The sequence below is a fragment of the Meriones unguiculatus genome, chromosome 17 (assembly GCF_030254825.1).
Source record: "Meriones unguiculatus strain TT.TT164.6M chromosome 17, Bangor_MerUng_6.1, whole genome shotgun sequence".
Classification (NCBI taxonomy): Eukaryota; Metazoa; Chordata; class Mammalia; order Rodentia; family Muridae; genus Meriones; species Meriones unguiculatus.
The window spans coordinates 11,861,637-11,933,725 of NC_083364.1; the positions used below are offsets into that span (position 1 = coordinate 11,861,637).

General features: G+C 43.6%; 4 protein-coding genes across 4 annotated transcripts; all 4 read right to left on the reverse strand.

The window, feature by feature from the left end:
- Window positions 1–22,664: 22,664 nt before the first annotated feature.
- On the reverse strand, window positions 22,665–23,384 carry LOC132648693 (sentrin-specific protease 2-like; the record flags this gene model as incomplete). Its single annotated transcript, XM_060370905.1, has 1 exon — window positions 22,665–23,384. A coding segment is annotated over one exon (720 nt), but the record flags the coding sequence as incomplete, so codon positions are not given.
- Window positions 23,385–37,355: 13,971 nt separating this feature from the next.
- Window positions 37,356–38,075, reverse strand: LOC132648696 (sentrin-specific protease 2-like; the record flags this gene model as incomplete). The annotated part of the gene is made up of 1 exon (XM_060370908.1): window positions 37,356–38,075. A coding segment is annotated over one exon (720 nt), but the record flags the coding sequence as incomplete, so codon positions are not given.
- A 13,981-nt stretch (window positions 38,076–52,056) lies between these two features.
- Window positions 52,057–52,776, reverse strand: LOC132648694 (sentrin-specific protease 2-like; the record flags this gene model as incomplete). The annotated part of the gene is made up of 1 exon (XM_060370906.1): window positions 52,057–52,776. A coding segment is annotated over one exon (720 nt), but the record flags the coding sequence as incomplete, so codon positions are not given.
- Window positions 52,777–66,730: 13,954 nt separating this feature from the next.
- Window positions 66,731–67,387, reverse strand: LOC132648475 (sentrin-specific protease 2-like). Its single transcript, XM_060369996.1, has one exon. The coding sequence runs from the start codon at window positions 67,385–67,387 to the stop codon at window positions 66,731–66,733; it is 657 nt and encodes a 218-aa protein (XP_060225979.1).
- Between the last annotated feature and the right edge of the window lie 4,702 nt (window positions 67,388–72,089).

Below are 72,089 nucleotides of genomic sequence, written 5' to 3' on the forward strand. Positions count from 1 at the left end.
TTGTAAGCTGCCTTGGTCATGGTGTCTCTTTACAGCAACAGAAGAGTGACTAAGACAAGGCCTAAGCCAGAGGCCCTTCTGTTAAGCAATTTTAAATAATCATCTCAATAAGAGTTTATTCCATTCCAGGGATCTAGGAACTAACACATTTTAAAGATGAGGAAACTGAGGCATAGGCAGGTAGTGATTTTTTTTTAATATCCTATTTAGTAGCAGAGCTAGGATTCACCCCTGAGCCCTCTGTACCTTCTGGGCTCTGGCAACAATTCCTCTCTAGTAGTTCAGTCTCTTCTCTCACATTGCTTTTCTCAGGTACAAATATGGAGTAAACCTCAACAGCACCATGGGTGATAGGAATCCCAGGTCCAGGCAAGAGAGATGGCTCAGAGTTTAAGAGCACTGGCTGCTTTTCTAAAGTTACTGAGTTCAATTCCCAGCAATCACATGGTGGCTCACAACCATCTATCATAAGATCTGGTGACCTCTTCTGGGTCGCTGGCACACATGCAGGCAGAATACTGCATAATAGATAAATAAATAAATCTTTTTAAAAAATGGGGTATTCACATTACCTTAAAAAAAAAAAAACACGAAATGAAGAATTCCAGTTCCACTTAAATGAATCCCACTTAAATGTGACTTTGATTGTGACCCCTTCAGGCTGCCTGTGTCAGCTCTTGCTCTCTCCAAGGTGACCCTTCCTTTCTCTGCCAGTTATCATTACAGGACACCAATCTCTTCATGGCACTTCTCTGCTTAAAAGGCTCCCGGTGCTCTGCACGGCACAGGAGGGCTCCCCTGGGTGGCTCTGACCTTCCTTCCTGGCTTCTGCACTGGGCATTCTGGAGCTCCTCTGTCCACGGGCTCCTTAGTCAGATCCACATGCCATCAGGGCAGCCCAGAACTGAGTTTCAGACCCCGAGGGATCAGCGGTGAGTCCTAGCCCCCCCCCCATGTCCTAGCATCAAAAAACTCACAGTCTAACCTCATGTGCAGTATACAGAAAAACAAGTCATTTGGGCTGGAGCTCAGCTGCCAGAGGGCTTAGCTAGAATGCCCTAAAGCCTGGGTTTGTTCCCCAGGACTACAGAAAACCAGTTGTGGAGGCATCTGCCTATAATCTCACCATTTAGTGGGTAAAAACAGAGGCATCAGGAGTTCAAGGTCATTCTTTCCTACTTTGCAAATTTGGGGCCATCTTGGGCTCCATGAGATCTTGTCTCAATAAACAAGTTCAAGGCCAGCCTGGTCTACATGAGACCTGATCTTCAAAATAAAAGAGCCTTACTCTTACATCCTATTCTAATATAGAACAGTACATCGCTAAAACTTAAATTGAGGCAAATAGCAAGTTAAAAAAATGCCAGCTCAGTGCACCTGCATATGTTTAAAAAATGTGAAATATTTTTTTCTTCTATCATACCTAAACTTTGAGTGGATCTCTGGAAAAGTTATTTGCAGTGACCGAGGGTAAAATTTGTCTTTTCTCTGGAATGCATTTTCCTCTCTCATAGATGGCCAAGTACTTACTATTCAACCTTTAAATGCAGGAACAGGCGGCTGCAGAGTGATGGGTGGGAGGTGGGGTAGAGAGGTGGAGGAGGGGTGGTGATGGCTCAGGGATAGTCTTGCATGTATGAGGCCTTGGTTAATTCCCCACCACTGCAAACTAACAATCAATTGTTGAAGAGCTGTTTTTCTATAACACCTTTTTCCCCAACCTGCCTCATGCACAGTCTGCTTTTCCTCCTGTCCATCTCCCCAAGTCCTGAACTTGGATGACACTATTATTCCCACAGCCTGCAACTCTTTATTCATGCAATACACGGTTAAGATACTTCAGGACAGTTGCCTAACGCCGACTCCCCGTTCTTGGCTTATGTTTGTTCACCGACTAAGGAGCAGTCTAAAAGTCTCTCCGACCCTTAGATCTTGCAGTGAAAACATTTTGGCATGAGACACGCCTTTGCTATCTATCACTCAGCATTTGCTAAACTGGTTGAGAGGAGCCAGAAAAGGTCCTAAAGGGTAAACACAGCCGGATGAAAGCCAGCGACACTTAAGTGTGACCAATGCCAAGTATACCGCTCTTTCCCTGTCATCCTAGTACCTGAGCTACATCTGGGATCGAGAGGGCGATGGCGCGCGCTCAGGCAGTTTTCCTCCCTGCCTCACGGGACAGCTTTGCCCTCTTGTGCTTTTTGACAGGCAGGTCCTTCACAGCCCAATGTTCAGTTGCCTCCTGGGGTCTAGCATCTTGGATTCTTTAAGGGGGACACCCGACTCTGGACTTCCTCCCCTGGAAAAAACTATCGAGGGCCCACACAGAAGGAGGCAAGACAGTCTGTCCCGAGGTTTACAGGAGTCTCCAGGCGCAGACCACCCAGTGAAGGAGCAAGGCTCAGCGGGCTCCGCCCAGGGCGGTCACCGCTGGTGCGGGGGCCCCACTCGGGTTGGCCACAAGGGGCCTCCATCTTCCAAGACCAGCTCGGAGCCGGGACAGGGGCGAGGGCGGGGAAAGGGTTTGCCCGGAGCACGGTCCCATCTGGCGACAGGGCCCCGCCTCGCCGAAGTTCCGGGGGCCGGGGCAGCTGCGGCCTTCCTCCCGGTGCCCCGAGCACAGGGCTGAGCGCGCGCTGAGGGCTGGGCGGCCGCAGAGCCGGGGCGCGGCTCCGGGTGCGCGTGTGGCTGCGGCCGCCAGGGGGCAGCAGCGGGCGGTGGGCGGCGGAGAAAGAGCCCAGGTGCCTGGCGACCAAGGCAGCAGAGGACCCTCGCGGCGCTGGCTCCTGAGATGCGTTTCCCGCTGGCGCTGAACCGGGCGCGTCCGAGGAGCGTCGCCGCCGCCGCCCTTCGAGCCCCGCCGATCGGACTCGCGCGGGGACGGCCATCCCTTCGGCCTGCCGGGCGTCGGCAGTGGCGGCGGCGTCCCAGCCCCGGGTCTCAGACAGGAAGGGAGGAGGCGGCGGCGGCCGGCGGGGCGCGACCCCCGTGAGGGTCTCAACAATGGTGCGCGGCGCTGGCGCGGTCCCCGCGTCCGTTCCGCGGCCATAGAGGAAGCGGCCGGGAGCCGCCCCCACCCCGAACCCCCCACCCATCGCTTGCCCGAGTTGGCATGGCCGGCCTCGCGGGCTGGGGCTCCCGCTCGCCAGGACCTGCAGACCAGGACCCAACAGACACCTTGCTGCTCTTAGCTTGCTTTTGTCCGCTGCTTTGTTTGTTTGTTTGTTTGTTTGTTTGTTTGTTTGTTTGTTTGTTTTTCACATCAAAGAAAAAAATGACACAAATATCTTCCAGTATTTTGCCCATTTTTTCCACCTGGCATTGGTTTTCTTGTACTGAGACTACATTTTGCATTGTTCGTGTATATGACTCGCTAACATTTTCTTTCAATCTTCTGCTGTTGATATTTTTTTCAGAGATTTTGATTTGGAGTCATATATGGAAAATTATCATCAATCCTCAAGGGAATGGAGATCATTTTCTATGATTTCTTTTAAACACTTTATAATAATTTTATGTTTAATCTACATTCCTCTTCAAGGTAACTTTTCATAGGCTGTGAAAATTATAACTATTTTGATCATGGATATGTAATTATTCAAACACCATTTCTTGAAAAAAAAAATCACCTTTTCTTCATTGTTTTTATACCAGTGTCAAAAACCAGCTAACTGTTCACAAGCACATCGACATTAAGATGTTCTGTTGAATGCTTGGGCTCACTGACAACACAGTGCCTTGGTCGCTGTGGCTTTAATCTGTCTGGAGTACTGTGCCTCCTCCATATTTCTTTCACTTTTCCAGACTGTTGTCATTCTTGTGCTTCCCTCATGTGCTTTTACTTGTCCGTGTTTCTAAAGCATCAAGTTTCATTATCTATTTGGATTAACTGAAGTCCATCAATAATTTAGGGAATAAGTATTACCTCAAGTACATGTTCTCTGATGAATACATATGCTACCTGTCCTCAGCAATTTGGGGCTTTCCTTTTCATTGTGTTCTTGTTGTATTATATCATAAAGATTCTGTGCATACTTCTATTGGACTTATGTTAATTTCCATTTTTGGAACTATACTAAGATGGAAACTTTATTTTCTTTGGCAACTCTACATTGCCAGGCTGTAGGAAAATGACATGCTATTTTCCACAGTGGCTCTCTCTGAAAGTATTAGGGGAATGATTTGACATTGTGTCACATGAGGTACAGTTCAAGGAACCGGAAATGTTGTCACACTAGTAGAAGACCTGGGCAAACAAGACAAACTGTGTGAGCTAGGAGCGCCAAACATTGGCGACATTTTGGTAGGAATCAGAAGTGAAACTTCTCCTGCCCACTATGAAATTATAGAACTAACCCGTAAGTCTAGATGTTGGTTAATAACAGGGAAGTTTAGTCAGAAGCCCCAGAATACTGACATGGAAATCAAGCCGCATCACTACCCTGGGAGTTTTCAAACCATTGTCTTTTAAAGCAGCGTGTCAAAAATAAATAAACAGCTGACAGAAGAAGGTGAGTCCTGGTGCAGTGTGGTGTGAAAGTGAATTAGTGCCCAGAGATCCCAACTGTCCTACTCCTATTGTGTGAGAACACAGCACACAGATAAATATATCTTCTAGAGTTCAAGGTTGGGCTTCTCCAGACATGCACAGCCCAGCTGCAGTTAAGACTGAGTGCAGGGTAGCACAGCCCTCTTTGTTATGAAAGGAGCAGAAATTTTCATGGAAATGTTCTGCTAGTGCTAATTCTCATCTTGACCTGCCTGAGCGAGCTCAAGCCACGGACCGGCAAGAGATCACACAGGCCCCTACCTTTGCAAGTTTGATTCCAAAATGTCTTTCTTCTAGAATGGAGGCAAGGCCAGGCACATTTTGAGGCTTCATCAAAACAAGATTAAAGAGTTTTGTTTGTAATGAAAATGAGTTGATGTTTAAAAGAAAAAAGAAAAAAAAACGCTGTTTCTTTTTATTTATTCACTTTCCTGCCAATTGTAGCCAGCTTCCTCCTCTCCTACTGATCCCACCCCCTCACTCTTTCCCTTGCCCCCCTCCCCTTCTCGTTAGAAAGTGGGAGCCCCCACCATCACCAACCCACACCAGCATATCAAGTCGCCTTAGGGCCGCATGCATGCCTTATCAGAAGAACTGACAGTGCCAAGTGCCCTTTGGCATCCACATCACTGTGGCAGTGTACACGTCTCTCAGAGCAAGGAACAGTGCTATTTGTCTGGGTTTAGCCAGGTGTTGCGTGTGGAAGACATTAGCACAGCCAACCATGATGAAGGAGGAGGTCACTGGAACATCAGAGAGCAGGAAGAGTGGGGAGGGGACAAGCCTCAGTACACAGCTGATGGGGCCAACACAGAGAAATCTTTCTTTTTATCGTTTTTATTCCATTTGTTCCCTCAATTGGAGTGACCTAGAAACAGCTTGCTCATAAAAGATTAGGCACATTTAAGAACACAGATCTCTTTAATAACAAACCCAGAATTCTCTTTGTAACATTCTGTTTTTTTAACTCAGAACAAACATCACAAATTCATTGATCCATAAGCACCCAACTTCTATAATCTATTTTTTAAAGAATTTGTTAGATTAGATCAGAAATATCTAATACCAAGGTCATATATTTTAAAAGTCTGCCTGCAGTGCCGTCTGCTGTTAACTATAGGTAAGTGCAGTTTCCCGTCTGCCTTTTAGAAGAAAGTTATTTTGGCAGAACTGTTCAGCTGCCAAATTTTGCAAATTTTGGACAGTTTATTTCTATTGACTTCTTTTGTATCAGTTACAGTTTACTCATTTTGTACTACTGACTTCTTTTGTTGCTATGTTAAGAAGCTACAGCATCTAAGAAATGTATTACAATGATTGAGTTCTTTTGCCAAAACCCGCAAGATTTATGATTTGTAATAATGTTTCTCCAGGTTGACTATGTTACCATCTTCCAGGCATGGTGCCTGTTTGTAGGATGACCTATGCCACTCAATATTAACCAGCACCTGCTCGTGGTAGCGCTCAGGTACACACAGGGGTCATCTACAGGACAGAGGTGGCCACACACTGCATTTTGACAAAACCAAGGTTCTGTTTGCTCTACCACATTGCTAAAACAAGTGATGAGGACGTAGAATGCTAAATAACTACTTGCTGCCTGCACATGTGTTTAAGAACATTCTCCAGATTCCAACAGTTTTCTAAAGAGAGATGCAAGTCAGTTTTACTGGACACTGGCCATGAGACCAAAAAACAAAACAAAACTTAACCAAAGCAATTTTAGATGGCGACAGATCAGACCAAACAACAGGACAATTACATAAGATTCTTCCGTGGGGCTGGAAAAAATGTTAATAACTAATTAACATTACTCAGGTACTAATAACAGGGGATTAATAACACCACGGGTACTGAAAAATAGAATGTATGGTATCATGAATTTTAGATGTTCTCTGGGTCAAAATACCAGTAGTTTTATTAAGAGGATAAGTGAAAACATTTTTTAATGTATGATTTAAAATTTAGACTAAAGATCCTTTCTACTCTTATCAACATTTATAAAAGTTTTTGTGCTACTAAAACTGCCCAGGTTTCTCAGAAATCACAATAGAAAATAACTAAGTTCACATGAAAAAAAATAAAAAATGAAACAAAAAGATCCAATATGCATATAAATAAAGAGTTTAATGAAAGACATTAGAAGATCCAGGCTGGAGAAAAGGCTCGATCAGTAAAGTGCTTGCAAAGAAGAACAAGGTCCAAAGGTCCCAGTTCTGTCCCAGGACACAGTAATCCCAGGGATGGAAAGGCAGAGGCAGGAAGATCCCCAAAGTCCCTTGGTATCTGTCCTGGCTAGTCTTTTGTTAACCTGAGCTAGAGTCATCTCAAAGGAGGGAGCCTCAATTGATCCATAAAATACAGCTGTAGGTCATATTCTTAATTAGTGATTGATGAGGAAGGGCCCAGCCCATCCTGAATGGTGCCATCCCTGGGCTGGTGGTCCTAGTTCTCTAAGAAAGCAGGCTGAGCAAGCCATGAGGAGCAAGCCAGTAAGCAACACCCCTCCATGGCCTCTGCATCAGCTCCTGCCTCCAGGTCCCCGCCCTGCTTGAGTTCCCGTCCTGGTTACCTTCAGTGATATGTAAGTCAAATAAACCTTTTCCTCCCTGACTTTCTTGTTGGTCACAGTGTTTCATTGTAGTAATAGCAGCCCTAACTAAGACAAGTTGATACCAGGATTGTGGGGTGTTGCAGTGAGACTGAGCTGACCGTGATGTTTTGGGAGGATTGCAGAAGGACTTAAAATTTGGATGAAAAAACCATTGAGTGTTGACAGCTTAGTGGGCAGCTGGTGGAGCTTGGAAGATAAGGATGTTGAGAGCGGTGCTGACAACAGAGGCCTGGCTTGTCAAGTTTCAGAGGAAAGCAAAGACTCTGCTGGGCCATTTGTGTGAGGAATCTGTGGTGTCTGTACAGCTGGAGCTGAAGAATCAGCTGTGATTAACAAAAGACCAGCACCGTTGAAGAGGAAGCTTTGTGTGACTGAGACAATCAGTGCTGGTCAGCCTCTGCTGAGTAACTAGCAGTGCTTAGGAGCCCAGCATCATTAATTCAAAGCCTTCTGGAAAGTGTTTTCTCGGGGTCAACACACAGGCGCTGTGTTCCAGAGGTGGCCAAGGCTGTTGGCAACAGAACTTGGTAGTGTATGAGTCACCCAGGTGGTACTGGTTTTGAAGGCATGAAGGAGTGTGGAGATCAGCTGAGACTTGGCTCTGTGAGAAGCCAGGAGAGGCCACTGCTGAAGGTGCAGCCTCAGCAGCAGTTGAAGACCCAGGATTAAAGGGACCATGCAGAGAGCCTTTGAGAGGCTATTGGGGAAATCCATCCCAGTTGCAGTAACATAAGAAGACCACCAAGAAGAGCAACAGCAATGGAATGGTGCCTTCTGGAGCTTAGAAGACAAGCTGTGTGTGCTGCAAGGGGTGGGGCTGGAGAAGTGACCCAAGCCCCTTGGAGGAGCCCAGGAGATCATCTGCAAATATTAAACAAGCCCACAAAAGAGAAACATGAACACATGGTACAAATGTGGGGCAAAGCAGCCATTGGTAAGTCAGTGTAAGAGGAAAAGCTTGAACAGTGTAAACTGTGTCCTGTCCTGGTATGGAATATGCTAGATTGTGTATTTCCCTTAACGAAGTCAGTTTCAGGGAGTCTGTTCTTAAGGCAATGTAGGTTTTCTCTACTGTGTTCCTTGCTCTCTTCTGAGTCTTGCTCACTAATTGAACTGTGAGCATCTGAATTATTCTGCAGTCTGTTTCAGGCAATCTAAAGTAGACTTTGCTTATAAAAATATAAATAAAAATTAGTTACTCTTCAGAGTTCTTCCAACCACCCCCATTTCCCAGTTTCCAAGCCCCTTCCACATGTAACTGTTTGTTACAGTGGCACCTCCCTTCCAGGTGTTCTACCCACCTAGCACAGTTTGCTGAGGCTGCTGTAGTGAACTGCCAATGGAGCGATTGAGAAAGTTACAGCTTCCACCTTCCTCAAGGCGGGAGTGTCTGTGTCTCTGGAAGGCTCTGCATCTCAGCAGCTAGGTCACATTGAGACACTCTGCTGTGTAAGACAATAGTCACAGGATCTAGAGATTAGGGTATGACCTGGAGAAGCGGGGCATTATTTAGCCTGACACATTTGGATGTTTTATACAATGGCCCACATTTTCATACTGGTTGTTAGTGTGGCTTTAAGAGCATGGCATAATGGAAATGGACCAAAGAATATCTTTCAAAATAACTGACAAGGGGTTCTCAGAGGTTGTAGGCCTGCATATTAATGTTACCTCATGTAACAAAACAAAGCATCCTGGTTGCCCTTAGGAGACAGGATGAAGTGTCTGTCAGCTTGCAGATGGGATCATGCCATCAAGGATGTCTGAGCAAATGGGGAGGTGATATCTATCCTCTTGACACACTGAATGCTTTGGTGTACTTGTGGCTTCAGCACAAGACACTTAGTCTCTCCAGTCACGATATTAAATTAATTCTAATAATGATGGTATTTTAGTTTATAATATACATTTTGCTTCAGAATATGATGGGTAGCCAGGGTTCAGTGACATTTGGGGTTCCTCAGTATAAGTAAAATATCCTGTAATCTTTACAACTACAGCCACTGAAGTCTACCCCGCATACATTAAGCTGCCACACATGATCGAGGATTGTCTCGGTCACTGCCTGCAACCGACCATGGAGAGAAACGTCTCAGCTCAGAGTCAAAAGAGAAAAGAATAAAACATACATTTTCCTGACATTCTAAAACGGCTAAGACAGCAGATGTGTCTGGTTTTGTTCTTTGACTACCAGGTTTGTATCTGTGGGAACATGTTTTCGAAGGCACTCTTGATCCCCCAGACGTGACTGCGCAATGGAGGGAAGGACAGTTGATTGTAGGAAGAACACAGTACAGGTACTGTTAGACAACACTGACCTTGCCTGCCGCGTGACACCTCATGGACCTACTGGAGGGAATATACTCTCATAAGTATGCTCTATATTTTATCATATAGTATGCACAGTATATTTATACTTTTATAAACCTATTTTATATTTTTATGCTTCTGCTTGGGAAGAAAACAGAAATCAATCCTGGGAATGAATAAATAAATAAATAGGTCCTGCTTACACTTTAGTAAACGTTTTCTTATTAAATTAGACATTTCAAGGTAATTTTGGAGTGAAAGCTGGAGACCTGCCTCAGTGGCAGATCAGTTGCCTGGCATGTGCCAGGCCCCGGGTTCAGTCCCCAGTGCAGAGAAGAAAGAAATTAAAAGTCTGTAAATTAATTCTGGGTAGTCTTATGTCTGTTTTGGTTTTAGCTGATGATACGGAAAACTTCATGTTCCACATTTCATACATTTGACTGGTAAATGAACACAATGTTCTATGCCTTAGAGGACGAAAATAAACATTACTTTCATGATTTTCTTTTCGTTCGTAGCTAGGTTAACCTGGAAATACTCATAGTCCAACTGTTACTTATTAAAACATTTCATGTCATATCTACTATGATTTACGTGATTATGTAGGCTCCCTTTTTTTCCAAAATTCAAAATGTTTTTGTTTTGAGTTTTAGATTCTAAAAAACCAGTGCATTGCCAACACTTTCAAGGATTTTACTTTTATTTAACTTACTTATCACTGTATAATTGTTAATTTTCAAATAGAATTAAGATGATTTTAATTTAAAAAAACATAGTTTTATCATGAAGTTACTGTTTCCAGTTGGCTTTTAATGGAAATAAATATTAGTTGTTTTTACATTAGTTGTTTTACTTCTTTTGTTATTGTTGTTTCAAGACAGTGTTTTTCTGTGTAGCCTTGGCTGCCCTGGACTCGCTTTGTAAGACCAGGCTGGCCTCAAACTCACAACGATCTGCCTGCCTCTGCCTCCTCAGTGCTGGGATTACAGGTGTACATCACCGAACCTGGCTTGTCCCTGTTTGTCTTCAATTAAATATTTTATACAATGTTAGTACATGAGGTCATGAATACATGTTAGATCATGAATACATGATCCAGTCCAACCTGCATTCCCTCCCCTCCAGTTCCTTCTCTGTACAACCCTCCACTTCTAGCTTCAACCTTATGTTAACATGTGTGCCGACATATACACCTTAGCAGCCTGCAGCTACCAGCTGGTTTTGAGAACAGGTTTCTCGTGGAAGCTTAGTGATTAGGCTAGGCTGTCTGTACAGTGAGCACCAGGGATCTGCCTCTCAATCACGACATCAGCCTGTTATCTTAGTTCAAGAATTGTCCTTAGGTCCTCATGCTCACGGCACAAGCACTTTGCCAACTCAGGTAGCTCCCGAGCCTATCATTGCTTGACTCTCTCAAAGGAATCATACATGCAGTGTAAACAGGTATTTAGCCTCATTGTTCTAATCTCATTGTAGGTTGTGTGTATACTCCTAAACTTCACACTAGTTAGATTTCACTGCTTGAAAGAGTAAGTGGATCTTAGTGGTAGGAAGCATGTCATAGAATGTGCAACACCTTGGGTGCAATGGCCAGTCCAAAAAAAAAGTGAATGTCTATTGCATGCATAAATTGCTTTCTGTGTTTGTAGTTGAGCAGTGAACATGTCAGTGGACTAACTTTGCAGAGACGTTTCTGGAATTCAACTAGTCTATAGAATGGAATATGTGAGACTCTCATTTCTTCACTGAAGTCACAGTCATGCGCGTCATCCTTAAGCTTATGATTCCTTGGTATTACCACAGTGATAGAAAAGGGATTAAAGCAAAACATCATTAACTACCACCAAGAAAGGTTAAGCCCAGTTTGCCTTTCTGAGGTTTGTATGCAAGATTTTATGTCATCATGGAAGAAACCGTGTTCTTTCCTCTTAGAGAACTTTGTAGTCAAGTTCTGTGACAGATTTTTAAAATACCTTATTAAACAATGAAAAGTAGTAGATAATTTATCCAAAATAAATGAAGTCTTATGGAATCGCAAGTTGTAGTCTCAGTCTCAAGTTACACAGGGGCTAACTTAAGTGAATTCCAAAACTATACTGTTTGCACAGTTATTTCAGACTGAAAAGTTTCCTCTGGGCTCTCTATGTGGAAGTGCTTACTCTGAAGACATTTTCAGTTGAGGCAAACAGTAGAAAAATATATTGAACATTGTAAGTTCTGATTCTTACACATATGCTAAGTAACCCTCAAGAGCAAATTAGAATTCTGTACATGATTATTTTCAGTTAATGTATTTTCAGTAATAACTTTAGATAGTTAGAACCTAGCACTCATTCTGTACATTATACTACTCATACACAAGCCTTATTTTTATAATGTTAGTGTATAGTAGGAAATTTTCGTGTTTAAATGTAGTAGCTAGGGGTTGGAAATACAGCTCAGTTGGTAGAACTCTCACTGAACATGCACACATCTGGCCTTGGTTCCCAGCGCCACATGGACAGGGAGTGGGGCGCACATTCTTATTCCTAGCACACTCAGAGTGAGGGCATCCGTAATTCTCTGCCTTAACTAGATGCTCAGGCATCTTTAACCCTTCTCTCTCAAGCCTTCCCTCACCCTGAGGTCTCTGGGAGGTGATCTCCCTACTCCAGGATGTTCTGTGCATTCCATCCTTCTCTTCTCAGACCATGTTCTGTCAGGTGCTACCTCTCTCTCCTTCATTTTCCTCCCCCACTACTCTCCTTTGATCCTCATCTGGAATTTCCGAACAGTTGTCCACACTCACTGTTTTCACTTCCCAACTGCTCATTCCCTTGCACTTTGACTCCCAAAGTTCAGAACACTTCGGCGGCAGTGATTGCTTGGGGCAGCGGATGACAGTGTGAGTTATGGAGCATGTCTATTCCTTTTATGAAGACTCTTAAAAATATATTGCAAAGAATAAAATACAACATTCTCTCACTTGCAAACCACTCAGACTTAATATATCTCAGCTGTCAGGAATTCTTTATGTTTAACTTTCCTCCTAACAGAATTATTTCCAATAAAAGCCTTTTCTTTGTTTCCTACTCATTTTATTCTTCACTAAAGAACTGCTATTAGGAATTTAATGTATAATCTCACTCACATTTTTATATTTCTACTGATGGAAGATATATAAGTATTTTTCAATACTTATTTTTATGTACTTTCATATTTACATAAAATTATCCTTTAAGGGCTGATAAGATGAGTTGCCGGGTAAAAGTGGTTGCCCTTAACTCAGACAACCTGAATTCAACCCCAAGGTCTGCATGGTGGAAGGAGAGAACCAACTCCACCAAGTTGTCCTCTGGCTGTCACAAGCGCACCTTGGCACACGCATGCACACAAATCCTTTTAATTATGTTAAGAATCTCCTGAAGCTTGATGTTTTCCTTTACATTGTATCTTACTCCCTTGCCTTCAGTGAAGAAATGAGAGTCCACTCTCATATACTAGCTGAATTTCTACATCCAAAGCTTTCTATTATTCTGTCCCACTTGCTCAGAAGAACTTGCATTATACAAATTGCACTTCCAATGAGAATATTAATTAAATCTTATTCTAGATTTTATATAAAATGATTGAAATTTCCTTTTGTTCAGTTTTGTTTATCTCTTGCTTGTGGTGTGTTGTTTTCGACTGCTTCATCACTGGCCCGGGTGTGGTTCCAGGGTACTTCTCCATAGACGTGGACAATGTGGTCCTTGTGTTAAACGGAAGAGAAAAAGCAAAGATCTCCCATGCCACCCAGTGATTACTGTATGCACAGAATTTAATGCAAACCCAGAAACTGCAGCATCTGTCTGTTGTCTTGCTTGGAAATGAATACTGTGACAATGACTGGATAATGCAGTTCCTCAAAGGAAATGGAGGCTTTGTAGACCTGCTTTTCATAACATACGACAGCCCTTGGATTAATGGCGCACATGTTTTCCAGTGGCCTTTAGGTGTAGCCACGTAAGTACAAGATAAGAAAGGCATCCCTCGGGTGTTCTGAACAGAACAGGGAAGATGGTGTTTTAAATGGCAGTAAGCTCACTGGTGATGAGGCAGGCCTATCTTTCCTACAATCAAAAAGAGTGGCCTAGAGCATCAGTGGCAATAGTAACTGCTTTGTTGTATTTTACCATCTTCTCAGGAGAACTGAAGAGTACTTGTTTGTTCTAAAAATGGATATAGGATAAAATTTTAAGCTTAGTAGTGTCCTGAAGAGATGTTTAGCAGAGAATGAACAAAGACAGAGCCATAATTCTAGTGAAAACAAATACTGTTGTGGCAATATTTTTATATACTGTATAGACTTCCCTTGGGTTTGTGATTGGCTGACTTGATGTTAATCTCAACTGTAAAAGCAGAGGTTAATTAAATGATAGTTTAGGGTCCTCAATATATAATCATCCTCCAGTTTAAAAAAAATGGAAAACATTTTTTTAAACTTTCTGTGGATAGATTTTTAATAGTAAGAGATAGGCTCTCAGTAGTATATAAACTTTATGAGGTCAGGGGTTTTCTTCCCTGATTTAAAATAGTTCTGTAGAAATGGGCTATAGAGGTGGCTCAGCAGTTAAGAACAATTACTGTTCATATAGGAAACTCAGATTCAGTTCTAAGCACCCACATGCTGTGTCTCATAGCCATCCAAGGCTCTGAATCCCTGTTCTGAACTCTGTGGGTGCTCGGCTACACATGGAGACAAGCAGGCACACAAATATACTAATATACACATTAAAAAAAAGGAAATTTTAAAATAATGCTTATACACAGTAGGTACTCAGATATTTGTTGAGGAAATGAATCATTTCACTGATAGAATTAAATCCAACATTCATTATTATGTCACTGGTTACCACCATTTGTAAATTCAGACTGCTTTAGCTGTATAGATGTCACTAGAGAAATTCCAGGGACAGGTTTTCCCACCTCTACATGGACAACATTCCAGACGAACAGGTTTAGGCTGGGACCAGCCTTAAAATTTCAAAAACTTTGTAAGTACACCCAACCTTCAGAAAAATCTATTTATTGAAAAGAGCCTGCATTTGTAGAAATATTTATACTTTTTTGACATTGTATAACATCACCTATTCACCTAATAGAAGACAGAAGCATATGTTCCCCTTTCTAATTCCCCCATCTAGCGAACCCTACCTGTCTAGTCTCCCTTTCTGCCCACTCCATATCCATACTCACGTAGCTGTGCATAAGTTTAGACTTAAAGAATGCCAGGATCAGCTTCTGCATGTATGTGGCCTATATATTCATTCCATTCTCAAGACCACAGCCACGTCTGCACTAGCCTGCCTGTTCACCTACAGCTCTTGATTTTGAGCCCTTGGCAGTGAAACATTCAGTAATCACCCATACGAAATTGCAGCCCTGTAACTCCAGAAGCCCCTCTTTGCTTTTCCTCACAGGGCTTCAGACTTTCTAGAAAATGTCCTGACTTAACTCAAAGACCTAATGCCCACCACTGGATACAGCACAGCTGCATCAGAGTAAGACGAGAGAACTCAACACTCGGGAATTACGGAGTGAATGAATACACCCATTCGAAGATTGATCACCGGATGTTTTTAAATATACAGCAATAAAATGTTCAGATCATTTTCAAATGTTCAAAACAAAAAACTTGTTTTAGGCATTCTCATGTAGCACAAGCTGGCCTCAAACTCGGTATTTAGCCCAGGATGATGTTAAACTCCTGATTCTTCCTATGCCTCCCAACTTGTAGAATTAGAGAATTATATACCCAGTTTATGGATAGATGATGATCAATACTAGGTCTGAGTTCTAGCAGCTGGGCTATACCCACACCCCCAAGCCTTCAAGAAGTTTTAAGAAATGTGTTTGGTCCAACATTTTCAATGCCTCTCATATTTATCATCTCTCTGATGTGTTCACATTTTTGATAACTTACATTAAAAGATTTGCTTCAAAAAAGATGCCATAGGAAAGAAAACCTTACAGGGATTTCTTTGTTGTTTGTTTAATTTCCTAGGTGGCAGCCTCAGGAGACAAATGAAAGTCTTAAGAATTACCAAGATGCTTTGCTTCAGAGTGACCTCACTTTGTGTCCTGTAGGAGTGAACACAGAGTGTTACAGAATATATGAGGCCTGCTCGTTTGGCTCCATTCCTGTGGTAGAAGATGTGATGACAGCTGGCCACTGTGGAAACATGTCCAGTCACCAAAATGCTCCTCTGCAGTTACTCAAGGCCATGGGTGCCCCCTTTATCTTCATCAAGGACTGGAAGGAGCTTCCTGCCATTTTAGAAAAGGAGAAGACTGTAACTTTACAAGAAAAGATTCAAAGAAGAAAAATGTTACTTCACTGGTACCAACATTTCAAAACAGAACTAAAGTGGAAATTTACTAATATTTTAGAAAGCTCATTTTTTATGAATAATAAAGTTTAATCATACCTAGCTGTAAGTGTGTGTTCATAAGTGTGAATATGTACAGCACTTGATAAGGCGGCTCCATCAACTCAGTTTCACAGAAGGGACCAAATGTTCTCCTTTTTGGCTACTGCTGTATACAAGATCAAAGAAATGGCGATATTTTACTGAGGCTCACCTGGCAAGATACTTAAGTGGTTAAAGGTGCTTGCTACCAAGCCTGATGACCTAAGTGCAGTCCCCCAGAAACCACACGGTAGGAGAGAAGTGAGTCTCATGGGCTGTCATGTGACCACCCCACCAGCGTGCACACACAAAAACATCAAATAGGTGGATAGATAGATTGGTGGATGGATGGATAGGTAGACAGGTGACTCAGGTTCAGTTCTGCCGAGATCAAGAATCCAGCATTTACTGACCGTGTTCACTGACTTTAACCCACTTTAGGGGCTGGAGTGCTGGCTCAGTGTTTGAAAGTGCTCACTATTCTTGCATCTAGCCTGAGTTCAGTGCCCAGCATGCATGGCACACACTCAGCCATCTGTAAGTATTGCTCAGTAGGTCCTGACATGTTCTTCTGTCTTCCATGCACACAAGTGCATATGACACATAAAATAAAGAACTAACTGATACAGTACTATTTAGTAGGGCTGACATCTGATCATATCAGTAGCATGATATATGCTGATCAATGGCTGCAAAGTTAGATAGTGTAAATGAATTTAATGGCTCTACTATACAACATGGAAATTATTTTAATATAATTGAAAGGTGCCTGAGTGAATGTTACATACTTTCACAAACTGTATCAACTCTGAGGTGATTTGTATGTGAATTAGCAAGTTGTGGCTAGTATACAATGTATATAGTCCCAAAACATTGCACTTGATAACACATTCTATTTTATGTACCGATATTAGAAATTGCAAACTTTAGGGAAACAGCATTATGTGTTAAAACACTGCTTATTGCAGTCAGAAAAAAAAAACATTAAAAACTTCAGTTTCCATGAGGATTTTGCTCAAGCCAACTAACTGGTCATACTCTCTTCTCAGTATGAAAAGCATCTGTGTCCTTAACATAGTAACAAAATAGCGGGCAGGAACAAGTGGGGAAAGTTTATTTTGGCTCATAGTTTCTGACATCTTCAGGGTACCAAAGCCAGAAAGGAGGCAAGAATGGATGCATCCAGGCTAGCAGAACTGTCAGGCATCAACTGTTTGCATCACGGCTGACCAGGTAGAAGAACGCCAGACTAAAGAGAGGTGTGTAAAAGTCTCACAGGACTTGCTTTGCCAGCCAGTCCCCTTCTAATGGCTCCACAGCCTTTAGAACAGACTCCATGCTGTGAGTAGAGTTCAGGATGGTGAGTGTTCATCCTAGGAAGATGGCAGGGTAGTGTAAGCATGGAAGGTTAGGAGCCAACAGTTGTCAACTTGGCAATACCTGAGGCAACAGGTCATGTTCCTGGAGCTGTTAGCTTACTGCTGCTTGCTTTCTTAAAGAAGATGGTTTGATAACACTATCTTAACTGGTGATTGCTGTGTGTCCCATCAGTCCAGCAGCCAATTACCTTGGATCTCAGGCTGAAAAAAGAAAAAAAGAGTGATTTTCAGTGTTTATCTGTAAGGATGTCAAGTCTATCCCTTTTTTCAGAATTGAATTAATGATAAAAGGAGGATAACAGGCAAAATAGATGCTTTGGGGGAGCTTGAGGGAATTTAAAAGGTGATCTAAAATCTTTTACAATGGGTTCTGCTGAAATCATGCTAAAAGTTCAATAGTACTATTATTCAAGTAAATACCTTTCACAACTTGTCCAGACCAACAGATACAGCTGTGTTCAGTCAACATAAAACCTGATACACTGAACCAGATAGAAGAAAAAGCAGACAACAGTTCTGTACTTACTGGCACAGGAGATGAATTTCTGAACAGAACACCAATCGCACAGGCACTAGGATAAATGGGACCTCATTTATCTGTATTACAGATAAATTACAGAATAAATTACAGAAACCTTCTGTAATACAAAGGACACTATCAATTAAAGTAGCACCCTACAGAATGCAAAAAGATTTTTACCAACTCCACATCTGATGGAGGACTAATATCCGAAATATGTAAAGAACTCAAGAAACTAGATAACATAAAAGCAAATAATCCAATTAAAAATGGAGCAGGGGCTACAGGTTAGTCAAAAGATGGATGTAGGCACTAAACCTCTTCGCAAAGGAACTTATTCTGGTCCCAGTTCACAATGTGACCAACTGCTTGAGCTCCAGCTACCAACTAGGTCTTCCTATATATATCAACTATATCCTTGAATTGTGGAATACAGAATGAACTCTCTCCTTGCTTTGTCAAAACATTTTTTCATAGTAAACAAGAAAAGGAACTAATACGGAAAATCGGTACTGGGAGTTGGGCTGTTTTTACAATACCCTGACCATGTGATTCTTAATTCTTTGGAAGTGAGTTGCAGAAGAAATATGGAAGATTGGAGAACTTCAGGCAACAAAGCCCTTAAGTGCTGTAATCAGAACATGATGTAGGATGCTTGAATGACAGGAATGCTGATGGGTTATCCCCTAGCTATCTGCTCCCTAGGTTGTATCAGAAAATCTTGAATGGATCATAAAAGCAGCAGTGGGAGCATAATCTTATAAAACATGTTCTGGACATTTCTGGATTTATAAAGACTTCATAATACCATTATAAATTATGCAATGAACAGAAAAGGTTAAACTATTACATGTAAAACTGATTATTTTGAAACTGGAACTATTGAGGCTAAATACTAAATCACAGTGAGGATGTGAAGGGGAATAATACTCTTAATGAGTAACAAATTAATTTCAGTTTAACCTGTACCAAAAATGTTAAAGTAGCTTTAAGTTGAGTACCCTTTTTCGAATAAACAGTTCGGTACAGCACTTAAAATATGGCTGAGACTTAGATTAAAAGATACCTGTGTTGAAAATGTACGTTTGGAAATACTTCACTCAACTTCCAAAAAGACAGATCTCCTTACTTTCAGAAAATAAAATGTTTTTATTTGTTTATCTATTTATTAAAATTTTAACAAAGAAGAGACTTCATTCAGATGCTAGCACCAGATACCCACGGTGTGAAGACTGTGCCTTAGAGTGCTCTCAAGATGCAGTCCCAAGGTTCATTACTCATGCGTTTATAAAGGCTCACAGGCTGTGCCCATCCTGGCTTTGTGCACCTAGAGGCAGGAACACTGGCAGACTTCCTGCCTGCATGTCCTCAGACACCTCCATCTAGGTGCAGTCAAGGGCAAGCAAGCTTGTCCACAGGAGTGACCACACACTGTCTGTATCCTCCATGAACAAGACCAGGCAATCACAAGAACAACGCCTAGCATTCTGAGACCTCCTCTGTCCTTGGACAAGTAGGACTTACAGGCTAGACATGCTTTTTGTTTGATAGTTCTCTTAAGCACAGTAACTTTAAACATAATGTTCACCATCACTTCCATCCCCCACTTAAGTTGTATCCTGAGTCAAGTTCTTGACCCTGTGGTGTGTATCTGTGAAAGGAACAGGCTAGCTTTACAGGTTTCTTTATGAATTCTATACCCCATATTAATTAAACTAAGTTCTCCCGGTAGTTTTCCAGAAAGCAGAAGGACAAGGAAAAAGGAGAAGTGGGTGAATGGGGACAAGACCCACCCTGCTGCAGAAGAATGTCCAGGCCTGCAGTATGAGATAGGGTGCCTGGCAACGGGTCCAGATGGCCACAGCTCCCCATCCAGGACATTCTGGGTGTAACTTGAAGATCAGATATCCACCAGATGTCGGGGGCAGGCCTGACTGGACGTGGGTGCCTAAAACGAACCGATGATATTAAAAGTCAACTACCCATAACCCCATTCACCCAATCCTGCACTGCCAAGCTTGCCACCCCCACGCCTCCCTTGCTTTTTCCTTTAAAAACCCCATGCCTTTTTCTCTCGGGGCTGTTCCCTGATGATTTGGAAAGCAGCCCCATCACTCACTGGCCTGAATAAATCTCTTCTGTTTGTGGCAATCCATCTCCAAGTTACCTTCATCTGTCTCTCTGGTAATTGGGCTCTCGGTGGGCCTAACACCTGTTCACACTGGGATTTAATAAATATCAGTATACTGGCACCGAGACCAAAATTTCTGTATCTAGTTAAGACATTTATGATGCACAAGCCAGCGATGATCAGCAGAAACAGAAGGGTCTGGTGTTCTGCAATAGCTGAAGACAGAGTTATCACCTGGAAAAACAAGGAAATGAGAATGGCAACCATGGGCTTCCCCTGTTCTGGGTCATTTTTCTGTCTGCAGTGTACGGGGTTTGTTTGTTTGCTTGTTTTTGTTTTTGTTTTTCTGAGAGTACAGGAATCTCTAATGATTGCTGAGTGGTTTGCATAGAACAACATTTTCTCTTACAGCCACACAATCACATCCTTGTTCTGCACAGAGTATGGTGAGTGCTCTATCATGTTGCAAAACTGCTTCATCTAATGGATCAACATGCTGATGGATCTTGATCTAGTTGGGTTTTACAGGTACCTTTTTTTTTTTTTTTTTTTTTTTTCAAACAAGGGAGCCTGGATGTCAATATGAGCCAGACTGGTTTGTTGGGTAGGCACTCCAAGTAGCCATTTGTCTTCCTTGCCAGAGAGTTTCCTTTGGACTGAACCTTTTCAGTCTTTTGTTGAGGATAAGGGGTGACATAGATGATTTTGTAAATGGGCCTCAACTGAAATTAGGATGCCATTGTAGGGGCCCAGGAAGGCTGGAATGTTAACCAAAGCCTGGGAGGGGATTCATTCAGGAAATGGGGCACTCACTCATCAGAAGCATCTGGTTTCCTGATCAAGGTAAAAGACAGGAAGCAATCATGGCAGCTGGACTGGAGCACATCAGGCTCTCCACTTTTGTGGACTGCCTGGGGCTTGGGTGCTGTAGATCACTTTTGGAGTGGTTTGTTTTCTGATTCTGGTTCCTGGGTGGTGACTGTCAGGTGGGTGGAAATCTACCGAGACATATTCAGACTAGGGACAGAAGCTAAAGTTAAGGAACTTAAAGGAAACTCTTACAATTGGAGCCCCCCCCAAACCTCACACACACACACACACATATTCCATCAGGAACAGGCAAAAGTTGGGGAATCTTAGTCTGTTGATTGTAGCTCAATTGACCTGTGACAGGTAGATAGATGCAAGTTGCAAACTCCGTGAGGCTCACATGAATTCTTTTAAGTTACAAAACATGAAATTCTGGAGCCTTCTACTTTTAAGTCATAATAAAAGCTTGGGGATTTAAAAAAAAAATTATCTGGGGTTAAAAACATCAACATTCTTTTCTTTGTCCAGAGGTCTGGACAGAGGTGGTTTTAACATGATGAGAAGTAATTTTAGGTATCAGAACTCCATTGATTACTATGTTAAAACTTTGAATTTTTGAAGTCTTGATATCACATATTTTTTGTTTTGGTTGTTCTGTTTGGTTTTTCAAGGCAGCCCTGGCTGCGATATTGAGCTTCTCCCAGGATGAGGACAGGTCTTGGCTAAAGTGCCCTCAGAGGTCTGGAATGAGAGCAATCTCAGCATGCAGATGTATGAACAGGTTCCGGCTTACCCTGTTGGATCTTGTCTTGGACATCTGCTTTCCAGTTCTCTCGGACAACCTCACTACACCATGCAAGGAACAGCAGGCACAGGAACTTGCAAAGTATGTTCAAAAAACTCCAAACTTTATTAAATGTAAACTTTATTGAATAACAACACAAATGTAAGATTTACTGCTAATAAAAAATTAAAGTTTCCTGTATAAAAATAGATTATCATGTAGTTGGCAATATTCACACTAAATATATTAAGTCTATACCAATAATGGGGCTAAGGTGACAGAATATAAATATTAACATGACATATTAAATTTCAGCTTAATATATACAAAGAAAACATCTTCAAAAATAGCTTAAGAATATATATATTTATATATATAATATATAATATATATTTTTATTTATATATAAATATTTGTTTATTTACATATATATATATATAAATATATATTTATTTATTTTTTTGGAATAAACAGTTTAGTACAGCCCTCAGCAGGGTGAGGCTTCAAGGAGTCCCGGGTTTACAATGCACATCTAGCATTAGTTACTCCTCTCCCGAGAATAAAATAGATGTCTTTACTTCCAGGCTGGGAAGTATCTTGAGATGTCCCCAGCGCGTTTCTTACTTCTCCTGGATTGCTCGGATCCCGTGAACAGCAGCACACTGCGACGCTTCTGTAGTAGCACACAGTACCGGAAGGCAACCGGAGATTCACTCGGAGACAGGCAACTGGTGGCCTTCCTTTCAGAGATAACTAATGCAAACAAGCAGTCGAGAACAAAAGGCCGAAAATCGCCAGAAGCCATCCACTGCCAGTTAGCTAAAACTTGTGAACAAAAACAGCAAAATTCAATCCAGCGTCGACCTCAGTCACAGATAAATCTTGACAGCTGCGTGCTTGTGAGCATGCGCTGTGCAGTCCGGATAGTTTCTAACTTTCGGTGGGCACACGTGTCTTCTGTTGTTGTTGTTGTTCTGTCCCGACAGGGTTTCTCTGTGCAGCCGCGGCTGTCCTGGCCACAGTCTTTACACTCAGAACTTGTTCAAGACTCTTCCACACCCAGTACCTGCAGTCCTTAGCCTCACCTGGGAAAGAGCTCGGAGCAGCTGCCTCGAAGTGGCCGCCAGGGGGCGCTGCTACAGTAAGCGCTTGTGCAGGATCTCCCACACCATCTTCTTCCTGAAAAGAGGCATGTGCTGCTGGGAGAAGGTGATGGGCTGGCCCCTGGAAATGTAATCTGCATATTTACAGGCGAACACGCCGCAGTCGCCCCCGTTCAGCTGCTGAGGAATCTCCTCTGCCGACATGCTGTGTTGCTTCCACTCCACAGGGCTCAGGTCGCTGTTCCTTCTCGCTTTGCTCTCCTCCCGCAGATAGCAGAAAAGCAGCTCAAGGATGTCGGGTCTCTTCTGTCCCGTGGAGTCCATGTAGACAATACTCTTCTTTCTTAAGTCTGTGACCGCCAGGCTCCAGTGCATGCCCAGGTGAACTGGGACCAGGAGAAGTTCCTTGGCAAAGATGTTTACTGCCCGGGTCCATCTTCTGACTGACCTGTAGCCACCAGACTTTAACTTGGTGTAAAAGAAGGTATTAAATGCGTGAAGTGCCGGGTAGCCTTGACTTTGATTTCTTTCCATGAGAAGATTCATGTAAAAATTGATGACTTTGTCGTTGAGCCACTGGGTGTTCCTTAGGGTCCACAGGTCTCCTCGAGTCATTTGCAGTTTGAAGGCACAGCTCAAGATCTCATCTTTTGACCCAGGGCCTAGCGCACTGCTGATTTCTTTCTCCATGTCCACTGTGACAGCAGGACCACGGTCCAGCCCTCTGCCCTTCTCTTGGTCTTCAAGAGCCTTTTTCTTGACCTCAGGTGTTGACACTTTGCTGCTGGGCATGCCATTGCTGACACTGTCTGTGCAGATTTGAGGTGTTTCCGATTCATGATTCTGCCCTTCAGCACAACCTTTGAGAGTCTTGGAGGTGTCCATGGTGCTTGTGTGAGTGCTGTGAGGGCCAGAGCTCACGGGGACGTCAGGTTGGAGGAGTTCCAACAGCACTGGGCACTTTTCATTGTGGTGTTTCTCAACTTCTTCCTCCCTGTTGCTGTGGGGGGGCTTGAGACCCTGGCCTCCACCCACAGACTCCTCAGTCACAGCCTCTTCTGGGGGGCCTTTGGCACACTCTGGGGCCATTAGCTGTAACGGACCCTTTTCCTGGGGTGACCATATTCGGCTCTTGTCAGGCTCTTCATCCCCAAGCTCTGTTTCATGCTGTTCCTGTTGCAGCTTCTTCCACGACTGGACTGGCTCTTCTGAGCACACATCATCCTCTTCCTCTTCTTGGCGTTTCCTCTTCTGGCCTTTCTCTGGCTGTTCAGGGCTTATCGTTTTAGCCTGCTTGCAAGGCTGCCTTATAGAGGGACTACTTGTATTGTCTTTGCTCAGCTGTTGGCTGCCGGCCATGACACAGCTTTCCGATGTCCAAGTCAAAGTGCAGGTCAGCTGGGCGTTCTGTGGGAGTTCTTGGGTTGTCCTCTTGATGGCTGAAGGCACCTTAGTCTACTGGGAGATGTCTTATCCACACAAGATAAGGTGGTTCACGGTCAGAAACCGCAGGGGAAGAACACAGGTTTCCTTTGGCGCTGGGGTCAGTTAGGCCACCAAGACAGAAGGAGGTCGCAGTGTCAAAGGACACTTCTCACATAGCTGATCTTCTCTAATCTTGTCTTTCGGGTGGCATTTCCTCAGTCCCCCTATAGAAAGGTCTGTGGAGTTCCCACTCTGCGTTTTGTTTTTCCCTACTGAGGGAGAAGGATCGCTCTAGGGCACAAGGAGCCTCTGTAGAACCTGAAATTGTGGAAATCACAATGATTGTCAGAGTCTTTCAGCCAAAGACAGCAGTCAACACACGTTAGAAGCAAGACTACTGTGTGCCTCCCTCCACTGTCACCAAGGATCTGGAAGGCCAGTTTCCACAAAAAACTGTGGTTTATGATGTGGTTTTATGCACCAGGGCAACATTCATTGGTGAATGGAGGCCCTGCCCACCATCGCCCAGGTCTAGGGTCTTAAAGCTTGTTTTCATTCCTGGAATTCCTGTTGGAACTCCTGCTGGCTGAAGCAAACCCAAGATCAGTAAGAACTCAGAGGAGCAGAAGTTCAGCACATATCATGAATAAATAAATGTAAAAAACCCCCAAGTGCTGGGATTAAAAGCGGCAGCACCACTGCTTGGCTGGACAGATCTTTTCAGGATGACTCAGCAGAGATGGCTCCGTGGTGAAGAGTGATGCTTTTCTAGAAGACCACACATTGATTTCCAACCCTGTCTTTGCAGCTTACAATCACCTGTAACTCCAGTGCCAGGGGAGCTGACACTCTCTTCTGGCTTTAAGCAGGAAACGCACACACACACACACACACACATACACACACTGCTCTTAAATATGTGAGAGTAAAACACTCATACACATTAAAAATAAATCTTAAAAAAATAAAAGCTAGGATTCGTACTAAGCCTATTTCTCTTTTTCCCCCAGGAAAAACAGTGTACCGGAGAACTAAGTAAAAATCATTGCTAAAATGTACAAAACGAAATTAGAAAAAAATGTAATAAATGAAAAGATAGTTATCCTTTCTAAAAGCTATTAGAAATAGTTTGAGAAGCTTCTATGTCCTTAAACCTTGAAAGACAGAGACCAAACCATGTGTTTAAACCTGCTTGTAGCTGCTTTTCTCACACCCAAAAATCTAGACACATAACCATATCTCCATAAAACTCATATAACATGTGATTTATCAGTGGCGAAGCTTTGTAGATTATATATGATTTGATCGTTGCCAAACAGAACGGAGGACCAAGGAGATGGCTCAGCCTGGTTAGCTGCTCCCTGGCAACTCTGACCAGTTCAGGGCAATTCCTGAGTCACTCAAAATAAAAGACAGAACCCAGTCACCCGAATTATTCTCCGACCTCCACGTGTGCTGCGGCAAGCCAACAGTTGCCGCACCCCCAATGCAAATAAATAATGAACTGCAATAAACCCTGCCAGGTGAGCAAAGAGAGTGGCATTTTATCCTAGTGGATCACGGTGGAATGGCCATGCCTCTCACCCTGCAAATTCAGGCAACGGCCACAAGAGGGCAGAGAGAAACCACAGAGAAGAGCGCGCCTCTCAGCTCTTTCCTGCCTTCCTCTCTGACCCAAAGGAGCTTCTCAGAGCAGAGAACTGCAGGGGCAGAACCAAAGCATCTGGACAACTGGGCTCCCCTTGATTACAAGGCTAGCAGGTTTAGTCAGGGATCTCGAGAGTAACAGAACACACACACACACACACACACACACACACACACGATAGATAGATAGATAGATAGATAGATAGATAGATAGATAGATAGACAGACAGACAGATAGATGAGTTTAGATAGATGACTTACAGGCTGAAGTCCATCTAGTCCAGAGATGGCTGCCTATGAATGGAAGGTCCAAAAGTCCAGTAGTTTTTCAGTCCATGAGTGTGGATGTCTCAGCTGGTCTTCAGTAAAGGCTAGAATTCTACACAAGTAGACCGCAAGGACAGTGAAGGAATGGACTTCTTCTCAGTGAGGCAGTAACAGGCAAATAGCAAAAGCTCCCTAGTTCCAGCGCCTTTTATAGAAGCTTCTAGCGGAAGGTGTTGCCTGGATTAGAGGCTCAGCTTCCCTCTTCAAAGATGCGGATTAAAATTAAGCAAGGAATCCCTCACAGGTGTGCCTTTTCATTTTGGGGTTTTACATAATACCAGATAACTGGAATCCAGTTGACAGTCAAGAATGGCCGTCTCAGCTGCCTTTCCAAGCCCCACTTCATGTTCTGGACACAGTTTGACATTTTTGACATTTAACCTTGTGTTCTTTCTTTCTGTAGATTCTGGTGTGTGTTTGTCTGTGTTCACGTGTGTACGTGTGTGCATATGTGTGTGTGTGCCTGTGTGCAGGCTCTCTCAAAGAAGTCAGCATGTGTGGGTTGAGTTGTGGGGCAGCAGAGCTGGGTTGGAATGGAGTGGAGCTCAGTTGGTGGAACGCATGGTCCAGCAAATAAGAACCCTGGGTTTGCTTCCCAGACCACACACAACTGCATGTGATGGGGCACGCCTCTTCTCCTAGCGCTCTGGAAGCAGAGGCAGGAGAACCACAAGTTCAAGGTCATCTTAAGCAGTATAGGGCTTTCACAGTCTGCCTTGGATACAAAGAGCCCCGAATGATAAAATATAGGATATAGGAAGGGAGGTTGTAGATCAGCAATTACTGAGCGTATGCCGTGCATAAACAAAGGCCACGGTTTAATCCCTACCAGCTTCAAGATCCCCGAAGTTTGTTCACTCTACGAAGCTGGCTGTCTAAGCTGGTCCTCAGTATATGTTGAAATCCCAAAGAAGTAGGCTACAATGCCAGTGAAGAAATGCCTCAGCAGCAAGATGGATGACCTTTCCAGACAGAGGGAGAGTTAGCAGACAAAAGACAAAGACTCCCTTCTTACAGGATCTTTTATGCAGGCTTCCACTGGAAGGTGTGGCCCAAATTTAGGGTGGGTCATCTCACCCCAAAGCATCCCTCTCAAATAACCCAGTCCAGGAAAATCCCGTCTGAAGGGGGCCAGCTTCATGGAGGGCAAACCGATTAGATGCCCAGTGCAGAACAGCCTCCTGGAAGCTCCTCACACCAGCAACGTTTTATGGACTTAGCAGGTTATATTTGGGATTATGCATACTGATATACATATTTGCAATGCCATAACAATTAATGAAAGGAGAGGAGGCCATGGATCTGAAGCAGAGTGGGAGGGGAAATGCCAGGGTGTGGAGGGAGGAAATGGAAGGGAGAAATGTAATTATAGTATAATTTCAAAAATCTTTTTAGAAAGTTAAAAAAAAGAAAAAAAAGAAGGTTCTAAACTAAAAAAAAAAAAATTAAAAAAAAAAAAAAAAGGAAAGAAAATTCCTGACAGATGTGCCCAGGTGCTTGAGTTTTAGTTGATTCCAGATGTGATCAAGTTGACAACCCAAGATTACTCATCTTACATGACATGCACACAATGGAAGAATTTTCATATGAAGAAAAATTATGGCTGAACATGGATAAGGTATGTCAAGTGAAATAAACCTGATAAATGTTGTATTATCTCACCTCTGTGAGATAATATAATCTGAAAATCTCTGGTTCATGGAAGAGAAGAATACAATGATGGTTTCCCAAGTCTGGGATGCGAGCAAAAGGAGGGGAAGACAGACCTCCGACACAGGTTATCAGAAGTACTCATCTTGCGTGCCTGAACCTGCTTCCCAGTGGCAAGGTGTTACAGGTCCACAGGAAAGAGCAGACAGCAGGAAGCAAGAGTCAATCCGGGCTCATGAAGATGTGTGCTGGGATTACATCCTCGTTATGTCTGATTTACAGAATCTTTAGCCTCCAGATTCCATTTAGGAATATTAGGGCAATATTGGTGTCATCTTGTGGGGTTCTTGTTAGAATGTGTGCAAAATGCTCACTTTAGCGAGTAATCCCCAAACGTGGAAATGTTAAGCCACGAACACTCAACATGTCGTATGGATTGCTGAGTGAACACAGTGGTAGTTAATGTTGTCAACTTGTGGGGGTCCAGAGGCATCCGGAGACAAACCTGTAGGCATGACTGTGAGGGATTACCTACCTGGGAAAACCCACCTTAACCTTGTGTGGGGCTCTATTCCATAGGCTGCGCTCCTGGACTGAATAAAAAGCTAAGCAAAACTGACTATGAGCATTTAATTCTCTCAAGATCGAACAAAATACCCCAGGTTTCCCCTGAAATCCCTTCCCCAGGATGGACTGGAATGCAGAATAAAACCCGTTATCTCTTGTGCTGTTTCTCATGGGATACCTTAACACAACTTCCAGGTAAATTTGCATTACAGAGACCCTGGTGAAATCAAGCGTGGGTAAGGCATTGTCTCTCATTTTTAAAATGTTTCCTGTTAAAGTTTGTTGAAGCTCAGTGTGGTGGTCGAGGAGAGGAGGCACCATGAGTTTGAGGGCAGCTGAGCCACACAGCATCTCTCTCAACAGGAACAGCAAGAGGCTGAGGCTGTAGGCTGATGCTTCCTGTGGCACCTATGCTGTTCTCAACCCACGGGAGAAAGCACCCCTCCTTTCTTAGCCTCTAGATGCTTCAACTATAGGCCCAAGGTGGTTTGGGTTTGTCCCCATAGGCTCTGCTGTTTGAGTGTTAGGCCTCTTTCTGTTTGTTTGTCTCTCCGTTGCTGTCTCAGTATGGAAGCCCTCACTGCCGCTCCACCCCCATAACTGCCTGCCACCCTGTGTGACACTGTGGTGGTCATGGACTCACCCTCCGAACCTGTGAGCAAGCCCCCGGGGAAAGGCTTTCTTTTGTAAGCTGCCTTGGTCATGGTGTCTCTTTACAGCAACAGAAGAGTGACTAAGACAAGGCCTAAGCCAGAGGCCCTTCTGTTAAGCAATTCTAAATAATCATCTCAATAAGAGGTTATTCCATTCCAGGGATCTAAGAACTAACACATTTTAAAGATGAGGAAACTGAGGCCTAGGTAGATAGTGATTTTTTTTTTTAATATACTATTTAGCAGCAGAGCTAGGATTCACCCCTGAGCCCTCTGTACCTCCAACTCCGTTCTGGGCTCAGGCAACAATTCCTCTCTAGTAGTTCAGTCTCTTCTCTCACATTGCTTTTCTCAGGTACAAATACGGAATAAACACCAACAGCACCATGGGTGATAGGAATCCCAGGTCCAGGCTAGAGAGATGGCTCCGAGTTCAAGAGCACTGGCTGCTTTTCTAAAGGTCCTGAGTTCAATTCCCAGCAATCACATGGTGGCTCACAACCATCTATCATGAGATCTGGTGCCCTCTTCTGGCCCGCTGACACACATGCAGGCAGATTACTGCATAATAGATAAATAAATAAATCTTTTTAAAAAATGGGGTATTCGCATTACCTTAGAAAAATATGAAATGAAGAATTCCAGTTCCATTTAAATGGATCCCACTTACATGTAACTTTGATTGTGACCCCCTCAGGCTGCCTGTGTCAGCTCTTGCTCTCCCCAGGCTGACCCATCCTTTCTCTGCCAGTTATCATTACAGGACACCAATCTCATCAGGGTACTTCTCTGCTTAAAAGGCTCCCAGTGCTCTGCCCGGCACAGGAGGGCTCCCTTGCGCTGGGCATTCTGGAGCTTCTCTGTACACCGGCTCCTTTGTCAGATCCACATGCCATCAGGGCAGCCCAGAACTGTGTTTCAGACCCCGAGGGCTCAGCGGTGAGTCCTAGCCCCCCCCCCCACTTCCTCGCTTCAAAAAAAATCACAGTCTAACCTCATGTGCAGTACACAGAAAAACAAGTCCTTTGGTGCTGGAGCCCAGCTGCCATTCTCATTCCATTCTCATTCCATTCTTAAGACCACAGCCAGATTGATTGTTAAAATGTTTATTGCTTATGTCGTTCCCTCATCAGAACACTACAGGTCAGTCTTCTGTGAGCAGACGTTATAGTTTTTGACTGCTCACCTCAGTTCCTCTACTTCCACCTTGCTGGCCTCCCTACCAGTTCTTGGGCATACCAAGCACAAGCATGACCTTCATCTTTGTTTATTCTCTACTCTTCCCCACGTCTGCACTAGCCTGCCTGTTCACATACAGCTCTTGATTCTGAGCCCTTGACAGTGAAACATTCAGTAATCACCCATAGGAAAATGCAGCCCTGTCACTCCAGAAGCCCCTCTGTGCTTTTCCTCACAGGGCTTTAGACTTTCTAGAATATGTCCTGACTTAACTCAAAGACCTAATGCCCACCACTGGATACAGCACAGCTGCATCAGAGTAAGATAAGAGGACACAGCACTAGGGAAATAAGATTGAATGAATACACCCATTCGAAGATTGATCACCGGGTATTTTTAAATATACAGCAATAAAATGTTCAGATTATTTTCAAATGTTCAAAACAAAAAACTTGTTTTAGGCAGTCTCATGTAGCACAGGCTGGCCTCAAACTCGGTATTTAGCCCAGGATGATGTTAAACTCCTGATTCTTCCTATGCCTCCCAACTTGTAGAATTAGGGAATTATATACCCAGTTTATGGATAGATGATGATCAATACTAGGTCTGAGTTCTAGCAGCTGGGCTATACCCACACCCCCAAGCCTTCAAGAAGTTTTAAGAAATGTGTTTGGTCCAACATTTTCAATGCCTCTCATATTTATCATCTCTATGATGTGTTCACATTTTTGATAACTGACATTAAAAGATTTGCTTCAAAAAAGATGCCATAGGAAAGTAAAACCTTACAGGGATTTCTTTGTTGTTTGTTTAATTTCCTAGGTGGCAGCCTCAGGAGACAAATGAAAGTCTTAAGAATTACCAAGATGCTTTGCTTCAGAGTGACCTCACTTTGTGTCCTGTAGGAGTGAACACAGAGTGTTACAGAATATATGAGGCCTGCTCGTTTGGCTCCATTCCTGTGGTAGAAGATGTGATGACAGCTGGCCACTGTGGAAACATGTCCAGTCACCACAGCACTCCTCTGCAGTTACTCAAGGCCATGGGTGCCCCCTTTATCTTCATCAAGGACTGGAAGGAGCTTCCTGCCATTTTAGAAAAGGAGAAGACTGTAACTTTACCAGAAAAGTTTCAAAGAAGAAAAATGTTACTTCACTGGTACCAACACTTCAAAACAGAACTAAAGTGGAAATTTACTAATATTTTAGAAAGCTCATTTTTTATAAATAATAAAGGTTAATCATACCTAACTGTAAGTGTGTGTTCTTAAGTGTGAATATGTACAGCACTTGATAAGGTGGCTCCATCAACTCAGTTTCACAGAAGGGACCAAATGTTCTCCTTTTTGGCTACTGCTGTATACAAGATCAAAGAAATGGCGATATTTTCCTGAGGCTGACCTGGCAAGATACTTAAGTGGTTAAAGGTGCTTACTGCCAAGGCTGATGAGCTAAGTTCAGTCCCCCAGAAACCACACGGTAGGAGAGAAGTGAGTCTCATGTGCTGTCATGTGACCACCCCACCAGCATGCACACACAAACACATCAAATAGGTGGATAGATAGATTGGTGGATGGATGGATAGATAGACAGGTGACTCAGGTTCAGTTCTACCGAGATCAAGAAGCCAGCATTTACTGACTGTGCTCACTGACTTTAACCCACTTTAGGTGCTGGAGTGCTGGCTCAGTGTTTGAAAGTGCTCACTATTCTTGCATATAGCCTGAGTTCAGTGCCCAGCATGCATGGCACACACTCAGCCATCTGTAAGTATTGCTCAGTAGGTCCTGACATGTTCTTCTGACATCCATGCACACAAGTGCATATGACACATTAAAATAAAGAACTAACTGATAGAGTACTATTTACTAGGGCTGACATCTGGTCATGTCAGTAGCAGGATATATGCTGAACAATGGTACAAAGTTATATAATGTCAATGAATTTAATGGCTCTACTATACAACATGGAAATTATTTTAATATAATTGAAAGGTGCCTGAGTGGATGTTATGTGCTTTCACAAACTGTATCAACTCTGAGGTGATTTGTATGTGAATTAGCAAGTTGTGGCTAGTACACAATGTATATAGTCCCAAAACATTGCACTTGATAACATGTTCTATTTTCTATACCAATATTAGAAATTGCAAACTTTAGGGAAACAGCATCATATGTTAAAACACTGGTTATTGCAGTCAGAAAAAAAAAATAAAAAACTTGTTTCCATGAGGATTTTTGGGGGAGCTTGAGGGAATTTAAAAGGTGATCTAAAATCTTTTACAACGGGTTCTGCTGAAATCATGCTAAAAGTTCAATAGTACTATTATTCAAGTAAATACCTTTCACAACTTGTCCAGACCAACATAAAATCAGATACACTGAACCAGATAGAAGAAAAAGCAGGCAACAGCTCTGTACTTACTGGCACAGGAGATGAATTTCTGAACAGAACACCAATCGCACAGGCAATAGGATAAATGGGACCTCATGAAACTGGAAAACTTCTGTAATACAAAGGACACTATCAATTAAATTAGCACCCTACAGAATGCAAAAAGATTTTTAACAACTCCACATCTGATGGAAGACTAATATCCAAAATATGTAAAGAACTCAAGAAACTAGATAACAAAATAAGCAAATAATCCAATTAAAAATGGAGCAGGGGCTACAGGTTAGTCAAAAGATGGATGCAGGCACTAAACCTCTTCACAAAGGAACTTATTCTGATCCCAGTTGACAATGTGATCAACTGCTTGAGCTCCAGCTACCAACTAGGTCTTCCTATATTTATATATCAACTATACCCTTGAATTGTGGAATACAGAATGAACTCTCTCCTTGCTTTGTCAAAATATTTTTTCATAGTAAACAAGAAAAGGAACTAATACGGAAAATTGGTACTGGGAGTTGGGCTGTTGTTACAATACCCTGACCATGTGATTCTTAATACTTTGGAAGTGAGTTGCAGAAGAAATGTGGAAGATTGGAGAACTTCAGGCGACAAAGCCCTTATGTGCTGTAATGAGAACGTGATGTAGGATGCTTGAATGACAGGAATGCTGATGGGTTATCCCCTAGCTATCTGCTCCCTAGGTTGTGTCAGAAAATCTTGAATGCATCATAAAAGCAACAGTGGGAGCATAATCTTATAAAGTATGTTCTGGACATCTCTGGACTTTATAAAATAAAGACTTCATAATACCATTATAAATTATGCAATGAACAGAAAAGGTTAAACTATTACATGTAAAACTGATTATTTTGAAACTGGAACTATTGAGGCTAAATACTAAATCACAGTGAGGATGTGAAGGGGAATAATACTCTTAATGAGTAACAAATTAATTTCAGTTTAACCTGTACCAAAAATGTTAAAGTAGCTTTAAGTTGAGTACCCTTTTTCGAATAAACAGTTCGGTACAGCACTTAAAATATGGCTGAGACTTAGATTAAAAGATACCTGTGTTGAAAATGTACGTTTGGAAATACTTCACTCAACTTCCAAAAAGACAGATCTCCTTACTTTCAGAAAATAAAATGTTTTTATTTGTTTATCTATTTATTAAAATTTTAACAAAGAAGAGACTTCATTCAGATGCTAGCACCAGATACCCACGGTGTGAAGACTGTGCCTTAGAGTGCTCTCAAGATGCAGTCCCAAGGTTCATTACTCATGCGTTTATAAAGGCTCACAGGCTGTGCCCATCCTGGCTTTGTGCACCTAGAGGCAGGAACACTGGCAGACTTCCTGCCTGCATGTCCTCAGACACCTCCATCTAGGTGCAGTCAAGGGCAAGCAAGCTTGTCCACAGGAGTGACCACACACTGTCTGTATCCTCCATGAACAAGACCAGGCAATCACAAGAACAACGCCTAGCATTCTGAGACCTCCTCTGTCCTTGGACAAGTAGGACTTACAGGCTAGACATGCTTTTTGTTTGATAGTTCTCTTAAGCACAGTAACTTTAAACATAATGTTCACCATCACTTCCATCCCCCACTTAAGTTGTATCCTGAGTCAAGTTCTTGACCCTGTGGTGTGTATCTGTGAAAGGAACAGGCTAGCTTTACAGGTTTCTTTATGAATTCTATACCCCATATTAATTAAACTAAGTTCTCCCGGTAGTTTTCCAGAAAGCAGAAGGACAAGGAAAAAGGAGAAGTGGGTGAATGGGGACAAGACCCACCCTGCTGCAGAAGAATGTCCAGGCCTGCAGTATGAGATAGGGTGCCTGGCAACGGGTCCAGATGGCCACAGCTCCCCATCCAGGACATTCTGGGTGTAACTTGAAGATCAGATATCCACCAGATGTCGGGGGCAGGCCTGACTGGACGTGGGTGCCTAAAACGAACCGATGATATTAAAAGTCAACTACCCATAACCCCATTCACCCAATCCTGCACTGCCAAGCTTGCCACCCCCACGCCTCCCTTGCTTTTTCCTTTAAAAACCCCATGCCTTTTTCTCTCGGGGCTGTTCCCTGATGATTTGGAAAGCAGCCCCATCACTCACTGGCCTGAATAAATCTCTTCCGTTTGTGGCAATCCATCTCCAAGTTACCTTCATCTGTCTCTCTGGTAATTGGGCTCGCGGTGGGCCTAACACCTGTTCACACTGGGATTTAATAAATATCAGTATACTGGCACCGAGACCAAAATTTCTGTATCTAGTTAAGACATTTATGATGCACAAGCCAGCGATGATCAGCAGAAACAGAAGGGTCTGGTGTTCTGCAATAGCTGAAGACAGAGTTATCACCTGGAAAAACAAGGAAATGAGAATGGCAACCATGGGCTTCCCCTGTTCTGGGTCATTTTTTTGTCTGCAGTGTACAGGGTTTGTTTGTTTGCTTGTTTTTGTTTTTGTTTTTCTGAGAGTACAGGAATCTCTAATGATTGCTGAGTGGTTTGCATAGAACAACATTTTCTCTTACAGCCACACAATCACATCCTTGTTCTGCACAGAGTATGGTGAGTGCTCTATCATGTTGCAAAACTGCTTCATCTAATGGATCAACATGCTGATGGATCTTGATCTAGTTGGGTTTTACAGGTACCTTTCTTTTTTTTTTTTTTTTTTTTTTTTCAAACAAGGGAGCCTGGAGGTCAATATGAGCCAGCCTGGTTTGTTGGGTAGGCACTCCAAGTAGCCATTTGTCTTCCTTGCCAGAGAGTTTCCTTTGGACTGAACCTTTTCAATCTTTTGTTGAGGATAAGGGGTGACATAGATGATTTTGTAAATGGGCCTCAACTGAAATCAGGATGCCATTGTAGGGGCCCAGGAAGGCTGGAATGTTAACCAAAGCCTGGGAGGGGATTCATTCAGGAAATGGGGCACTCACTCATCAGAAGCATCTGGTTTCCTGATCAAGGTAAAAGAAAGGAAGCAATCATGGCAGCTGGACTGGAGCACATCAGGCTCTCCACTTTTGTGGACTGCCTGGGGCTTGGGTGCTGTAGATCACTTTTGGAGTGGTTTGTTTTCTGATTCTGGTTCCTGGGTGGTGACTGTCAGGTGGGTGCAAATCTGCCGAGACATATTCAGACTAGGGACAAAAGCTAAAGTTAAGGAACTTAAAGGAAACTCTTACAATTGGAGCCCCCACCCCCAACCCTCACACACACACACACATATTCCATCAGGAACAGGCAAAAGTTGGGGAATCTTAGTCTGTTGATTGTAGCTCAATTGACCTGTGACAGGTAGAAAGATGCAAGTTGCAAACTCCGTGAGGCTCACATGAATTCTTTTAAGTTACAAAAGAGGAACTTCTGGAGCCTTCTACTTTTAAGTCATAATAAAAGCTTGGGGATTTAAAAAAAAAATTATCTGGGGTTAAAAACATCAACATTCTTTTCTTTGTCCAGAGGTCTGGACAGAGGTGGTTTTAACATGATGAGAAGTAATTTTAGGTATCAGAACTCCATTGATTACTATGTTAAATCTTTGAATTTTTGAAGTCTTGATATCACATATTTTTTGTTTTGGTTGTTCTGTTTGGTTTTTCAAGGCAGCCCTGGCTGCGATATTGAGCTTCTCCCAGGATGAGGACAGGTCTTGGCTAAAGTGCCCTGTCTTCACCTCAGAGGTTTGGAATGAGAGCAATCTCAGCATGCAGATGTATGAACAGGTTCCGGTTTACCCTGTTGGATCTTGTCTTGGACATCTGCTTTCCAGTTCTCTCGGACAACCTCACTACACCATGCAAGGAACAGCAGGCACAGGATCTTGCAAAGTATGTTCAAAAAACTCCAAACTTTATTAAATGTAAACTTTATTGAATAACAACACAAATGTAAGATTTACTGCTAATAAAAAATTAAAGTTTCCTGTATAAAAATAGATTATCATGTAGTTGGCAATATTCACACTAAATATATTAAGTTTATACCAATAGTGGGGCTAAGGTGACAGAATATAAATATTAACATGACATATTAAATTTCAGCTTAATATATACAAAGAAAACATCTTCAAAAATAGCTTAAGAATATATATATTTATATATATAATATATAAAATATATTTTTATTTATATATAAATATTTGTTTATTTACATATATATATATATATAAATATATATTTATTTATTTTTTTGGAATAAACAGTTTAGTACAGCCCTCAGCAGGGTGAGGCTTCAAGGAGTCCCGGGTTTACAATGCACATCTAGCATTAGTTACTCCTCTCCCGAGAATAAAATAGATGTCTTTACTTCCAGGCTGGGAAGTATCTTGAGATGTCCCCGGCGTGTTTCTTACTTCTCCTGGATTGCTCGGATCCCGTGAACAGCAGCACACTGCGACGCTTCTGTAGTAGCACACAGTACCGGAAGGCAACCGGAGATTCACTAGGAGACAGGCAACTGGTGGCCTTCCTTTCAGAAATAACTAATGCAAACAAGCAGTCGAGAACGAAAGGCCGAAAATCGCCAGAAGCCATCCACTGCCAGTTAGCTAAAACTTGTGAACAAAAACAGCAAAATTCAATCCAGCGTCGACCTCAGTCACAGATAAATCTCAAAAGCCGCGTGCTTGTGAGCATGCGCTGTGCAGTCCGGATAGTTTCTAACTTTCGGTGGGCACATGTGTCTTCTGTTGTTGTTGTTGTTCTGTCCCGACAGGGTTTGTCTGTGCAGCCGCGGCTGTCCTGGCCACAGTCTTTACACTCAGAACTTGTTCAAGGCTCTTCCACACCCAGTACCTGCAGTCCTTAGCCTCACCTGGGAAAGAGCTCGGAGCAGCTGCCTCGCAGTGGCCGCCAGGGGGCGCTGCTACAGTAAGCGCTTGTGCAGGATCTCCCACACCATCTTCTTCCTGAAAAGAGGCATGTGCTGCTGGGAGAAGGTGATGGGCTGGCCCCTGGAAATGTAATCTGCATATTTACAGGCGAACACGCCGCAGTCGCCCCCGTTCAGCTGCTGAGGAATCTCCTCTGCCGACATGCTGTGTTGCTTCCACTCCACAGGGCTCAGGTCGCTGTTCCTTCTCGCTTTGCTCTCCTCCCGCAGATAGCAGAAAAGCAGCTCAAGGATGTCGGGTCTCTTCTGTCCCGTGGAGTCCATGTAGACAATACTCTTCTTTCTTAAGTCTGTGACCGCCAGGCTCCAGTGCATGCCCAGGTGAACTGGGACCAGGAGAAGTTCCTTGGCAAAGATGTTTACTGCCCGGGTCCATCTTCTGACTGACCTGTAGCCACCAGACTTTAACTTGGTGTAAAAGAAGGTATTAAATGCGTGAAGTGCCGGGTAGCCTTGACTTTGATTTCTTTCCATGAGAAGATTCATGTAAAAATTGATGACTTTGTCGTTGAGCCACTGGGTGTTCCTTAGGGTCCACAGGTCTCCTCGAGTCATTTGCAGTTTGAAGGCACAGCTCAAGATCTCATCTTTTGACCCAGGGCCTAGCGCACTGCTGATTTCTTTCTCCATGTCCACTGTGACAGCAGGACCACGGTCCAGCCCTCTGCCCTTCTCTTGGTCTTCAAGAGCCTTTTTCTTGACCTCAGGTGTTGACACTTTGCTGCTGGGCATGCCATTGCTGACACTGTCTGTGCAGATTTGAGGTGTTTCCGATTCATGATTCTGCCCTTCAGCACAACCTTTGAGAGTCTTGGAGGTGTCCATGGTGCTTGTGTGAGTGCTGTGAGGGCCAGAGCTCACGGGGACGTCAGGTTGGAGGAGTTCCAACAGCACTGGGCACTTTTCATTGTGGTGTTTCTCAACTTCTTCCTCCCTGTTGCTGTGGGGGGGCTTGAGACCCTGGCCTCCACCCACAGACTCCTCAGTCACAGCCTCTTCTGGGGGGCCTTTGGCACACTCTGGGGCCATTAGCTGTAACGGACCCTTTTCCTGGGGTGACCATATTCGGCTCTTGTCAGGCTCTTCATCCCCAAGCTCTGTTTCATGCTGTTCCTGTTGCAGCTTCTTCCACGACTGGACTGGCTCTTCTGAGCACACATCATCCTCTTCCTCTTCTTGGCGTTTCCTCTTCTGGCCTTTCTCTGGCTGTTCAGGGCTTATCGTTTTAGCCTGCTTGCAAGGCTGCCTTATAGAGGGACTACTTGTATTGTCTTTGCTCAGCTGTTGGCTGCCGGCCATGACACAGCTTTCCGATGTCCAAGTCAAAGTGCAGGTCAGCTGGGCGTTCTGTGGGAGTTCTTGGGTTGTCCTCTTGATGGCTGAAGGCACCTTAGTCTACTGGGAGATGTCTTATCCACACAAGATAAGGTGGTTCACGGTCAGAAACCGCAGGGGAAGAACACAGGTTTCCTTTGGCGCTGGGGTCAGTTAGGCCACCAAGACAGAAGGAGGTCGCAGTGTCAAAGGACACTTCTCACATAGCTGATCTTCTCTAATCTTGTCTTTCGGGTGGCATTTCCTCAGTCCCCCTATAGAAAGGTCTGTGGAGTTCCCACTCTGAGTTTTGTTTTTCCCTACTGAGGGAGAAGGATCGCTCTAGGGCACAAGGAGCCTCTGTAGAACCTGAAATTGTGGAAATCACAATGATTGTCAGAGTCTTTCAGCCAAAGACAGCAGTCAACACACGTTAGAAGCAAGACTACTGTGTGCCTCCCTCCACTGTCACCAAGGATCTGGAAGGCCAGTTTCCACAAAAAACTGTGGTTTATGATGTGGTTTTATGCACCAGGGCAACATTCATTGGTGAATGGAGGCCCTGCCCACCATCGCCCAGGTCTAGGGTCTTAAAGCTTGTTTTCATTCCTGGAATTCCTGTTGGAACTCCTGCTGGCTGAAGCAAACCCAAGATCAGTAAGAACTCAGAGGAGCAGAAGTTCAGCACATATCATGAATAAATAAATGTAAAAAACCCCCAAGTGCTGGGATTAAAAGCGGCAGCACCACTGCTTGGCTGGACAGATCTTTTCAGGATGACTCAGCAGAGATGGCTCCGTGGTGAAGAGTGATGCTTTTCTAGAAGACCACACATTGATTTCCAACCCTGTCTTTGCAGCTTACAATCACCTGTAACTCCAGTGCCAGGGGAGCTGACACTCTCTTCTGGCTTTAAGCAGGAAACGCACACACACACACACACACACACATACACACACTGCTCTTAAATATGTGAGAGTAAAACACTCATACACATTAAAAATAAATCTTAAAAAAATAAAAGCTAGGATTTGTACTAAGCCTATTTCTCTTTTTCCCCCCAGAAAAACAGTGTACCGGAGAACTAAGTAAAAATCATTGCTAAAATGTACAAAACAAAATTAGAAAAAAATGTAATAAATGAAAAGATAGTTATCCTTTCTAAAAGCTTTTAGAAATAGTTTGAGAAGCTTCTATGTCCTTAAACCTTGAAAGACAGAGACCAAACCATGTGTTTAAACCTGCTTGTAGCTGCTTTTCTCACACCCAAAAATCTAGACACATAACCATATCTCCATAAAACTCATATAACATGTGATTGATCAGTGGCGAAGCTTTGTAGATTATATATGATTTGATCGTTGCCAAACAGAACGGAGGACCAAGGAGATGGCTCAGCACGGTTAGCTGCTCCCTGGCAACTCTGACCAGTTCAGGGCAATTCCTGAGTCACTCAAAATAAAAGACAGAACCCAGTCACCCGAATTATTCTCCGACCTCCACGTGTGCTGCGGCAAGCCAACAGTTGCCGCACCCCCAATGCAAATAAATAATGAACTGCAATAAACCCTGCCAGGTGAGCAAAGAGAGTGGCATTTTATCCTAGTGGATCACGGTGGAATGGCCATGCCTCTCCCCTGCAAATTCAGGCAACGGCCACAAGAGGGCAGAGAGAAACCACAGAGAAAAGCGCATGTCTCAGCTCTTTCCTGCCTTCCTCTCTGACCCAAAGGAGCTTCTCAGAGCAGAGAACTGCAGGGGCAGAACCAAAGCATCTGGACAACTGGGCTCCCCTTGATTACAAGGCTGGCAGGTTTAGTCAGGGATCTCGAGAGTAACAGAACACACACACACACACACACACACACACACACACACACAATAGATAGATAGATAGATAGATAGATAGACAGACAGACAGACAGACAGACAGACAGATCGATGAGTTTAGATAGATGACTTACAGGCTGAAGTCCATCTAGTCCAGAGATGGCTGCCTATGAATGGAAGGTCCAAAAGTCCAGTAGATTTTCAGTCCATGAGTGTGGATGTCTCAGCTGATCTTCAGTAAAGGCTAAAGGCTAGAATTCTACACAAGTAGACCGCAAGGACAGTGAAGGAATGGACTTCTTCTCAGTGAGGCAGTAACAGGCAAATGGCAAAAGCTCCCTAGTTCCAGCACCTTTTATAGAGGCTTCTAGCGGAAGGTGTTGCCTGGATTAGAGGCTCGGCTTCCCTCTTCAAAGATGCGGATTAAAATTAAGCAAGGAATCCCTCACAGGTGTGCCTTTTCATTTTGGGGTTTTACATAATACCAGATAACTGGAATCCAGTTGACAGTCAAGAATGGCCGTCTCAGCTGCCTTTCCAAGCCCCACTTCATGTTCTGGACACAGTTTGACATTTTTGACATTTAACCTTGTGTTCTTTTTTCTGTAGATTCTGGTGTGTGTTTGTCTGTGTTCACATGTGTACGTGTGTGCATATGTGTGTGTGTGCCTGTGTGCAGGCTCTCTCAAAGAAGTCAGCATGTGTGGGTTGAGTTGTGGGGCAGCATAGCTGGGTTAGAGTGGAGTGGAGATCAGTTGGTGGAACGCATGGTCCAGCCAATAAGAACCCTGGGTTTGCTTCCCAGACCACACACAACTGCATGTGATGGGGCACGCCTCTTCTCCTAGCGCTCTGGAAGCAGAGGCAGGAGAACCACAAGTTCAAGGTCATCTTAAGCAGTATAGGGCTTTCACAGTCTGCCTTGGATACAAAGAGCCCCGAATGATAAAATATAGGATATAGGAAGGGAGGTTGTAGATCAGCAATTACTGAGCATATGCCGTGCATAAACAAAGGCCACGGTTTAATCCCTACCACCTTCAAGATCCCCGAAGTTTGTTCACTCTACGAAGCTGGCTGTCTAAGCTGGTCCTCAGTATATGTTGAAATCCCAAAGAAGTAGGCTACAATGCCAGTGAAGAAATGCCTCAGCAGCAAGATGATGAACTTTCCAGACAGAGGGAGAGTGAGCAGACAAAAGACAAAGACTCCCTTCTTCCAGGATCTTTTATGCAGGCTTCCACTGGAAGGTGTGGCCCAAATTTAGGGTGGGTCTTCTCACCCCAAAGCATCCCTCTCAAATGACCCAGTCCAGGAAAATCCCGTCTGAAGGGGGCCAGCTTCATGGAGGGCAAACCGATTAGATGCCCAGTGCAGAACAGCCTCCTGGAAGCTCCTCACACCAGCAACGTTTTATGGACTTAGCAGGTTATATTTGGGATTATGCATACTGATATACATATTTGCAATGCCATAACAATTAATGAAAGGAGAGGAGGCCATGGATCTGAAGCAGAGTGGGAGGGGAAATGCCAGGGTGTGGAGGGAGGAAAGGGAAGGGAGAAATGTAATTATAGTATAATTTCAAAAATCTTTTTAGAAAGTTAAAAAAAAGAAAAAGAAAAAGAAGGTTCTAAACTAAAAAAAAAAAAAAAAAAGGAAAGAAAATTCCTGACAGATGTGCCCAGGTGCTTGAGTTTTAGTTGATTCCAGATGTGATCAAGTTGACAACCCAAGATTACTCATCATACATGACATGCACACAATGGAAGAATTTTCATATGAAGAAAAATTATGGCTGAACATGGATAAGGTATGTCAAGTGAAATAAACCTGATAAATGTTGTATTATCTCACCTCTGTGAGATAATATAATCAGAAAATCTCTGGTTCATGGAAGAGAAGAATACAAAAATGGTTTCCCAAGTCTGGGATGCGAGTAAAAGGAGGGGAAGACAGACCTCCGACACAGGTTATCAGAAGTACTCATCTTGCGTGCCTGAACCTGCTTCCCAGTGGCAAGGTGTTACAGGTCCACAGGAAAGAGCAGACAGCAGGAAGCAAGAGTCAATCCGGGCTCAGGAAGATGTGTGCTGGGATTACATCCTCGTTATGTCTGATTTACAGAATCTTTAGCCTCCAGATTCCATTTAGGAATATTAGGGCAATATTGGTGTCATCTTGTGGGGTTCTTGTTAGAATGTGTGCAAAATGCTCACTTTAGCGAGTAATCCCCAAACTTGGAAATGTTAAGCCACCAACACTCAACATGTCATATGGATTGCTGAGTGAACACAGTGGTAGTTAATGTTGTCAACTTGTGGGGGTCCAGAGGCATCCGGAGACAAACCTGTAGGCATGACTGTGAGGGATTACCTACCTGGGAAAACCCACCTTAACCTTGTGTGGGGCTCTATTCCATAGGCTGCGCTCCTGGACTGAATAAAAAGCTAAGCAAAACTGACTATGAGCATTTAATTCTCTCAAGATCGAACAAAATACCCCAGGTTTCCCCTGAAATCCCTTCCCCAGGATGGACTGGAATGCAGAATAAAACCCGTTATCTCTTGTGCTGTTTCTCATGGGATACCTTAACACAACTTCCAGGTAAATTTGCATTACAGAGACCCTGGTGAAATCAAGCGTGGGTAAGGCATTGTCTCTCATTTTTAAAATGTTTCCTGTTAAAGTTTGTTGAAGCTCAGTGTGGTGGTCGAGGAGAGGAGGCACCATGAGTTTGAGGGCAGCTGAGCCACACAGCATCTCTCTCAACAGGAACAGCAAGAGGCTGAGGCTGTAGGCTGATGCTTCCTGTGGCACCTATGCTGTTCTCAACCCACGGGAGAAAGCACCCCTCCTTTCTTAGCCTCTAGATGCTTCAACTATAGGCCCAAGGTGGTTTGGGTTTGTCCCCATAGGCTCTGCTGTTTGAGTGTTAGGCCTCTTTCTGTTTGTTTGTCTCTCCGTTGCTGTCTCAGTATGAAAGCCCTCACTGCCGCTCCACCCCCATAACTGCCTGCCACCCTGTGTGACACTGTGGTGGTCATGGACTCACCCTCCGAACCTGTGAGCAAGCCCCCGGGGAAAGGCTTTCTTTTGTAAGCTGCCTTGGTCATGGTGTCTCTTTACAGCAACAGAAGAGTGACTAAGACAAGGCCTAAGCCAGAGGCCCTTCTGTTAAGCAATTCTAAATAATCATCTCAATAAGAGGTTATTCCATTCCAGAGATCTAAGAACTAACACATTTTAAAGATGAGGAAACTGAGGCCTAGGTAGGTAGTGATTTTTTTTTAATATACTATTTAGCAGCAGAGCTAGGATTCACCCCTGAGCCCTCTGTACCTCCAACTCCGTTCTGGGCTCAGGCAACAATTCCTCTCTAGTAGTTCAGTCTCTTCTCTCACATTGCTTTTCTCAGGTACAAATACGGAATAAACACCAACAGCACCATGGGTGATAGGAATCCCAGGTCCAGGCTAGAGAGATGGCTCCGAGTTCAAGAGCACTGGCTGCTTTTCTAAAGGTCCTGAGTTCAATTCCCAGCAATCACATGGTGGCTCACAACCATCTATCATGAGATCTGGTGCCCTCTTCTGGCCCGCTGACACACATGCAGGCAGATTACTGCATAATAGATAAATAAATAAATCTTTTTAAAAAATGGGGTATTCGCATTACCTTAGAAAAATATGAAATGAAGAATTCCAGTTCCATTTAAATGGATCCCACTTACATGTAACTTTGATTGTGACCCCCTCAGGCTGCCTGTGTCAGCTCTTGCTCTCCCCAGGCTGACCCATCCTTTCTCTGCCAGTTATCATTACAGGACACCAATCTCATCAGGGTACTTCTCTGCTTAAAAGGCTCCCAGTGCTCTGCCCGGCACAGGAGGGCTCCCTTGCGCTGGGCATTCTGGAGCTTCTCTGTACACCGGCTCCTTTGTCAGATCCACATGCCATCAGGGCAGCCCAGAACTGTGTTTCAGACCCCGAGGGCTCAATGGTGAGTCCTAGCCCCGCCCCCCACTTCCTCGCTTCAAAAAAAATCACAGTCTAACCTCATGTGCAGTACACAGAAAAACAAGTCCTTTGGTGCTGGAGCCCAGCTGCCATTCTCATTCCATTCTCATTCCATTCTCAAGACCACAGCCAGATTGATTGTTAAAATGTTTATTGCTTATGTCGTTCCCTCATCAGAACACTACAGGTCAGTCTTCTGTGAGCAGACGTTATAGTTTTTGACTGCTCACCTCAGTTCCTCTACTTCCACCTTGCTGGCCTCCCTACCAGTTCTTGGGCATACCAAGCACAAGCATGACCTTCATCTTTGTTTATTCTCTACTCTTCCCCACGTCTGCACTAGCCTGCCTGTTCACATACAGCTCTTGATTCTGAGCCCTTGACAGTGAAACATTCAGTAATCACCCATAGGAAAATGCAGCCCTGTCACTCCAGAAGCCCCTCTGTGCTTTTCCTCACAGGGCTTTAGACTTTCTAGAATATGTCCTGACTTAACTCAAAGACCTAATGCCCACCACTGGATACAGCACAGCTGCATCAGAGTAAGATAAGAGGACACAGCACTAGGGAAATAAGATTGAATGAATACACCCATTCGAAGATTGATCACCGGGTATTTTTAAATATACAGCAATAAAATGTTCAGATTATTTTCAAATGTTCAAAACAAAAAACTTGTTTTAGGCAGTCTCATGTAGCACAGGCTGGCCTCAAACTCGGTATTTAGCCCAGGATGATGTTAAACTCCTGATTCTTCCTATGCCTCCCAACTTGTAGAATTAGGGAATTATATACCCAGTTTATGGATAGATGATGATCAATACTAGGTCTGAGTTCTAGCAGCTGGGCTATACCCACACCCCCAAGCCTTCAAGAAGTTTTAAGAAATGTGTTTGGTCCAACATTTTCAATGCCTCTCATATTTATCATCTCTATGATGTGTTCACATTTTTGATAACTGACATTAAAAGATTTGCTTCAAAAAAGATGCCATAGGAAAGTAAAACCTTACAGGGATTTCTTTGTTGTTTGTTTAATTTCCTAGGTGGCAGCCTCAGGAGACAAATGAAAGTCTTAAGAATTACCAAGATGCTTTGCTTCAGAGTGACCTCACTTTGTGTCCTGTAGGAGTGAACACAGAGTGTTACAGAATATATGAGGCCTGCTCGTTTGGCTCCATTCCTGTGGTAGAAGATGTGATGACAGCTGGGCACTGTGGAAACATGTCCAGTCACCACAGCACTCCTCTGCAGTTACTCAAGGCCATGGGTGCCCCCTTTATCTTCATCAAGGACTGGAAGGAGCTTCCTGCCATTTTAGAAAAGGAGAAGACTGTAACTTTACCAGAAAAGTTTCAAAGAAGAAAAATGTTACTTCACTGGTACCAACACTTCAAAACAGAACTAAAGTGGAAATTTACTAATATTTTAGAAAGCTCATTTTTTATAAATAATAAAGGTTAATCATACCTAACTGTAAGTGTGTGTTCTTAAGTGTGAATATGTACAGCACTTGATAAGGTGGCTCCATCAACTCAGTTTCACAGAAGGGACCACATGTTCTCCTTTTTGGCTACTGCTGTATACAAGATCAAAGAAATGGCGATATTTTCCTGAGGCTGACCTGGCAAGATACTTAAGTGGTTAAAGGGTGCTTACTGCCAAGGCTGATGAGCTAAGTTCAGTCCCCCAGAAACCACACGGTAGGAGAGAAGTGAGTCTCATGTGCTGTCATGTGACCACCCCACCAGCATGCACACACAAACACATCAAATAGGTGGATAGATAGATTGGTGGATGGATGGATAGATAGACAGGTGACTCAGGTTCAGTTCTACCGAGATCAAGAAGCCAGCATTTACTGACTGTGCTCACTGACTTTAACCCACTTTAGGTGCTGGAGTGCTGGCTCAGTGTTTGAAAGTGCTCACTATTCTTGCATATAGCCTGAGTTCAGTGCCCAGCATGCATGGCACACACTCAGCCATCTGTAAGTATTGCTCAGTAGGTCCTGACATGTTCTTCTGACATCCATGCACACAAGTGCATATGACACATTAAAATAAAGAACTAACTGATAGAGTACTATTTACTAGGGCTGACATCTGGTCATGTCAGTAGCAGGATATATGCTGAACAATGGTACAAAGTTATATAATGTCAATGAATTTAATGGCTCTACTATACAACATGGAAATTATTTTAATATAATTGAAAGGTGCCTGAGTGGATGTTATGTGCTTTCACAAACTGTATCAACTCTGAGGTGATTTGTATGTGAATTAGCAAGTTGTGGCTAGTACACAATGTATATAGTCCCAAAACATTGCACTTGATAACACGTTCTATTTTCTATACCAATATTAGAAATTGCAAACTTTAGGGAAACAGCATCATATGTTAAAACACTGGTTATTGCAGTCAGAAAAAAAAAATAAAAAACTTGTTTCCATGAGGATTTTTGGGGGAGCTTGAGGGAATTTAAAAGGTGATCTAAAATCTTTTACAACGGGTTCTGCTGAAATCATGCTAAAAGTTCAATAGTACTATTATTCAAGTAAATACCTTTCACAACTTGTCCAGACCAACATAAAATCAGATACACTGAACCAGATAGAAGAAAAAGCAGGCAACAGCTCTGTACTTACTGGCACAGGAGATGAATTTCTGAACAGAACACCAATCGCACAGGCAATAGGATAAATGGGACCTCATGAAACTGGAAAACTTCTGTAATACAAAGGACACTATCAATTAAATTAGCACCCTACAGAATGCAAAAAGATTTTTAACAACTCCACATCTGATGGAAGACTAATATCCAAAATATGTAAAGAACTCAAGAAACTAGATAACAAAATAAGCAAATAATCCAATTAAAAATGGAGCAGGGGCTACAGGTTAGTCAAAAGATGGATGCAGGCACTAAACCTCTTCACAAAGGAACTTATTCTGGTCCCAGTTGACAATGTGATCAACTGCTTGAGCTCCAGCTACCAACTAGGTCTTCCTATATATATATATATATATATATCAACTATACCCTTGAATTGTGGAATACAGAATGAACTCTCTCCTTGCTTTGTCAAAATATTTTTTCATAGTAAACAAGAAAAGGAACTAATACGGAAAATTGGTACTGGGAGTTGGGCTGTTTTTACAATACCCTGACCATGTGATTCTTAATACTTTGGAAGTGAGTTGCAGAAGAAATGTGGAAGATTGGAGAACTTCAGGCGACAAAGCCCTTATGTGCTGTAATGAGAACGTGATGTAGGATGCTTGAATGACAGGAATGCTGATGGGTTATCCCCTAGCTATCTGCTCCCTAGGTTGTGTCAGAAAATCTTGAATGCATCATAAAAGCAACAGTGGGAGCATAATCTTATAAAGTACGTTCTGGACATCTCTGGTCTTTATAAAATAAAGACTTCATAATACCATTATAAATTATGCAATGAACAGAAAAGGTTAAACTATTACATGTAAAACTGATTATTTTGAAACTGGAACTATTGAGGCTAAATACTAAATCACAGTGAGGATGTGAAGGGGAATAATACTCTTAATGAGTAACAAATTAATTTCAGTTTAATCTGTACCAAAAATGTTAAAGTAGCTTTAAGTTGAGTACCCTTTTTCGAATAAACAGTTCGGTACAGCACTTAAAATATGGCTGAGACTTATATTAAAAGATACCTGTGTTGAAAATGTACGTTTGGAAATACTTCACTCAACTTCCAAAAAGACAGATCTCCTTACTTTCAGAAAATAAAATGTTTTTATTTGTTTATCTATTTATTAAAATTTTAACAAAGAAGAGACTTCATTCAGATGCTAGCACCAGATACCCACGGTGTGAAGACTGTGCCTTAGAGTGCTCTCAAGATGCAGTCCCAAGGTTCATTACTCATGCGTTTATAAAGGCTCACAGGCTGTGCCCATCCTGGCTTTGTGCACCTAGAGGCAGGAACACTGGCAGACTTCCTGCCTGCATGTCCTCAGACACCTCCATCTAGGTGCAGTCAAGGGCAAGCAAGCTTGTCCACAGGAGTGACCACACACTGTCTGTATCCTCCATGAACAAGACCAGGCAATCACAAGAACAACGCCTAGCATTCTGAGACCTCCTCTGTCCTTGGACAAGTAGGACTTACAGGCTAGACATGCTTTTTGTTTGATAGTTCTCTTAAGCACAGTAACTTTAAACATAATGTTCACCATCACTTCCATCCCCCACTTAAGTTGTATCCTGAGTCAAGTTCTTGACCCTGTGGTGTGTATCTGTGAAAGGAACAGGCTAGCTTTACAGGTTTCTTTATGAATTCTATACCCCATATTAATTAAACTAAGTTCTCCCGGTAGTTTTCCAGAAAGCAGAAGGACAAGGAAAAAGGAGAAGTGGGTGAATGGGGACAAGACCCACCCTGCTGCAGAAGAATGTCCAGGCCTGCAGTATGAGATAGGGTGCCTGGCAACGGGTCCAGATGGCCACAGCTCCCCATCCAGGACATTCTGGGTGTAACTTGAAGATCAGATATCCACCAGATGTCGGGGGCAGGCCTGACTGGACGTGGGTGCCTAAAACGAACCGATGATATTAAAAGTCAACTACCCATAACCCCATTCACCCAATCCTGCACTGCCAAGCTTGCCACCCCCACGCCTCCCTTGCTTTTTCCTTTAAAAACCCCATGCCTTTTTCTCTCGGGGCTGTTCCCTGATGATTTGGAAAGCAGCCCCATCACTCACTGGCCTGAATAAATCTCTTCCGTTTGTGGCAATCCATCTCCAAGTTACCTTCATCTGTCTCTCTGGTAATTGGGCTCGCGGTGGGCCTAACACCTGTTCACACTGGGATTTAATAAATATCAGTATACTGGCACCGAGACCAAAATTTCTGTATCTAGTTAAGACATTTATGATGCACAAGCCAGCGATGATCAGCAGAAACAGAAGGGTCTGGTGTTCTGCAATAGCTGAAGACAGAGTTATCACCTGGAAAAACAAGGAAATGAGAATGGCAACCATGGGCTTCCCCTGTTCTGGGTCATTTTTTTGTCTGCAGTGTACAGGGTTTGTTTGTTTGCTTGTTTTTGTTTTTGTTTTTCTGAGAGTACAGGAATCTCTAATGATTGCTGAGTGGTTTGCATAGAACAACATTTTCTCTTACAGCCACACAATCACATCCTTGTTCTGCACAGAGTATGGTGAGTGCTCTATCATGTTGCAAAACTGCTTCATCTAATGGATCAACATGCTGATGGATCTTGATCTAGTTGGGTTTTACAGGTACCTTTCTTTTTTTTTTTTTTTTTTTTTTTTTTTTCAAACAAGGGAGCCTGGAGGTCAATATGAGCCAGCCTGGTTTGTTGGGTAGGCACTCCAAGTAGCCATTTGTCTTCCTTGCCAGAGAGTTTCCTTTGGACTGAACCTTTTCAATCTTTTGTTGAGGATAAGGGGTGACATAGATGATTTTGTAAATGGGCCTCAACTGAAATCAGGATGCCATTGTAGGGGCCCAGGAAGGCTGGAATGTTAACCAAAGCCTGGGAGGGGATTCATTCAGGAAATGGGGCACTCACTCATCAGAAGCATCTGGTTTCCTGATCAAGGTAAAAGAAAGGAAGCAATCATGGCAGCTGGACTGGAGCACATCAGGCTCTCCACTTTTGTGGACTGCCTGGGGCTTGGGTGCTGTAGATCACTTTTGGAGTGGTTTGTTTTCTGATTCTGGTTCCTGGGTGGTGACTGTCAGGTGGGTGCAAATCTGCCGAGACATATTCAGACTAGGGACAAAAGCTAAAGTTAAGGAACTTAAAGGAAACTCTTACAATTGGAGCCCCCACCCCCAACCCTCACACACACACACACATATTCCATCAGGAACAGGCAAAAGTTGGGGAATCTTAGTCTGTTGATTGTAGCTCAATTGACCTGTGACAGGTAGAAAGATGCAAGTTGCAAACTCCGTGAGGCTCACATGAATTCTTTTAAGTTACAAAAGAGGAACTTCTGGAGCCTTCTACTTTTAAGTCATAATAAAAGCTTGGGGATTTAAAAAAAAATTATCTGGGGTTAAAAACATCAACATTCTTTTCTTTGTCCAGAGGTCTGGACAGAGGTGGTTTTAACATGATGAGAAGTAATTTTAGGTATCAGAACTCCATTGATTACTATGTTAAAACTTTGAATTTTTGAAGTCTTGATATCACATATTTTTTGTTTTGGTTGTTCTGTTTGGTTTTTCAAGGCAGCCCTGGCTGCGATATTGAGCTTCTCCCAGGATGAGGACAGGTCTTGGCTAAAGTGCCCTGTCTTCACCTCAGAGGTTTGGAATGAGAGCAATCTCAGCATGCAGATGTATGAACAGGTTCCGGTTTACCCTGTTGGATCTTGTCTTGGACATCTGCTTTCCAGTTCTCTCGGACAACCTCACTACACCATGCAAGGAACAGCAGGCACAGGATCTTGCAAAGTATGTTCAAAAAACTCCAAACTTTATTAAATGTAAACTTTATTGAATAACAACACAAATGTAAGATTTACTGCTAATAAAAAATTAAAGTTTCCTGTATAAAAATAGATTATCATGTAGTTGGCAATATTCACACTAAATATATTAAGTCTATACCAATAGTGGGGCTAAGGTGACAGAATATAAATATTAACATGACATATTAAATTTCAGCTTAATATATACAAAGAAAACATCTTCAAAAATAGCTTAAGAATATATATATTTATATATATAATATATAAAATATATTTTTATTTATATATAAATATTTGTTTATTTACATATATATATATATAAATATATATTTATTTATTTTTTTGGAATAAACAGTTTAGTACAGCCCTCAGCAGGGTGAGGCTTCAAGGAGTCCCGGGTTTACAATGCACATCTAGCATTAGTTACTCCTCTCCCGAGAATAAAATAGATGTCTTTACTTCCAGGCTGGGAAGTATCTTGAGATGTCCCCGGCGTGTTTCTTACTTCTCCTGGATTGCTCGGATCCCGTGAACAGCAGCACACTGCGACGCTTCTGTAGTAGCACACAGTACCGGAAGGCAACCGGAGATTCACTGGGAGACAGGCAACTGGTGGCCTTCCTTTCAGAAATAACTAATGCAAACAAGCAGTCGAGAACGAAAGGCCGAAAATCGCCAGAAGCCATCCACTGCCAGTTAGCTAAAACTTGTGAACAAAAACAGCAAAATTCAATCCAGCGTCGACCTCAGTCACAGATAAATCTCAAAAGCCGCGTGCTTGTGAGCATGCGCTGTGCAGTCCGGATAGTTTCTAACTTTCGGTGGGCACACGTGTCTTCTGTTGTTGTTGTTGTTCTGTCCCGACAGGGTTTGTCTGTGCAGCCGCGGCTGTCCTGGCCGCAGTCTTTACACTCAGAACTTGTTCAAGGCTCTTCCACACCCAGTACCTGCAGTCCTTAGCCTCACCTGGGAAAGAGCTCGGAGCAGCTGCCTCGCAGTGGCCGCCAGGGGGCGCTGCTACAGTAAGCGCTTGTGCAGGATCTCCCACACCATCTTCTTCCTGAAAAGAGGCATGTGCTGCTGGGAGAAGGTGATGGGCTGGCCCCTGGAAATGTAATCTGCATATTTACAGGCGAACACGCCGCAGTCGCCCCCGTTCAGCTGCTGAGGAATCTCCTCTGCCGACATGCTGTGTTGCTTCCACTCCACAGGGCTCAGGTCGCTGTTCCTTCTCGCTTTGCTCTCCTCCCGCAGATAGCAGAAAAGCAGCTCAAGGATGTCGGGTCTCTTCTGTCCCGTGGAGTCCATGTAGACAATACTCTTCTTTCTTAAGTCTGTGACCGCCAGGCTCCAGTGCATGCCCAGGTGAACTGGGACCAGGAGAAGTTCCTTGGCAAAGATGTTTACTGCCCGGGTCCATCTTCTGACTGACCTGTAGCCACCAGACTTTAACTTGGTGTAAAAGAAGGTATTAAATGCGTGAAGTGCCGGGTAGCCTTGACTTTGATTTCTTTCCATGAGAAGATTCATGTAAAAATTGATGACTTTGTCGTTGAGCCACTGGGTGTTCCTTAGGGTCCACAGGTCTCCTCGAGTCATTTGCAGTTTGAAGGCACAGCTCAAGATCTCATCTTTTGACCCAGGGCCTAGCGCACTGCTGATTTCTTTCTCCATGTCCACTGTGACAGCAGGACCACGGTCCAGCCCTCTGCCCTTCTCTTGGTCTTCAAGAGCCTTTTTCTTGACCTCAGGTGTTGACACTTTGCTGCTGGGCATGCCATTGCTGACACTGTCTGTGCAGATTTGAGGTGTTTCCGATTCATGATTCTGCCCTTCAGCACAACCTTTGAGAGTCTTGGAGGTGTCCATGGTGCTTGTGTGAGTGCTGTGAGGGCCAGAGCTCACGGGGACGTCAGGTTGGAGGAGTTCCAACAGCCCTGGGCACTTTTCATTGTGGTGTTTCTCAACTTCTTCCTCCCTGTTGCTGTGGGGGGGCTTGAGACCCTGGCCTCCACCCACAGACTCCTCAGTCACAGCCTCTTCTGGGGGGCCTTTGGCACACTCTGGGGCCATTAGCTGTAACGGACCCTTTTCCTGGGGTGACCATATTCGGCTCTTGTCAGGCTCTTCATCCCCAAGCTCTGTTTCATGCTGTTCCTGTTGCAGCTTCTTCCACGACTGGACTGGCTCTTCTGAGCACACATCATCCTCTTCCTCTTCTTGGCGTTTCCTCTTCTGGCCTTTCTCTGGCTGTTCAGGGCTTATCGTTTTAGCCTGCTTGCAAGGCTGCCTTATAGAGGGACTACTTGTATTGTCTTTGCTCAGCTGTTGGCTGCCGGCCATGACACAGCTTTCCGATGTCCAAGTCAAAGTGCAGGTCAGCTGGGCGTTCTGTGGGAGTTCTTGGGTTGTCCTCTTGATGGCTGAAGGCACCTTAGTCTACTGGGAGATGTCTTATCCACACAAGATAAGGTGGTTCACGGTCAGAAACCGCAGGGGAAGAACACAGGTTTCCTTTGGCGCTGGGGTCAGTTAGGCCACCAAGACAGAAGGAGGTCGCAGTGTCAAAGGACACTTCTCACATAGCTGATCTTCTCTAATCTTGTCTTTCGGGTGGCATTTCCTCAGTCCCCCTAAAGAAAGGTCTGTGGAGTTCCCACTCTGCGTTTTGTTTTTCCCTACTGAGGGAGAAGGATCGCTCTAGGGCACAAGGAGCCTCTGTAGAACCTGAAATTGTGGAAATCACAATGATTGTCAGAGTCTTTCAGCCAAAGACAGCAGTCAACACACGTTAGAAGCAAGACTACTGTGTGCCTCCTCCACTGTCACCAAGGATCTGGAAGGCCAGTTTCCACAAAAAACTGTGGTTTATGATGTGGTTTTATGCACCAGGGCAACATTCATTGGTGAATGGAGGCCCTGCCCACCATCGCCCAGGTCTAGGGTCTTAAAGCTTGTTTTCATTCCTGGAATTCCTGTTGGAACTCCTGCTGGCTGAAGCAAACCCAAGATCAGTAAGAACTCAGAGGAGCAGAAGTTCAGCACATATCATGAATAAATAAATGTAAAAAACCCCCAAGTGCTGGGATTAAAAGCGGCAGCACCACTGCTTGGCTGGACAGATCTTTTCAGGATGACTCAGCAGAGATGGCTCCGTGGTGAAGAGTGATGCTTTTCTAGAAGACCACACATTGATTTCCAACCCTGTCTTTGCAGCTTACAATCACCTGTAACTCCAGTGCCAGGGGAGCTGACACTCTCTTCTGGCTTTAAGCAGGAAACGCACACACACACACACACACACACACACATACACACACTGCTCTTAAATATGTGAGAGTAAAACACTCATACACATTAAAAATAAATCTTAAAAAAAAAAAGCTAGGATTTGTACTAAGCCTATTTCTCTTTTTCCCCCCAGAAAAACAGTGTACCGGAGAACTAAGTAAAAATCATTGCTAAAATGTACAAAACAAAATTAGAAAAAAATGTAATAAATGAAAAGATAGTTATCCTTTCTAAAAGCTTTTAGAAATAGTTTGAGAAGCTTCTATGTTCTTAAACCTTGAAAGACAGAGACCAAACCATGTGTTTAAACCTGCTTGTAGCTGCTTTTCTCACACCCAAAAATCTAGACACATAACCATATCTCCATAAAACTCATATAACATGTGATTGATCAGTGGCGAAGCTTTGTAGATTATATATGATTTGATCGTTGCCAAACAGAACGGAGGACCAAGGAGATGGCTCAGCCCGGTTAGCTGCTCCCTGGCAACTCTGACCAGTTCAGGGCAATTCCTGAGTCACTCAAAATAAAAGACAGAACCCAGTCACCCAAATTATTCTCCGACCTCCACGTGTGCTGCGGCAAGCCAACAGTTGCCGCACCCCCAATGCAAATAAATAATGAACTGCAATAAACCCTGCCAGGTGAGCAAAGAGAGTGGCATTTTATCCTAGTGGATCGCGGTGGAATGTCCATGCCTCTCACCCTGCAAATTCAGGCAACGGCCACAAGAGGGCAGAGAGAAACCACAGAGAAGAGCGCGCCTCTCAGCTCTTTCCTGCCTTCCTCTCTGACCCAAAGGAGCTTCTCAGAGCAGAGAACTTCAGGGGCAGAACCAAAGCATCTGGACAACTGGGCTCCCCTTGATTACAAGGCTGGCAGGTTTAGTCAGGGATCTCGAGAGTAACAGAACACACACACACACACACACACACACACGATAGATAGATAGATAGATAGATAGATAGATAGATAGACAGACAGACAGACAGATAGATGAGTTTAGATAGATGACTTACAGGCTGAAGTCCATCTAGTCCAGAGATGGCTGCCTATGAATGGAAGGTCCAAAAGTCCAGTAGTTTTTCAGTCCATGAGTGTGGATGTCTCAGCTGGTCTTCAGTAAAGGCTAGAATTCTACACAAGTAGACCGCAAGGACAGTGAAGGAATGGACTTCTTCTCAGTGAGGCAGTAACAGGCAAATAGCAAAAGCTCCCTAGTTCCAGCGCCTTTTATAGAGGCTTCTAGCGGAAGGTGTTGCCTGGATTAGAGGCTCGGCTTCCCTCTTCAAAGATGCGGATTAAAATTAAGCAAGGAATCCCTCACAGGTGTGCCTTTGCATTTTGGGGTTTTACATAATACCAGATAATTGGAATCCAGTTGACAGTCAAGAATGGCCGTCTCAGCTGCCTTTCCAAGCCCCACTTCATGTTCTGGACACAGTTTGACATTTTTGACATTTAACCTTGTGTTCTTTCTTTCTGTAGATTCTGGTGTGTGTTTGTCTGTGTTCACGTGTGTACGTGTGTGCATATGTGTGTGTGTGCCTGTGTGCAGGCTCTCTCAAAGAAGTCAGCATGTGTGGGTTGAGTTGTGGGGCAGCAGAGCTGGGTTGGAGTGGAGTGGAGCTCAGTTGGTGGAACGCATGGTCCAGCAAATAAGAACCCTGGGTTTGCTTCCCAGACCACACACAACTGCATGTTATGTGGCTCGCCTCTTCTCCTAGCGCTCTGGAAGCAGAGGCAGGAGAACCACAAGTTCAAGGTCATCTTAAGCAGTATAGGGCTTTCACAGTCTGCCTTGGATACAAAGAGCCCCGAATGATAAAATATAGGATATAGGAAGGGAGGTTGTAGATCAGCAATTACTGAGCGTATGCCGTGCATAAACAAAGGCCACGGTTTAATCCCTACCAGCTTCAAGATCCCCGAAGTTTGTTCACTCTACGAAGCTGGCTGTCTAAGCTGGTCCTCAGTATATGTTGAAATCCCAAAGAAGTAGGCTACAATGCCAGTGAAGAAATGCCTCAGCAGCAAGATGGATGAACTTTCCAGACAGAGGGAGAGTGAGCAGACAAAAGACAAAGACTCCCTTCTTCCAGGATCTTTTATGCAGGCTTCCACTGGAAGGTGTGGCCCAAATTTAGGGTGGGTCATCTCACCCCAAAGCATCCCTCTCAAATAACCCAGTCCAGGAAAATCCCGTCTGAAGGGGACCAGCTTCATGGAGGGCAAACCGATTAGATGCCCAGTGCAGAACAGCCTCCTGGAAGCTCCTCACACCAGCAACGTTTTATGGACTTAGCAGGTTATATTTGGGATTATGCATACTGATATACATATTTGCAATGCCATAACAACTAATGAAAGGAGAGGAGGCCATGGATCTGAAGCAGAGTGGGAGGGGAAATGCCAGGGTGTGGAGGGAGGAAATGGAAGGGAGAAATGTAATTATAGTATAATTTCAAAAATCTTTTTAGAAAGTTAAAAAAAAGAAAAAAAAGAAGGTTCTAAACTAAAAAAAAAAAAAATTAAAAAAAAAAAGGAAAGAAAATTCCTGACAGATGTGCCCAGGTGCTTGAGTTTTAGTTGATTCCAGATGTGATCAAGTTGACAACCCAAGATTACTCATCGTACATGACATGCACACAATGGAAGAATTTTCATATGAAGAAAAATTATGGCTGAACATGGATAAGGTATGTCAAGTGAAATAAACCTGATAAATGTTGTATTATCTCACCTCTGTGAGATAATATAATCTGAAAATCTCTGGTTCATGGAAGAGAAGAATACAATGATGGTTTCCCAAGTCTGGGATGCGAGCAAAAGGAGGGGAAGACAGACCTCCGACACAGGTTATCAGAAGTACTCATCTTGCGTGCCTGAACCTGCTTCCCAGTGGCAAGGTGTTACAGGTCCACAGGAAAGAGCAGACAGCAGGAAGCAAGAGTCAATCCGGGCTCAGGAAGATGTGTGCTGGGATTACATCCTCGTTATGTCTGATTTACAGAATCTTTAGCCTCCAGATTCCATTTAGGAATATTAGGGCAATATTGGTGTCATCTTGTGGGGTTCTTGTTAGAATGTGTGCAAAATGCTCACTTTAGCGAGTAATCCCCAAACGTGGAAATGTTAAGCCACGAACACTCAACATGTCGTATGGATTGCTGAGTGAACACAGTGGTAGTTAATGTTGTCAACTTGTGGGGGTCCAGAGGCATCCGGAGACAAACCTGTAGGCATGACTGTGAGGGATTACCTACCTGGGAAAACCCACCTTAACCTTGTGTGGGGCTCTATTCCATAGGCTGCGCTCCTGGACTGAATAAAAAGCTAAGCAAAACTGACTATGAGCATTTAATTCTCTCAAGATCGAACAAAATACCCCAGGTTTCCCCTGAAATCCCTTCCCCAGGATGGACTGGAATGCAGAATAAAACCCGTTATCTCTTGTGCTGTTTCTCATGGGATACCTTAACACAACTTCCAGGTAAATTTGCATTACAGAGACCCTGGTGAAATCAAGCGTGGGTAAGGCATTGTCTCTCATTTTTAAAATGTTTCCTGTTAAAGTTTGTTGAAGCTCAGTGTGGTGGTCGAGGAGAGGAGGCACCATGAGTTTGAGGGCAGCTGAGCTACACAGCATCTCTCTCAACAGGAACAGCAAGAGGCTGAGGCTGTAGGCTGATGCTTCCTGTGGCACCTATGCTGTTCTCAACCCACGGGAGAAAGCACCCCTCCTTTCTTAGCCTCTAGATGCTTCAACTATAGGCCCAAGGTGGTTTGGGTTTGTCCCCATAGGCTCTGCTGTTTGAGTGTTAGGCCTCTTTCTGTTTGTTTGTCTCTCCGTTGCTGTCTCAGTATGGAAGCCCTCACTGCCGCTCCACCCCCATAACTGCCTGCCACCCTGTGTGACACTGTGGTGGTCATGGACTCACCCTCCGAACCTGTGAGCAAGCCCCCGGGGAAAGGCTTTCTTTTGTAAGCTGCCTTGGTCATGGTGTCTCTTTACAGCAACAGAAGAGTGACTAAGACAAGGCCTAAGCCAGAGGCCCTTCTGTTAAGCAATTCTAAATAATCATCTCAATAAGAGGTTATTCCATTCCAGGGATCTAAGAACTAACACATTTTAAAGATGAGGAAACTGAGGCCTAGGTAGGTAGTGATTTTTTTTTTTAATATACTATTTAGCAGCAGAGCTAGGATTCACCCCTGAGCCCTCTGTACCTCCAACTCCGTTCTGGGCTCAGGCAACAATTCCTCTCTAGTAGTTCAGTCTCTTCTCTCACATTGCTTTTCTCAGGTACAAATACGGAATAAACACCAACAGCACCATGGGTGATAGGAATCCCAGGTCCAGGCTAGAGAGATGGCTCCGAGTTCAAGAGCACTGGCTGCTTTTCTAAAGGTCCTGAGTTCAATTCCCAGCAATCACATGGTGGCTCACAACCATCTATCATGAGATCTGGTGCCCTCTTCTGGCCCGCTGACACACATGCAGGCAGATTACTGCATAATAGATAAATAAATAAATCTTTTTAAAAAATGGGGTATTCGCATTACCTTAGAAAAATATGAAATGAAGAATTCCAGTTCCATTTAAATGGATCCCACTTACATGTAACTTTGATTGTGACCCCCTCAGGCTGCCTGTGTCAGCTCTTGCTCTCCCCAGGCTGACCCATCCTTTCTCTGCCAGTTATCATTACAGGACACCAATCTCATCAGGGTACTTCTCTGCTTAAAAGGCTCCCAGTGCTCTGCCCGGCACAGGAGGGCTCCCTTGCGCTGGGCATTCTGGAGCTTCTCTGTACACCGGCTCCTTTGTCAGATCCACATGCCATCGGGGCAGCCCAGAACTTTGTTTCAGACCCCGAGGGCTCAACGGTGAGTCCTAGCCCCGCCCCCCACTTCCTCGCTTCAAAAAAAATCACAGTCTAACCTCATGTGCAGTACACAGAAAAACAAGTCCTTTGGTGCTGGAGCCCAGCTGCCATTCTCATTCCATTCTCAAGACCACAGCCAGATTGATTGTTAAAATGTTTATTGCTTATGTCGTTCCCTCATCAGAACACTACAGGTCAGTCTTCTGTGAGCAGACGTTATAGTTTTTGACTGCTCACCTCAGTTCCTCTACTTCCACCTTGCTGGCCTCCCTACCAGTTCTTGGGCATACCAAGCACAAGCATGACCTTCATCTTTGTTTATTCTCTACTCTTCCCCACGTCTGCACTAGCCTGCCTGTTCACATACAGCTCTTGATTCTGAGCCCTTGACAGTGAAACATTCAGTAATCACCCATAGGAAAATGCAGCCCTGTCACTCCAGAAGCCCCTCTGTGCTTTTCCTCACAGGGCTTTAGACTTTCTAGAATATGTCCTGACTTAACTCAAAGACCTAATGCCCACCACTGGATACAGCACAGCTGCATCAGAGTAAGATAAGAGGACACAGCACTAGGGAAATAAGATTGAATGAATACACCCATTCGAAGATTGATCACCGGGTATTTTTAAATATACAGCAATAAAATGTTCAGATTATTTTCAAATGTTCAAAACAAAAAACTTGTTTTAGGCAGTCTCATGTAGCACAGGCTGGCCTCAAACTCGGTATTTAGCCCAGGATGATGTTAAACTCCTGATTCTTCCTATGCCTCCCAACTTGTAGAATTAGAGAATTATATACCCAGTTTATGGATAGATGATGATCAATACTAGGTCTGAGTTCTAGCAGCTGGGCTATACCCACACCCCCAAACCTTAAAGAAGTTTTAAGAAATGTGTTTGGTCCAACATTTTCAATGCCTCTCATATTTATCATCTCTATGATGTGTTCACATTTTTGATAACTGACATTAAAAGATTTGCTTCAAAAAAGATGCCATAGGAAAGTAAAACCTTACAGGGATTTCTTTGTTGTTTGTTTAATTTCCTAGGTGGCAGCCTCAGGAGACAAATGAAAGTCTTAAGAATTACCAAGATGCTTTGCTTCAGAGTGACCTCACTTTGTGTCCTGTAGGAGTGAACACAGAGTGTTACAGAATATATGAGGCCTGCTCGTTTGGCTCCATTCCTGTGGTAGAAGATGTGATGACAGCTGGCCACTGTGGAAACATGTCCAGTCACCACAGCACTCCTCTGCAGTTACTCAAGGCCATGGGTGCCCCCTTTATCTTCATCAAGGACTGGAAGGAGCTTCCTGCCATTTTAGAAAAGGAGAAGACTGTAACTTTACAAGAAAAGTTTCAAAGAAGAAAAATGTTACTTCACTGGTACCAACACTTCAAAACAGAACTAAAGTGGAAATTTACTAATATTTTAGAAAGCTCATTTTTTATAAATAATAAAGTTTAATCATACCTAACTGTAAGTGTGTGTTCTTAAGTGTGAATATGTACAGCACTTGATAATGTGGCTCCATCAACTCAGTTTCACAGAAGGGACCAAATGTTCTCCTTTTTGGCTACTGCTGTATACAAGATCAAAGAAATGGCGATATTTTACTGAGGCTGACCTGGCAAGATACTTAAGTGGTTAAAGGGTGCTTACTGCCAAGGCTGATGAGCTAAGTTCAGTCCCCCAGAAACCACACGGTAGGAGAGAAGTGAGTCTCATGTGCTGTCATGTGACCACCCCACCAGCATGCACACACAAACACATCAAATAGGTGGATAGATAGATTGGTGGATGGATGGATAGATAGACAGGTGACTCAGGTTCAGTTCTACCGAGATCAAGAAGCCAGCATTTACTGACTGTGCTCACTGACTTTAACCCACTTTAGGTGCTGGAGTGCTGGCTCAGTGTTTGAAAGTGCTCACTATTCTTGCATATAGCCTGAGTTCAGTGCCCAGCATGCATGGCACACACTCAGCCATCTGTAAGTATTGCTCAGTAGGTCCTGACATGTTCTTCTGTCTTCCATGCACACAAGTGCATATGACACATTAAAATAAAGAACTAACTGATAGAGTACTATTTACTAGGGCTGACATCTGGTCATGTCAGTAGCAGGATATATGCTGAACAATGGTACAAAGTTATATTATGTCAATGAATTTAATGGCTCTACTATACAACATGGAAATTATTTTAATATAATTGAAAGGTGCCTGAGTGGATGTTATGTGCTTTCACAAACTGTATCAACTCTGAGGTGATTTGTATGTGAATTAGCAAGTTGTGGCTAGTACACAATGTATATAGTCCCAAAACATTGCACTTGATAACACGTTCTATTTTATATACCAATATTAGAAATTGCAAACTTTAGGGAAACAGCATCATATGTTAAAACACTGGTTATTGCAGTCAGAAAAAAAAATAAAAAACTTGTTTCCATGAGGATTTTTGGGGGAGCTTGAGGGAATTTAAAAGGTGATCTAAAATCTTTTACAACGGGTTCTGCTGAAATCATGCTAAAAGTTCAATAGTACTATTATTCAAGTAAATACCTTTCACAACTTGTCCAGACCAACAGCTACAGCTGTGTTCAGTCAACATAAAATCAGATACACTGAACCAGATAGAAGAAAAAGCAGGCAACAGCTCTGTACTTACTGGCACAGGAGATGAATTTCTGAACAGAACACCAATCGCACAGGCAATAGGATAAATGGGACCTCATGAAACTGGAAAACTTCTGTAATACAAAGGACACTATCAATTAAATTAGCACCCTACAGAATGCAAAAAGATTTTTAACAACTCCACATCTGATGGAAGACTAATATCCAAAATATGTAAAGAACTCAAGAAACTAGATAACAAAAAAAGCAAATAATCCAATTAAAAATGGAGCAGGGGCTACAGGTTAGTCAAAAGATGGATGCAGGCACTAAACCTCTTCACAAAGGAACTTATTCTGGTCCCAGTTGACAATGTGATCAACTGCTTGAGCTCCAGCTACCAACTAGGTCTTCCTATATATATATATATATATATCAACTATACCCTTGAATTGTGGAATACAGAATGAACTCTCTCCTTGCTTTGTCAAAATATTTTTTCATAGTAAACAAGAAAAGGAACTAATACGGAAAATTGGTACTGGGAGTTGGGCTGTTGTTACAATACCCTGACCATGTGATTCTTAATACTTTGGAAGTGAGTTGCAGAAGAAATGTGGAAGATTGGAGAACTTCAGGCGACAAAGCCCTCAAGTGCTGTAATGAGAACGTGATGTAGGATGCTTGAATGACAGGAATGCTGATGGGTTATCCCCTAGCTATCTGCTCCCTAGGTTGTGTCAGAAAATCTTGAATGCATCATAAAAGCAACAGTGGGAGCATAATCTTATAAAGTACGTTCTGGACATCTCTGGTCTTTATAAAATAAAGACTTCATAATACCATTATAAATTATGCAATGAACAGAAAAGGTTAAACTATTACATGTAAAACTGATTATTTTGAAACTGGAACTATTGAGGCTAAATACTAAATCACAGTGAGGATGTGAAGGGGAATAATACTCTTAATGAGTAACAAATTAATTTCAGTTTAATCTGTACCAAAAATGTTAAAGTAGCTTTAAGTTGAGTACCCTTTTTCGAATAAACAGTTCGGTACAGCACTTAAAATATGGCTGAGACTTATATTAAAAGATACCTGTGTTGAAAATGTACGTTTGGAAATACTTCACTCAACTTCCTAAAAGACAGATCTCCTTACTTTCAGAAAATAAAATGTTTTTATTTGTTTATCTATTTATTAAAATTTTAACAAAGAAGAGACTTCATTCAGATGCTAGCACCAGATACCCACGATGTGAAGACTGTGCCTTAGAGTGCTCTCAAGATGCAGTCCCAAGGTTCATTACTCATGAGTTTATAAAGGCTCACAGGCTGTGCCCATCCTGGCTTTGTGCACCTAGAGGCAGGAACACTGGCAGACTTCCTGCCTGCATGTCCTCAGACACCTCCATCTAGGTGCAGTCAAGGGCAAGCAAGCTTGTCCACAGGAGTGACCACACACTGTCTGTATCCTCCATGAACAAGACCAGGCAATCACAAGAACAACGCCTAGCATTCTGAGACCTCCTCTGTCCTTGGACAAGTAGGACTTACAGGCTAGACATGCTTTTTGTTTGATAGTTCTCTTAAGCACAGTAACTTTAAACATAATGTTCACCATCACTTCCATCCCCCACTTAAGTTGTATCCTGAGTCAAGTTCTTGACCCTGTGGTGTGTATCTGTGAAAGGAACAGGCTAGCTTTACAGGTTTCTTTATGAATTCTATACCCCATATTAATTAAACTAAGTTCTCCGGTAGTTTTCCAGAAAGCAGAAGGACAAGGAAAAAGGAGAAGTGGGTGAATGGGGACAAGACCCACCCTGCTGCAGAAGAATGTCCAGGCCTGCAGTATGAGATAGGGTGCCTGGCAACCGGTCCAGATGGCCACAGCTCCCCATCCAGGACATTCTGGGTGTAACTTGAAGATCAGATATCCACCAGATGTCGGGGGCAGGCCTGACTGGACGTGGGTGCCTAAAACGAACCGATGATATTAAAAGTCAACTACCCATAACCCCATTCACCCAATCCTGCACTGCCAAGCTTGCCACCCCCATGCCTCCCTTGCTTTTTCCTTTAAAAACCCCATGCCTTTTTCTCTCGGGGCTGTTCCCTGATGATTTGGAAAGCAGCCCCATCACTCACTGGCCTGAATAAATCTCTTCTGTTTGTGGCAATCCATCTCCAAGTTACCTTCATCTGTCTCTCTGGAAATTGGGCTCGTGGTGGGCCTAACACCTGTTCACACTGGGATTTAATAAATATCAGTATACTGGCACCGAGACCAAAATTTCTGTATCTAGTTAAGACATTTATGATGCACAAGCCAGCGATGATCAGCAGAAACAGAAGGGTCTGGTGTTCTGCAATAGCTGAAGACAGAGTTATCACCCGGAAAAACAAGGAAATGAGAATGGCAACCATGGGCTTCCCCTGTTCTGGGTCATTTTTTTGTCTGCAGTGTACAGGGTTTGTTTGTTTGCTTGTTTTTGTTTTTGTTTTTCTGAGAGTACAGGAATCTCTAATGATTGCTGAGTGGTTTGCATAGAACAACATTTTCTCTTACAGCCACACAATCACATCCTTGTTCTGCACAGAGTATGGTGAGTGCTCTATCATGTTGCAAAACTGCTTCATCTAATGGATCAACATGCTGATGGATCTTGATCTAGTTGGGTTTTACAGGTACCTTTTTTTTTTTTTTTTCAAACAAGGGAGCCTGGAGGTCAGTATGAGCTAGCCTGGTTTGTTGGGTAGGCACTCCAAGTAGCCATTTGTCTTCCTTGCCAGAGAGTTTCCTTTGGACTGAACCTTTTCAGTCTTTTGTTGAGGATAAGGGGTGACATAGATGATTTTGTAAATGGGCCTCAACTGAAATTAGGATGCCATTGTAGGGGCCCAGGAAGGCTGGAATGTTAACCAAAGCCTGGGAGGGGATTCATTCAGGAAATGGGGCACTCACTCATCAGAAGCATCTGGTTTCCTGATCAAGGTAAAAGACAGGAAGCAATCATGGCAGCTGGACTGGAGCACATCAGACTCTCCAATTTTGTGGACTGCCTGGGTCTTGGGTGCTGTAGATCACTTTTGGAGTGGTTTGTTTTCTGATTCTGGTTCCTGGGTGGTGAATGTCAGGTGGGTGGAAATCTGCCGAGACATATTCAGACTAGGGACAGAAGCTAAAGTTAAGGAACTTAAAGGAAACTCTTACAATTGGAGCCCCCCCCCCCAACCCACACACACACACACACATATTCCATCAGGAACAGGCAAAAGTTGGGGAATCTTAGTCTGTTGATTGTAGCTCAATTGACCTGTGACAGGTAGATAGATGCAAGTTGCAAACTCCGTGAGGCTCACATGAATTCTTTTAAGTTACAAAACATGAAATTCTGGAGCCTTCTACTTTTAAGTCATAATAAAAGCTTGGGGATTTAAAAAAAAAATTATCTGGGGTTAAAAACATCAACATTCTTTTCTTTGTCCAGAGGTCTGGACAGAGGTGGTTTTAACATGATGAGAAGTAATTTTAGGTATCAGAACTCCATTGATTACTATGTTAAAACTTTGAATTTTTGAAGTCTTGATATCACATATTTTTTGTTTTGGTTGTTCTGTTTGGTTTTTCAAGGCAGCCCTGGCTGCGATATTGAGCTTCTCCCAGGATGAGGACAGGTCTTGGCTAAAGTGCCCTGTCTTCACCTCAGAGGTTTGGAATGAGAGCAATCTCAGCATGCAGATGTATGAACAGGTTCCGGCTTACCCTGTTGGATCTTGTCTTGGACATCTGCTTTCCAGTTCTCTCGGACAACCTCACTACACCATGCAAGGAACAGCAGGCACAGGATCTTGCAAAGTATGTTCAAAAAACTCCAAACTTTATTAAATAAAAACTTTATATAATAACAACACAAATGTAAGATTTACTGCTAATAAAAAATTAAAGTTTCCTGTATAAAAATAGATTATCATGTAGTTGGCAATATTCACACTAAATATATTAAGTCTATACCAATAGTGGGGCTAAGGTGACAGAATATAAATATTAACATGACATATTAAATTTCAGCTTAATATATACAAAGAAAACATCTTCAAAAATAGCTTAAGAATATATATATATATAATATATAAAATATATTTTTATTTATATATAAATATTTGTTTATTTACATATATATAAATATATATTTATTTATTTTTTTGGAATAAACAGTTTAGTACAGCCCTCAGCAGGGTGAGGCTTCAAGGAGTCCCGGGTTTACAATGCACATCTAGCATTAGTTACTCCTCTCCTGAGAATAAAATAGATGTCTTTACTTCCAGGCTGGGAAGTATCTTGAGATGTCCCCGGCGCGTTTCTTACTTCTCCTGGATTGCTCGGATCCCGTGAACAGCAGCACACTGCGACGCTTCTGTAGTAGCACACAGTACCGGAAGGCAACCGGAGATTCACTTGGAGACAGGCAACTGGTGGCCTTCCTTTCAGAAATAACTAATGCAAACAAGCAGTCGAGAACGAAAGGCCGAAAATCGCCAGAAGCCATCCACTGCCAGTTAGCTAAAACTTGTGAACAAAAACAGCAAAATTCAATCCAGCGTCGACCTCAGTCACAGATAAATCTTGACAGCTGCGTGCTTGTGAGCATGCGCTGTGCAGGCCTGATAGTTTCTAACTTTCGGTGGGCACACGTGTCTTCTGTTGTTGTTGTTGTTCTGTCCCGACAGGGTTTCTCTGTGCAGCCGCGGCTGTCCTGGCCACAGTCTTTACACTCAGAACTTGTTCAAGGCTCTTCCACACCCAGTACCTGCAGTCCTTAGCCTCACCTGGGAAAGAGCTCGGAGCAGCTGCCTCGCAGTGGCCGCCAGGGGGCGCTGCTACAGTAAGCGCTTGTGCAGGATCTCCCACACCATCTTCTTCCTGAAAAGAGGCATGTGCTGCTGGGAGAAGGTGATGGGCTGGCCCCTGGAAATGTAATCTGCATATTTACAGGCGAACACGCCGCAGTCGCCCCCGTTCAGCTGCTGAGGAATCTCCTCTGCCGACATGCTGTGTTGCTTCCACTCCACAGGGCTCAGGTCGCTGTTCCTTCTCGCTTTGCTCTCCTCCCGCAGATAGCAGAAAAGCAGCTCAAGGATGTCGGGTCTCTTCTGTCCCGTGGAGTCCATGTAGACAATACTCTTCTTTCTTAAGTCTGTGACCGCCAGGCTCCAGTGCATGCCCAGGTGAACTGGGACCAGGAGAAGTTCCTTGGCAAAGATGTTTACTGCCCGGGTCCATCTTCTGACTGACCTGTAGCCACCAGACTTTAACTTGGTGTAAAAGAAGGTATTAAATGCGTGAAGTGCCGGGTAGCCTTGACTTTGATTTCTTTCCATGAGAAGATTCATGTAAAAATTGATGACTTTGTCGTTGAGCCACTGGGTGTTCCTTAGGGTCCACAGGTCTCCTCGAGTCATTTGCAGTTTGAAGGCACAGCTCAAGATCTCATCTTTTGACCCAGGGCCTAGTGCACTGCCGATTTCTTTCTCCATGTCCACTGTGACAGCAGGACCACGGTCCAGCCCTCTGCCCTTCTCTTGGTCTTCAAGAGCCTTTTTCTTGACCTCAGGTGTTGACACTTTGCTGCTGGGCATGCCATTGCTGACACTGTCTGTGCAGATTTGAGGTGTTTCCGATTCATGATTCTGCCCTTCAGCACAACCTTTGAGAGTCTTGGAGGTGTCCATGGTGCTTGTGTGAGTGCTGTGAGGGCCAGAGCTCACGGGGACGTCAGGTTGGAGGAGTTCCAACAGCCCTGGGCACTTTTCATTGTGGTGTTTCTCAACTTCTTCCTCCCTGTTGCTGTGGGGGGGCTTGAGACCCTGGCCTCCACCCACAGACTCCTCAGTCACAGCCTCTTCTGGGGGGCCTTTGGCACACTCTGGGGCCATTAGCTGTAACGGACCCTTTTCCTGGGGTGACCATATTCGGCTCTTGTCAGGCTCTTCATCCCCAAGCTCTGTTTCATGCTGTTCCTGTTGCAGCTTCTTCCACGACTGGACTGGCTCTTCTGAGCACACATCATCCTCTTCCTCTTCTTGGCGTTTCCTCTTCTGGCCTTTCTCTGGCTGTTCAGGGTTTATCGTTTTACCCTGCTTGCAAGGCTGCCTTATAGAGGGACTACTTGTATTGTCTTTGCTCAGCCGTTGGCTGCCGGCCATGACACAGCTTTCCGATGTCCAAGTCAAAGTGCAGGTCAGCTGGGCGTTCTGTGGGAGTTCTTGGGTTGTCCTCTTGATGGCTGAAGGCACCTTAGTCTACTGGGAGATGTCTTATCCACACAAGATAAGGTGGTTCACGGTCAGAAACCGCAGGGGAAGAACACAGGTTTCCTTTGGCGCTGGGGTCAGTTAGGCCACCAAGACAGAAGGAGGTCGCAGTGTCAAAGGACACTTCTCACATAGCTGATCTTCTCTAATCTTGTCTTTCGGGTGGCATATCCTCAGTCCCCCTATAGAAAGGTCTGTGGAGTTCCCACTCTGCGTTTTGTTTTTCCCTACTGAGGGAGAAGGATCGCTCTAGGGCACAAGGAGCCTCTGTAGAACCTGAAATTGTGGAAATCACAATGATTGTCAGAGTCTTTCAGCCAAAGACAGCAGTCAACACAAGTTAGAAGCAAGACTACTGTGTGCCTCCCTCCACTGTCACCAAGGATCTGGAAGGCCAGTTTCCACAAAAAACTGTGGTTTATGATGTGGTTTTATGCACCAGGGCAACATTCATTGGTGAATGGAGGCCCTGCCCACCATCGCCCAGGTCTAGGGTCTTAAAGCTTGTTTTCATTCCTGGAATTCCTGTTGGAACTCCTGCTGGCTGAAGCAAACCCAAGATCAGTAAGAACTCAGAGGAGCAGAAGTTCAGCACATATCATGAATAAATAAATGTAAAAAACCCCCAAGTGCTGGGATTAAAAGCGGCAGCACCACTGCTTGGCTGGACAGATCTTTTCAGGATGACTCAGCAGAGATGGCTCCGTGGTGAAGAGTGATGCTTTTCTAGAAGACCACACATTGATTTCCAACCCTGTCTTTGCAGCTTACAATCACCTGTAACTCCAGTGCCAGGGGAGCTGACACTCTCTTCTGGCTTTAAGCAGGAAACGCACACACACACACACACACACATACACACACTGCTCTTAAATATGTGAGAGTAAAACACTCATACACATTAAAAATAAATCTTAAAAAAATAAAAGCTAGGATTTGTACTAAGCCTATTTCTCTTTTTCCCCCCAGAAAAACAGTGTACCGGAGAACTAAGTAAAAATCATTGCTAAAATGTACAAAACAAAATTAGAAAAAAATGTAATAAATGAAAAGATAGTTATCCTTTCTAAAAGCTTTTAGAAATAGTTTGAGAAGCTTCTATGTCCTTAAACCTTGAAAGACAGAGACCAAACCATGTGTTTAAACCTGCTTGTAGCTGCTTTTCTCACACCCAAAAATCTAGACACATAACCATATCTCCATAAAACTCATATAACATGTGATTGATCAGTGGCGAAGCTTTGTAGATTATATATGATTTGATCGTTGCCAAACAGAACAGAGGACCAAGGAGATGGCTCAGCCCGGTTAGCTGCTCCCTGGCAACTCTGACCAGTTCAGGGCAATTCCTGAGTCACTCAAAATAAAAGACAGAACCCAGTCACCCGAATTATTCTCCGACCTCCAAGTGTGCTGCGGCAAGCCAACAGTTGCCGCACCCCCAATGCAAATAAATAATGAACTGCAATAAACCCTGCCAGGTGAGCAAAGAGAGTGGCATTTTATCCTAGTGGATCACGGTGGAATGGCCATGCCTCTCACCCTGCAAATTCAGGCAACGGCCACAAGAGGGCAGAGAGAAACCACAGAGAAGAGCGCGCCTCTCAGCTCTTTCCTGCCTTCCTCTCTGACCCAAAGGAGCTTCTCAGAACAGAGAACTGCAAGGGCAGAACCAAAGCATCTGGACAACTGGGCTCCCCTTGATTACAAGGCTGGCAGGTTTAGTCAGGGATCTCGAGAGTAACAGAACACACACACACACACGATAGATAGATAGATAGATAGATAGATAGATAGATAGATAGATAGATAGATAGATAGATAGACAGACAGACAGACAGACAGATCGATGAGTTTAGATAGATGACTTACAGGCTGAAGTCCATCTAGTCCAGAGATGGCTGCCTATGAATGGAAGGTCCAAAAGTCCTGTAGTTTTTCAGTCTATGAGTGTGGATGTCTCAGCTGGTCTTCAGTAAAGGCTAGAATTCTACACAAGTAGACCGCAAGGACAGTGAAGGAATGGACTTCTTCTCAGTGAGGCAGTAACAGGCAAATAGCAAAAGCTCCCTAGTTCCAGCACCTTTTATAGAGGCTTCTAGCAGAAGGTGTTGCCTGGATTAGAGGCTCGGCTTCCCTCTTCAAAGATGCGGATTAAAATTAAGTAAGGAATCCCTCACAGGTGTGCCTTTTCATTTTGGGGTTTTACATAATACCAGATAACTGGAATCCAGTTGACAGTCAAGAATGGCCGTCTCAGCTGCCTTTTCAAGCCCCACTTCATGTTCTGGACACAGTTTGACATTTTTGACATTTAACCTTGTGTTCTTTCTTTCTGTAGATTCTGGTGTGTGTTTGTCTGTGTTCACGTGTGTACGTGTGTGCATATGTGTGTGTGTGCCTGTGTGCAGGCTCTCTCAAAGAAGTCAGCATGTGTGGGTTGAGTTGTGGGGCAGCAGAGCTGGGTTGGAGTGGAGTGGAGCTCAGTTGGTGGAACGCATGGTCCAGCAAATAAGAACCCTGGGTTTGCTTCCCAGACCACACACAAATGCATGTGATGGGGCACGCCTCTTCTCCTAGCGCTCTGGAAGCAGAGGCAGGAGAATCACAAGTTCAAGGTCATCTTAAGCAGTATAGGGCTTTCACAGTCTGCCTTGGATACAAAGAGCCCTGAATGATAAAATATAGGATATAGGAAGGGAGGTTGTAGATCAGCAATTACTGAGCATATGCCGTGCATAAACAAAGGCCACGGTTTAATCCCTACCACCTTCAAGATCCCCGAAGTTTGTTCACTCTACGAAGCTGGCTGTCTAAGCTGGTCCTCAGTATATGTTGAAATCCCAAAGAAGTAGGCTACAATGCCAGTGAAGAAATGCCTCAGCAGCAAGATGGATGAACTTTCCAGACAGAGGGAGAGTGAGCAGACAAAAGACAAAGACTCCCTTCTTCCAGGATCTTTTATGCAGGCTTCCACTGGAAGGTGTGGCCCAAATTTAGGGTGGGTCATCTCACCCCAAAGCATCCCTCTCAAATGACCCAGTCCAGGAAAATCCCATCTGAAGGGGGCCAGCTTCATGGAGGGCAAACCGATTAGATGCCCAGTGCAGAACAGCCTCCTGGAAGCTCCTCACACCAGCAACTTTTTATGGACTTAGCAGGTTATATTAGGGATTATGCATACTGATATACATATTTGCAATGCCATAACAATTAATGAAAGGAGAGGAGGCCATGGATCTGAAGCAGAGTGGGAGGGGAAATGCCAGGGTGTGGAGGGAGGAAAGGGAAGGGAGAAATGTAATTATAGTATAATTTCAAAAATCTTTTTAGAAAGTTAAAAAAAAAGAAAAAGAAAAAGAAGGTTCTAAACTAAAAAAAAAAAAAAATTAAAAAATAAAAGGAAAGAAAATTCCTGACAGATGTGCCCAGGTGCTTGAGTTTTAGTTGATTCCAGATGTGATCAAGTTGACAACCCAAGATTACTCATCATACATGACATGCACACAATGGAAGAATTTTCATATGAAGAAAAATTATGGCTGAACATGGATAAGGTATGTCAAGTGAAATAAACCTGATAAATGCTGTATTATCTCACCTCTGTGAGATAATATAATCTGAAAATCTCTGGTTCATGGAAGAGAAGAATACAATGATGGTTTCCCAAGTCTGGGATGCGAGCAAAAGGAGGGGAAGACAGACCTCCGACACAGGTTATCAGAAGTACTCATCTTGCGTGCCTGAACCTGCTTCCCAGTGGCAAGGTGTTACACATCCACAGGAAAGAGCAGACAGACAGCAGGAAACAAGAGTCAATCCGGGCTCAGGAAGATGTGTGCTGGGATTACATCCTCGTTGGACCTTGTTCTTCTTTGCAAGCACTTTACTGATCGAGCCTTTTCTCCAGCCTGGATCTTCTAAT

What these genes read in the sequence shown, in the direction of transcription:
- LOC132648475 (XM_060369996.1), bottom strand. Translation starts at nt 67,387, where the DNA reads ATGGAGAAAGAAATCGGCAGTGCACTAGGCCCTGGGTCAAAAGATGAG.